At 40.8% G+C, this 60,948-nt stretch overlaps 2 protein-coding genes across 2 annotated transcripts in view; one reads left to right on the forward strand and one right to left on the reverse strand.

Moving 5' to 3' along the window:
* The window catches only part of LOC114654470 (myosin light chain 5-like), a 14,077-nt gene extending 8,079 nt beyond the window's left edge, over positions 1-5,998 (forward strand). The window contains exons 4-7 of the mRNA XM_028805041.2: positions 39-143; positions 2,421-2,499; positions 2,583-2,631; positions 5,849-5,998. Of these exons, the coding sequence (XP_028660874.1) occupies positions 39-143; positions 2,421-2,499; positions 2,583-2,631; positions 5,849-5,950 (335 nt within the window). The 3' untranslated portion in view covers positions 5,951-5,998. The remainder of the gene's footprint in view (positions 1-38; positions 144-2,420; positions 2,500-2,582; positions 2,632-5,848) is intronic.
* An 11,490-nt stretch (positions 5,999-17,488) lies between these two features.
* hpse (heparanase) lies at positions 17,489-58,942 on the reverse strand. The gene is made up of 12 exons (XM_028805038.2): positions 58,423-58,942; positions 47,418-47,569; positions 45,408-45,536; positions 42,586-42,759; positions 39,315-39,486; positions 35,655-35,702; positions 34,562-34,655; positions 30,738-30,844; positions 29,344-29,458; positions 22,570-22,697; positions 18,080-18,226; positions 17,489-17,778 (listed from the first exon to the last, which is right to left on the reverse strand). The coding sequence occupies exons 1-12, from the start codon at positions 58,620-58,622 to the stop codon at positions 17,619-17,621; spliced, it is 1,626 nt and encodes a 541-aa protein (XP_028660871.2). The 5' UTR covers positions 58,623-58,942; the 3' UTR covers positions 17,489-17,618.
* Between the last annotated feature and the right edge of the window lie 2,006 nt (positions 58,943-60,948).

The following is a 60,948-nucleotide window of genomic DNA, read 5'->3' on the forward strand; positions in this document are numbered from 1 at the left end:
CATCACGGGGTCTTCACACTCTAATTACGATTTTGCAGGTAAACTGAATGTTAAAGATGATGAGCTGGAAGGCATGCTTAAAGAAGCCACGGGGCCCATCAACTTCACAATGTTCTTAAATCTGTTTGGAGAAAAGTTACATGGTAAGACATTTCAAAGCTTATCTTCTACAACTTGTTCCTGTGATTCCGGGGTTTTGTATTTTTCCTCCCTTTTAATTTGTAGACAAAACTTTATAACAGAGCACAACTCAAACGAACAAATGAAAATAACACAGCATCACACAAGTTTGAATGCAGTGGAGCAGCGGGAGGCTTTTTTTACAGTAGCAGGATTGGCACTCCATGGCAGCCACCAACCCCCGATGTCTCCCTGCAAGTTGGAGGACCTGGCCGAACTTCTTCTTCTTTTGGTCGCCACAACGGATCGTCTTGTTCTGTATCTTTCTGTCCTCATCATCTTGTTCTCTTATACCCATCACTTGCATGTCCTCTCTCAGCACATCCATAAACCTTCTCTTAGGCCTTCCTCTTTTCCTTGTCCCTGGCAGCTCTATCCTTAGCACCCTTCTCCCAATATGCCCAGCATCTCTCCTCTGCACATGTCCAAACCAACACAATCTTACCTCTCTGACTTTGTCTCCCAACCGTCCCACCTGAGCTGACCCTATAATGTCCTCATTTCTAATCCTGTCCATCCTCGTCACATCCAATGCAAATCTTAGCATCTTTAACTCTCTCTGTCTCCTGCTTTCTGGTCAGTGCCACCATCTCCAACCCATATAACATAGCTGGTCTCACTACCGTCCTGTAGACCTTCGCTGTCATTGTTGCTGATACCCGTCTGTCACAAATCACTCCTGACACTCTTCTCCACCCTGCCTGCACTCTCTTCTTCACTTCTCTTCCACAATCCCCATTACTCTGTACTGTTGATCTCAAGTATTTAAAACATCTCCACCTCCCTGCATCCTCACTATTCCACTGACCTTCCTCTCATTCACACACATGTATTGTCTTGTTCCTACTGACCTTCACTCCTCTCCTCTCTAGAGCATATCTCCACCTCTCCAGGGTCTCCTCAACCTGCTCTCTACTCTCACTACAGATCACAATGTCATCAGCAAACATCATAGTCCACGGGGACTCCTGTCTAATCTCGTCTGTCAGCCTGTCCATCACCATTGCAAATTAGAAAGGGCTCAGAGCCGATCCCTGATGTAATCCCATGAGGACCTGGCCAAACTATGAATGAAAAAAGATTAATTTTCCAATGTATCTGGGTTAGTGTGGACTTTTGAAATTGTCCCTGTTAAACTGCAAGTTCAGTCAGTCATTGTCCAACCCGCTATATCCTAACACAGGGTCACGGGGGTCTGCTGGTGCCAATCCCAGCCAGCACAGGACGTAAGGCAGGAACAAACCCTGGGCAGGATGCCAGCCCACTGCAGGGCACACACACCCACACACCTAACCTGCATGTCTTTGGACTGTGGGAGGAAACCCACGCAGACACGGGAAGAACATGCAAATTCCACGCAGGGAGGATCCGGGATGCGAACCTGGGTCTACTTACTGCGAGGCAGCAGCGCTACCACTGCGCCACCGTGCCGCCCTTCCAAGTTCATGTCACATACATTTCTACATAAACACGTGGAGGTTTATAGAGTCATTATTGTACCCAGTCCAGTGAAACTCCTAACTTGCATGTGCTAATAAACATGCTGCAGGTCACAACACTAGAATCTGTGACCATTAACTATTTTACCTCAGGGCCGTCTTAATGGATGGGCACGCTGGGCAGTTGCCCAGGGACCCCATGCTGTATGATTTACCAATTGAGTATAATTTATACGTTGATATTTTGATGTTTTTCAAGGCTCATGTTCTATTGTTCAGACGTTTGTGTTGATTCATCTTTGCAGTGCAGCATCTTTTTTAAAGTTTAAACACTAATTTTGTTGCAAGTACCAACCCAATAAATACATATTTCGTTTTATCCACCATATTTACATTTTTATTCCTGCGAGTGGTTGTGAAGGTAGGGGCGCCAGTGCACTGCTTTGCCCGGGTGGACCTATAATGCTGCATTACCTTACCTGCAAGAACTGCCTCACCTTCAAACATCTGTCTTCCTCACCTGAAAAATTTCATATCTTAGTTGCACTATAATTAGAAAACAAGCAGAGAGAAGTTTATTCCAAGCTTAAGTACCCATTATTAGATTATCTGGTCTTTCTTTATTGTGAAAAACTAAGCAGATTTAATTGTTCTCCTCATTACTGTCTTCTAGGATTTGAACACAAGTTTATTTAAAATAAGAATAAGAAATCTATTCAGAATTGAGTGCTTTATGTCAAACCGATACCTCGAGTGTGTTCATCGACTAATTTTTATTTTATTTTTTTTTCTGTATTACAGGTACGGACCCAGAAGAAACAATACTTAACGCCTTTAAAATGTTTGATCCGGACAACAAGGGACACATTCCCAAAGATGTGTACGTTGGAGATAAAATCTTTACTAATGACCTCTCAATTCAATGCCCGTTTCAATAAATCAATGTACTTGTGTCTTTAACAGGTTACAGACAATGCTTATGACACAGGCGGACAAGTTCACAATGGAGGAGGTGTGTATGGCATAAGAGGAATTGTGTGTGTGTGTGTCTGATAGGCTTTATTATGAAGTCCCTGGATGTTGTACTTCTGTTATTTAATGAAGCCCGCACTTATATATACAGTGCATCCGGAAAGTATTCACAGCGCATCACTTTTTCCACATTTTGTTATGTTACAGCCTTATTCCAAAATGGATTAAATTCATTTTTTTTCCTCAGAATTCTACACACAACACCCCATAATGACAACGTGAAAAAAGTTTACTTGAGGTTTTTGCAAATTTATTAAAAATAAAAAAACTGAGAAATCCCATGTACATAAGTATTCACAGCCTTTGCTCAATACTTTGTCGATGCACCTTTGGCAGCAATTACAGCCTCAAGTCTTGTTGAATATGATGCCACAAGCTTGGCACACCTATCCTTGGCCAGTTTCGCCCATTCCTCTTTGCAGCACCTCTCAAGCTCCATCAGGTTGGATGGGAAGTGTCGGTGAACAGCCATTTTAAGATCTCTCCAGAGATGTTCAATCGGATTCAAGTCTGGGCTCTGGCTGGGCCACTCAAGGACATTCACAGAGTTCTCCTGAAGCTACTCCTTTGATATCTTGGCTGTGTGCTTTGGGTCGTTGTCCTGCTGAAAGATGAACCGTCACCCCAGTCTGAGGTCAAGAGCGCTCTGGAGCAGGTTTTCATCCAGGATGTCTCTGTACATTGCTGCAGTCATCTTTCCCTTTATCCTGACTAGTCTCCCAGTCCCTGCCGCTGAAAAACATCTCCACAGCATGATGCTGCCACCACCATGCTTCACTGTAGGGATGGTATTGGCCTGGTGATGAGCGGTGCCTGGTTTCCTCCAAACGTGACGCCTGGCATTCACACCAAAGAGTTCAGTCTTTGTCTCATCAGACCAGAGAATTTTCTTTCTCATGGTCTGAAAGTCCTTCAGGTGCCTTTTGGCAAACTCCAGGCAGGCTGCCATGTGCCTTTTACTAAGGAGTGGCTTCCGTCTGGCCACTCTACCATACAGGCCTGATTGGTGGATTGCTGCAGAGATGGTTGTCCTTCTGGAAGGTTCTCCTCTCTCCACAGAGGACCTCTGGAGCTCTGACAGAGTGACCATCGGGTTCTTGGTCACCTCCCTGACTAAGGCACTTCTCCCCCGATCGGTCAGTTTAGATGGCCAGCCAGCTCAAGGAAGAGTCCTGGTGGTTTCGAACTTCTTCCACTTACGGATGATGGAGGCCACTGTGCTCATTGGGACCTTCAAAGCAGCAGAAATTTTTCTGTAACCTTCCCCAGATTTGTGCCTCAAGACAATCCTGTCTCGAAGGTCTACAGACAATTCCTTTGACTTCATGCTTGGTTTGTGCTCTGACATGAACTGTCAACTGTGGGACCTTATATAGATAGGTGTGTCCCTTTCCAAATCATGTCCAATCAACTGAATTTACCACAGGTGGACTCCAATGAAGCTGCAGAAACATCTCAAGGATGATCAGGGGAAACAGGATGGACCTGAGCTCAATTTCGAGCTTCACGGCAAAGGCTGTGAATTCTTATGTACATGTGCTTTCTCAAGTATTTTATTTTTAATAAATTTGCAAAAATCTCAGGTAAACTTTTTTCACGTTGTCATTATGGGGTGTTGTGTGTAGAATTCTGAGGAAAAAAAATGAATTTAATCCATTTTGGAATAAGGCTGTAACATAACAAAATGTGGAAAAAGTGATGAAGCGCTGAGAATACTTTCCGGATGCACTGTAAGATCAAGGATCTAGCAGCAGTGGTTCACAAGTAGCTGAGTGACAGATTAACATCAGTTCCTTAGCATTTTCTATATAAAGATGTATGCAACATCCATCCATCCATCCATCCATTTTCCAACCCGCTGAATCCGAACACAGGGTCACGGGGGTCTGCTGGAGCCAATCCCAGCCAACACAGGGCACAAGGCAGGAACCAATCCTGGGCAGGGTGCCAACCCACCGCAGGACACACACAAACACACCCACACACCAAGCACACACTAGGGACAATTTAGAATCGCCAATCCACCTAACCTGCATGTCTTTGCAGGTGCCGCCCATGTATGCAACATTAACTTTCAAATAAGCAGCAACATTTCATCATAAAGTCTCTAAGAGCTTGTCCACAAGTGTCTCTTGCACACATCCCTACTTACACAACGTCAGTTACCTACCTGGGAAATCTTGAGGATGGAGAGGAAAACCAGAATACCCACAAGGAGAATGTGCAAACTCCACATAGACAGCAACCACACAACAGAGTCAAAGGATACGGAGGCAGCGCTTGCTACCACTCTACTGTGCCACCCTAGTATAAATTATAAGAATTTAAAATACATCTACCATATATACTTGTGTATAAGTTGGGTCTTCAAACCGAAAAATCGATCATAAAATCAGACCCCGACTTATACGCCCGTTCAAAAATGTGACACGTAATTTGTTTTTTTCATCTTCTTGCCTCCTCCAATCACGTATCAGTTTCTCAGATGCATCAAATTTTGTTGCAGCAGTGCAGTTACCAATCTCTTTCTCCACTTCAATGACATTTAATTTAAAACCAGCTTCATATTTTCTTCTGGTTGAACGCTCCATCGCAATTAAGGGATGTTATTATGATAAAGGTGTATGAGGGTGTGAGATACAAAAAACACAAATCAGTGCAAATGTCACCTCGGAATAGTTCGGGTATTACCATGTGGTCACGTAGGCACAATACATAGAAACAAAAAGGCCGTGTGCTCCGTGGTTACTCTCTCAGGTGGGCGTTAATATATCATAATCTTTTGGACCAGTATCGTGAGTTTTCTGTATTCAACTTATAAAATACCGGAAATTATACGATAAATAATATTGTTATCCACGGGGAACTTAAACGCGAGTATATACGGTACATATGAACTGTTTCTGCTGCAGATTTCTTGTGAGTATACATTTGTATTTCAGTTATCTCACTTAAGTTGTTCACATTTTTAATAATGCCCTTATGCTGTCTAAACTTAAGTTATCTTTCCTTTTCCTGTAACATCCTGTATAATAAGGATATTTATCAGGTGTCATTTTGAAAGGGGCACACATTTGCTTTTTGTAAACATATCATAAATTATGTATACACATACCGATTTCGTAGGTCGTCTTTAAACATCACGTCTACCAAATGTTCTAAAATTCTCTTTTTTTTCTTTCTGAAAATCACCTCAGGTCCAGCAGATGTTCCAGTCTTCTCCAATTGACCAGGCTGGTAATCTGGACTACAAGAGCCTGTGTTACATCATCACACATGGAGAGGAAAAGGAAGAGTAGGAAATTCTGTAGAAATCAGTGTGAAATGTGAATAAACTCTGACTTGAAGTAAAGTTGTCAAAAACTGAATTGTTTTCCTTTACTGTCTCACCACAAAAGATCTCATTTTGTCTTCCTCTTGTCTGACTCTGTGGGGTCGATGTGCTTGATCAACCTTCTCCATACAGCTCAGTCCTGCACCTCCTTTCCCTTCAGATCTTCTTCTACTTTATCCATCCACCTCTGCTTTGGTCTCCTTCACTGTGTCTTCCCCTCTTCTTCTATGTCCCATCACCCTTTTGCCCACATCTTCATTGTTTCTCCTCGTCACATGTCCATACCACTTCAACCTACGTTCCTGTACTTTCTTAGATATTTCTACCACTTTTGACGTACCTCCAATTGTCTAATTTCTTATTCTCTCCTTTTTTCGTAACTCCATTAATCCACTGTCATATTCTAATAATAATAATAATTCTTTGCATTTATATAGCGCTTTTCTCACTACTCAAAGCGCTCAGCAATTGCAAGTTAAGGGCCTTGCTCAAGGGCCCAACAGAACAGAGTCTCTATTGGCATTTACGGGATTCGAACCGGCAACCTTCCGATTGTCAGTGCAGATCCCTAGCCTCAGAGCCTCATTCTCATTTCTGCCACATCTAACTTCTTCCCAGCGCTCCCTTTCCTTCCCATGTCTCAGTTCCATACATCATTGCAGGTCTTACCTCTGCTTTAAACACTTTACCTTTAACCTTCACCTTAATTCTTAGATCACACAATACTCCTGATTACCTTCTTCCAGTTGTTCCATCCACAAAGCATTCTGTGGTTTATCTCTCCATCTAATTCTCCATCTTGGGCAACCACTCATCTGAGATATTTAAACGAATCCACTCTTTTCAATAACACTCCCTTCAGCACAACTCCTCAATTCTGATCATCTTTAAACCTCACATTTTCTGTCTTCAGCTACCAGTGGGGGCAAACCAGCCCAACTTGGTGCAGGTCCCAACCTTGGATAAATAGAGAGGGTTAGCATCAGGAAGGGCATCCGGCTGTAAAATATTAGCCAAAACCGTAATGACGTAATCAATCTAATTGGCTTCTGAGAAAGATGTCATTTATTAAATTATATTACAATACAATACTAGATACCAATAATAAAAATCCTCGGGTACTGTTTAGAACAGTTGCTAAATTAACAAATGGGGATTCAGATCAACAGTGCAAAATACCAACAGATATTAGCAGTACAGACTTTATGAATTTCTTTAATGATAAAATTAAAAATATAAGATCCCAGATCTCTGCATCACAGTACAAACTGCATACTAGTTTAGCAGCCTCACATTGCATTCAGCACTTTAGTAATTTCAATCCTGTAACTGAGCAGGAAGTCTATAAATGACTGTATATTAATGACTGACACTTTTAGTGCATCAGGTACTGTGCCATGTAATAATGAACTATTGATAATGTTTAGAATAGGCGCTGCAAGAACATCCATTGCACTTTTTACTAGTTTTGTTGGCACTGGATCTAGGGAACAAGTAGTGGGTTCCATTTTAGTAATTAAAGCTAAATAATGCGAACCATAATGACAATACTTAAATCGTTACGGTTAGCCATGAATCTGAATCGAGAAAAAGTTTATGATGAAATTTAGTGGAATCACTGTCCACTAGAGGTATGGCTAACATTTACTTTCAAATCAAACATTATACCATTGCTACTGAAAAGAAAAAAGACAAAAGGTTAAATCATGCAAATATGCAAAATAATAAATTGTATATGATTGATCATTTTTTGCCGTGCAAAGTTCAACTGACCAGAAAACCTCAGTTACAGCCATCTAAGAGCTGGACATGTTCACCCTGATCCTGCAGTTGGAATAAACAGATGAAATATTTAAAAGTGTGCAAAACTGAATCAGTTTATGTTAGAAATGAACAACGATTAACTTGATTTGTATGAAAACTTATGTAGTCTGTTTTATTCACAGAGCAAATTTTGGAACTGAGAAATCTGTACATTATTATGAAAAGAGAATAATGCAATTGGTTCTCTAATAACATATAAGACTATCTGGAAAGAAATTCAACAATTTGGAGCTTTTGGTAAGTAGACTTTATAGTACATATAATAAAGAAATTTAGGAGCAAAAATAATAAAAGGCACAAAAGTCGGGAAATACATCAACATTTCAGATAAAGAAAAATGCAATCAAAACCATGTATTCTTAAAACACTGAACCTGAATGAACACATGAGGTGATTTCCCACTGCAGGAACCATTTTCTGGAACCCAGGACTTTTTAGAGACCCAGGAACATTTGTAGCATTCTCACCACAGGATTCAGGCCTTTTGTAGTTCTTGGTATTCCTTTGTAGCTCCTACTCAAGGGTGTGTACTTTTTTTTCAACTAGGAACTATCATGGGTGGGGCTTGGGTGATGAACTATGCTGATTGGCTGGCCATCTTACAAATCCGTTAGCAGTTAGGACATTGGAGAGTTACTAGTGAAGATGGAGCTTAATGCAACAAAATGGATGAATGATGATGTTCAGGCTTTATTAAGTGTGTCTGGTGATAGAGATAATCAAAAGGAATTGGAGTTATCCATCTGAAATGAAAACTTTTTTATTTTTTCATTTTTGTTTGAACTGGGGATTAACCACAGCGCAAGGAAGTATCATAAAGAATTGGAAAAACTAAAACAAGCCCAGGAGTGACCTGACACAGAGCAGCCAAGCTCCAGTTTGGTATGGATGGAGGTTGGCATTATTACCTGGCAGCACTGGTAACTGCCAACAAAAGAAAAAAGACACACAATTTCTAAATTAGGCACCTCTTGCTCATTTCTATGCACTCATGTAGATCTACAAGCAACATGTTGCCAAGCTCAACTTTGTACCCTCTTTTTACAGATCTCCTAAATGTACCGTATATACTCGCAGATAAGTTCTCCCGCGGAGAAGTCGGGACTTGCTTTTACAGTATAATTTCTGGTATTTTATGTCGGTTGTATAAGTCGAATGCAGAAAACTCACACTATCGGTACAAAGAATTATGATATGGTAATGCCCACCTGAGAGAGTAACCACGGAGCACACTGCCTTTCTTTTCTATGTGGGTGTGGCAATGCGCTGTCTCAGCGTGTGCTCCTAACCTCTCTCTCGTGCCTACATGACCAAACAGTAATACCCGAACTATTCCAAAGTGATGTTTGCACTGATCTGTGTTTTTTGTATCTCACATCCTCATATACCTTTATTGGAAGAGCATCCCTTATCTACGATGAAGGATTCGATCAGAAGAAAATATGAAGCTGGTTTTAAATTTAACGTCATTGAAGTAGGTAGGTAGGTAGGTAGGTAGGTAGGTAGGTAGGTAGGTAGATAGATAGATAGATAGATAGATAGATAGATAGATAGATAGATAGATAGATAGATAGATAGATAGATGTGAAAGGCACTATATAATAGATAGATAGATAGATAGATAGATAGATAGATAGATAGATAGATAGATAGATAGATAGATAGATAGATAGATGTGAAAGGCACTATATAATAGATAGATAGATAGATAGATAGATAGATAGATAGATAGATAGATAGATAGATAGATAGATAGATAGATAGATAGATAGATAGATAGATGTGAAAGGCACTATATAATAGATAGATAGATAGATAGATAGATAGATAGATAGATAGATAGATAGATAGAGATAGATAGATAGATAGATAGATAGATAGATGTGAAAGGCACTATATAATAGATAGATAGATAGATAGATAGATAGATAGATAGATAGATAGATAGATAGATAGATAGATGTGAAAGGCACTATATAATAGATAGATAGATAGATAGATAGATAGATAGATAGATAGATAGATAGATAGATGTGAAAGGCACTATATAATAGATAGATAGATAGATAGATAGATAGATAGATAGATAGATAGATAGATAGATAGATAGATACTTTATTAATCCCAGGGGGAAATTCACATACTCCAGCAGCAAAAAATATTAAATTAAAGAGTAATAAAAAATGCAGGTAAAAAACAGACAATAACTTGAATAATGTTCAACGTTTACCCCCTCTGGTGGAATTGAAGAGTCGCATAGTTTGGGGGAGGAATGATCATCTCAGTCTGTCAGTGGAGCAGGACAGTGACAGCAGTCTGTCGCTGAAACTGCTCCTCTGTCTGGAGATGACACTGTTTAATGGATGTAGTGGATTCTCCATAATTGATAGGAGCCTGCTGAGTGCCCGTTGCTCTGCTACGGATGTCAAACCGTCCAGTTCTATGCCAACAATAGAGCCTGTAGTGAAAGAAATTGCGCTGCTGCAACAAAATTCGATGCGTATGAAAAACTGATTTGAGATTGGAGGAGGCAAGAAGATGTAAAAAAAAAAAAAATAAGTGTTGCATTTTTGAACGGGCATATAAGTCGGGGTCTGATTTTATGATTGATTTTTCAGTTTTCAAGACCTGACTTATACGTGTGTGTATACGGAATGTGCATTTATTTATGAAAATTTGAAAGGGTGTGCATGGCAGTTTGGCCAGACCGGAAATGTCCAAGGGCATACCAGAAATTCTCCTGGTGTTCCCGATGGCCACCCCACCCCTTTTCACAGACTAGCATACTCTGGAAATGTCAGAACAAAAGATTCAGCGCCAATTCTTTTGGAGTCCACCGAGGATAAAACGACAAGATGACAACTTCTGATCCAGCACTTACTAAAAATATTTGTAAGTTATCACCTTAACAGTAATATGCATCAAGTTGGTATGTTACTTTTGCTATTCTGTAATGCGTTGCCAATAACTTAATGTTTGTGTATGTATCTTAATTTATATGTTCAGACTCATATTACAACTTCATCTGTACTTGCCTGTACGTGATTTGTTATTAATTTTGGATGAGAAATACCTATGAGAGATTATAGACATCACTGGCGTAGCAATGGATTGTGCAGATTGTGCAAAGCACAAGGGCCTACGAGCTTGGGGGGCCCACTCAGGGCAGTATAGATTTTAAAAAAAATTTAATAACTAAAACAGCGGTTTCGCAGTCTTGATGCAGTGGCTTCAACAATCAATGTCTTGTTACCATCAACTCTGACCTCGATGGCCGATGACGGATTGTATGCTGCTGCTGATCTTCTCACTGAACGCTACAGCACTGACATTTCACCGGCGTTTTGCGCTCAATTGTTTTCATTTCATCCAGTCAACCAAGTTGACTGTTTTCGGAGCAGCTAAACCATTGCTGATAGATCACTGCGCACGGCTTACATGTTACTGCTGACTACGCCAGTGACTGTTGTTGTTGAGTCAACCATCGTCCTCCAAGTTAAAACCCATCAAAAATTACCTCAGAAGCACCACGTCACAAGACAGACTTAGTGGCTTGGCTGGACTCTGAATCGAAAATGAGCATGGCAGACAACTTGATGTGTCAAACATCGTTGAGACTTTTGCACCACAGAAGGCACGTAAGTGAGTATTTTAAGGTACTAATGATATTAGAAGTAATATGATTTGTGACTTGTCAGTCAGTTCCATTTATGTAAGCTTTAACAGTTTAACAAATCCGTAATTTGTTTTAGTGGGTACCTCAGCATGGCTTACTGTGCATTAGTGTCTCTACTGTGAGGATTTATGAGCATGAAACTTTATGACGTCCATTTTCTCAGAACTTGTGTAAAACAGGTCGATTGTGTAGTGGTACCCTGTTGTTGTTTTAATTCGTTACAAATTGAAATGGCTGTATTTTATAGCGCATAGCAGTTTCTACTTTGTAGGTTACGTTATATTTTAATCATCTTCCTTCACAAAGTTGTCTTGGAAAAGTAAGCGGTCCACATTTTACATAGATTTATGTACTAGTACTACTACCTACACCTCCCACATTCCATTCTCACAATTTATTTTATGTTTGCTAACTTACAGTGGCTGTAATAAAGCGATTTAAAACGTTATTACAAATTTCATTTAGAGAGCTGTTTTTTTTGTCACCAGTGTGGAATTGTGATGCAGTCATGGATGCCACTGCCCAGCTGGCCCCTAGGATATAGTTGCGTGCTAGACAGGAGGGGCCCACCTCAGGACGCTGCACAGGGGCCTTCAACAAGCTGGCAACACCACTGATAGACATACTATACACTGGGGTACACTGTCAAGCCAATAGTTATTAACGGTGGAAGCATCAAATATGTTTTTCAAAATGAAATAATATCTGCTCTTACTTACAACGCATTATGCAGTTCTGCACAAAGTGTGTCAAGTGTCCAATACTGTGGCACAGATGTCAATATGCGAAGTGCTCAGCCCACGTACAAATCATGTAGGCTTTGTATTTCTTTTTCCTCAATGTGAAAAAAACATTGTAATGCCATTTAAATGAGTTTATAGTCATAGTCTTCCCTTAAGAAGGGGACAGAACTTCTTATTAAAACTCAAAGCCTACAGCTAAACATGACAAAATCTTATTCTCTTATGCCTAACATATACACGATTCAGACAGTTACCTGTGCCAGGGGGTCAGAGGTGGCACAAAACAAATACAAAGCCTGGCAGAAGCTCCAAGAAATGAGGTGAAAGAAAAGTCATGGAATCACAGAAGTGAAGGAGTGTGCAAGACACCAATGGAAAAGCCAAGTCAGAGACAGCAAGAAAGCAGGCAACCACTGCTTCATTTAAGAATTGCAGATTATTTAGTATGAACCACAAAGAGAAATGTGCCCAGACCAAAGCTCTAGAAGCTAAATGAGAAGATACTGGCCAAGGAAAAGTGTTAGGAGCTGCAAAAGCATCAAGTGTGACTGACACGTGCAGGAAGTGAAACAGAAAGCCTCATTGAAAATCATGTGACAAGAATGTGGATGACAGAAGACTGCAGTGATTACAAGGAGAAAAGGAAAAGAAATGCTGACACATTAAAGGAAGATGTACAGTAAAGGGGGCCCTTAAAAGAATTGTAGTAATATGTAGGTAGTGAGAAGTCAAGCAAAATGACCCCTTTTATTGGCTAACTAAAAAGATTGCAATATGCAGGCTTTCGAGGCAACTCAGGCCCCTTCTTCAGGCAAGATGTAATCAAGGGGCCTGAGTTGCCTCGAAAGCCTGCATATTGTAATCTTTTTAGTTAGCCAATAAAAGGGGTTCTTTTGCTTGACTTCTCACTACATTCATAAAAGCTAACATGGTACAACACCCTAGTACTATAGTCTTTTTCACCAAACTGAAACAACTAGAGTGATGACAATTTTCAGGTTTCTTTGTTTTTTTTCCATCACATGTAGTAAAACAATGTGAGCAATTAAAAGTGTGACATTTTCTTTGATTATTTTTCATCTCCGTCTGCCGAAGACAGATGGCAATTCACATCTGGGAAACAATGTTCAGTAATATCGATAATATTGGCAGAAGGGGATTTGTCAAGGGAGATGCAAATGTATTCAAGTGGAAACCTCTGCACGTCACATAGTTTGCATAAACGTTATAGTTTCCATTCAGCGGTGGGAACACAACAAACAAAAGTGACCCAGAGCTTACAATCTACAGGAACTCATTGGTTCCAGAGAACAAATTTCCTGCAGTGGGGAACCACCCATTGACTTGAAGACTGACCTTTAAATAATGCTGATATATTAAAAAAATAAACTATATAGACATTAATGGTTTTTATTTTACAAACTTAAAAACAGTATGTTACATCACTCATTTTATACTATTTACGCTAATGTAAAAGTAGAGGATGAAATCACTTAAGAACTTGATTCTCTGGCCCCATTACCATGCTCACACGTTTCTTTTCATGTAGTCATTATTGATTTGAAACAAGCAATTTACACAAATAAGTAATCATAACTTACAAAATGGAAATTACAGATCTTGAAAGTTGTAAATTTACCATTGACACTCAAAAGCAAAATACTGTATATACAGTCGGTTATCTGTGAGTTTGGCATTGACGGTTTTGGCTCCTCACCATGGCTTGAAATGATTAAAAAAAAAAAATCCAGAATATTCTCAAAAAAGAATAAATGAACTTCTACGTGCAGCGCTACTCGCTAAAAACGCACCAGAAACAACAGCGCAGGCTGATGCTGCTGAGGCATCGCATACCGAGTCCAACCAACCTTCAGTCCCGCTGTTCCAGCCCTTGTGTTTGCTTTGTACACTCAACTGTCTTTATGGTTTTAAATTCATCCTGAGCATCCACGGATTTTACACATCTGCAGGACATCCTGGAATCATACATCTATGGATAAGGTGGGCTGGCCTGTATTTTTTATTATAATTGTATTTGTTTATACAGTATATAAAACTGAAACATACTGTTCCTCAAGCCAGGATTATTTCTTGCTATCTGCCTGATGCAACCAGGATAAGCTCTGGCTATCCACAATCTTAGAATAAAGAATATGGTTGAATGTACACATTAACTTCTTGTTGAAAAATATTTTCAGTAAACTTTTCCCCAAAATGTAATGTTTTACCTGGCAGTATGGTGTGTTATCTTTCTTGTGAATGGACCTATTCAGCGCTTATTAGTCACACAGAAGTAGACTATAATGAAATGTTTCATCGTCAGTGATTGAATGATAAGATAAGAATGCTCACGTACATCAAAACTGCTTAAGGATTTAAATAAGTAGAAACCCAACACTTACACTCTGACTAGGGGTCTTAGATCGAGCTATTTTATTCTTAACTTAAGGTGCAATATGCAAAGAAACATTAACAAATTTGCAGACTAATCCAAACCCAAGCCTAACTTTAAGACATTTTTAAAACATTCAGATTTAGGAAATGTACATTTCTTTTAAAACAAAAGCTGTGTATCGTATTTCTTTGACTTTGGCAGAGGAGCATGCAGAAGAAAAACTCTCAATGTTAAAATGCATGAGTGCTCTTATCACTCATTAAGTCTTCGTCAACAAACTCCCTGAACCTTCCAACTGAGTCAGTAAGGCCATTCAAGTGGAACTGATGAACCCTGATAACATCCATTCAAGGGATTCAAGTCATAACAAACTGAAAGGTTGAGTTTTATCCATTATGGCAGAAGTTATAAAGGTGTTACTGAAAGCAATAAAATACACTGGAAGAGCAGAAAAATGTATTTGAATGACGGAGGGCTTGAACTCCCTAACATAAAACTCGTGTCAGGAACTGACCAAAAAACACAACTAGCACAAATGTAATAAAATGAAATGAATGTTTCTCAAGTGAATCATAAAGAGGTAGGCTTTAATTAAAAGAAATTTTTTTCTATATTATAAACTTTTACATGATATATAACATCAGCTGAGTTTATGATCTGGGCGATGCCTAAAATCCGCATCTTGTGTAATACGTAACTAAATGCACGAATAAGACTTGTGTAAAATTTTACACTTGGAAGGAAGATTAGCTGAGCCAAACATATAATCTATATGTCTGGAGACAATCCTGAGCAAGTTTTGCTTAAAAGTAGGTGGGAACAATTAGACAGCACACTGTGTGTCACCTTTCTAAAACAATCCAACGCCTCACGAAGAACACACGCTCAAAGTACAGGACTATTTAAAATGAAAGAGCAGATTTCAAAAATGTATTTCAAACAAACTGTATAAGACAGAAACACATTCCGCACATCACTGGATAGAGGAAAGTTCAAAGTTTGGTCCAGCTATCCTTGAGGTTGTATGCACTCAACATGAATACCATGTGTAGCGCAACAAACATCAAAACGTTTCTTGCAACACTGGTCCCCAATTACTGAATTCACAGTTTCCTCAATTCGTTGTCGCAAATCTTGAAGATTAGCGGGCATAGGTGGAACCTTCCAATCCATCGTCCTGGAATGGTGTCGTTCAGGTAACGCCGGACCTTCATGCAAGATGGTGCCCTGCCTCATTTCCCATTGGAGGTCCGGCATTACGTGAAGTCACCATTCCAGGATGATGGATTGGAAGAGGTGGACAACAAGATCTTGCTCATCGTCTATGGCCTCCCAGGTCTCCAGACCTTACCCCCTGCGATATTTATCTATGGGGGTACATTAAAGAAAGAGTATTTGTTCCACCTATGGCCGCTAATCTTTAAGATTTGCGACAACGAATTGAGGAAACTGTGAATTCAGTAATTAGGGACCATGTGTGTCAAGAAATGGTCTACCGTTTTCATGTTTGTTGTGCTACACATGGTGCTCATGTTGAGTGCATGCAACCTCAAGGACCCCAGGACCAAACTTTGAACTCTCCTCTATCCAGGGATGTGTGGAATGTGTTTCTGTCTTATACAGTTTGTTTGAAATACATTTTTGAAATCTGCTCTTTCATTTTGAATAGTCGTTGTCACACAAACGAGTCACAGACATCATAAAGGTTTGGGGCAGCCATCCATATATTGTTTCCTGGTTATTCTCCTCAATTACAAGAATTTTAATGCACCTTCCATTACTCTATGGGAAATTTCACACTATCTAAAACTAGAAATAAATTGGGAGTGGTCTCCCCTCGACTTTCTCATATACTGATATATGGGGATGGATGTTTGAGGAGTAAACCACAAGACAAGGATTATATTTTTATATCATACACATTAAAGAACCATCAACAACAAATCAAATCAAATTAATAATATAGTGAACAGTTATTATAAAAGAAAAGTTGAATACTGTAAATCGGACTCTGGAGCTCTATGAATAAAAGTAAAGTACCACTTCTGATTAAAGGAAATAGTCCAAAAGTTGATAGAAATCTGTGTTTTGTACCTAATACTTGAATGCAAAATTTGGTGACCTAAGTGAAAGCGAACTCAAGTTATCGTGTTTACATACTCACAGACACACACACACACAGAGGCACAGACATAATTCCAAAAATGGTATTTACAGACTCAGGGAGGTCAAAAAACACAGAGATTCATGAAAATCTTGAAATCAAATATAATACTTTCCCTATGAGAAAGTAAATTAGACTCAGGGAGGTCTACAATGTCGAGATTCATCAAAATCTCGAGGTTGAATTTTTGGACGATTACAATATTTTCCCTATACTTTGTATACGAGAAAATAAAAATTACAATTTTCTTTACTGGGAACTATGCAGAGCTTCTTTAGAGTTGGGTCAGTTTTCCTTAATTGTTATTTTAAATTAACTTTGTTGAGCTCCTGCTTGTAAATTCCTATTGTTTCAATTATTAAAAGGCTTGAGAACATGGCGTACCTCCCTTTTCTAGTCTTTTTTTTTAATCCATGAACATTTTTCATATCATTTGTCATTGTACACCATTGTCCCACATTGGCTTGTATTATATCATAAACTTTTTACATTCTTAATGAAAAGGTTTTCTCAGTCATCACTACAAAACACATGGAGTAAGTAACATACAAAATACCGTTTTGATCTGGAGTAGTCCTTTAAGTTCGCTGTTAATCACACATTTGATTTTATCAAGTTTAAAATAGGGCACTATATAAAATAAGATTGTATTCTTTCAACTTTTTTTCCCCAGACACATTAGCTTACATTTTTGGCTTACAACATTCTTCTCGTATTTAGCAATTTAGTATCTTTCACACAAGCAACTAAACCCTTAACATTTAAAACATAACTTTGAGTCTTATTTGTACACTACCTTCATGTGACATATTTACAAATAAAAATGAAGCACTATTTGCAAGCTGAAACATTAGCATCTCTTATGACATAAAATGCAAATGTTAAGCCTGGGATCTGAAGCGGACTTCCCACTGGCAAGGTGGATCCTGTCAATTCCGGCAAAGTTCTCTCATCAACCATCACCAGCAGCTTTCCATTTAGTTGTATATTCCTTATAAAAACAGTAAAAAAGGTTCAAAATGCATTTTTAATCAAGATGTACATAGTAGACATTCATTGCCATTGGTATATTTAAATCATATATAACTTGCTTAATCATTGTTCTCTTTAAAATGTGCTGTATCTAAAACAATAAGGCTACAGATTTGAATTAAAACGAAAATCTTTTTTGCCTACTTCTGTTTCTTTATAAAAGAACTACAGAAACACATAAACCATAATTGTAACTTGAACCAGTAAAAAGGCAATTTTCTAAACAAATCAACAACCAAAACCGTAACATGCAGACATACCTTGAAGATAATCCTCCTTCTCCAGCAGGCTCTAACCTGTAAGCATCAATTCTTTTTGAAGAAAAGTATTTAGGTAGATGAATGGTTGTGGTCTTCTTACTCAGATTTAAGGCAATGAGTGTGACGTCTCCACTCGTGAAGTTTGCACTACATTTATTAAAACAGACAGGTAAACTTCCATTACTTTTAAAGCTAAGGAGATAATTTATACATATTAAGTACAAGCATAAATTATGGCTACAATGAAAGTCACCTTATCTTCAAGATTACAGTTTGGCCTCTTATCTTTTAAAAATCTTCAAATGTAGTTAACAGACTACGAGTACAGTTGAGATTTTGAATATGAGAGATATTTAAATTGATAAATCACCATTACATAACCTAAACATTTGCATTTTCAAACTTGTTAAACCAAGGGACCAGACGTAAGGGACCAGAGCCTACCACAACAGCACTGGGCACAAAGGTGGGCAGGGTGTCAGGCTGTTACAGGGTTGAGACACTCACCCAAACACACCCACACTTGGCCCATTCAAAATCTCCAATTAAACCTTACACACACACACACACACACACACGCACACACACACACGTCTTTTGGTATACGTCAGGAAAACTGGAGCACCCTTGATATTAGAGCATTAGACAAATTGTTATGAGAACGGGCCATTCAGCCCAGCAAGCTGATCTATGCTATTCACCTAAATTATCCAAAATGACATTAAGTTGAGATCTGAAGGTTCCTAAAGTCTTATTTTCCACCACACTACTTGGTAATTTATTCCATGTATCTGTGATTCTTTGTGTAAAGAAAAGCTTTCAAACATCCATCATGCTATATCCTAACACAGGGTCATGGGGGTCTGCTGGAGCCAATCCTAGGGCGCATGGCAGGAAAGAAACCCTGGGCGGGACGCCAGCCCACTGCAGGGCACACACACCAAGCACAATTTAGGACTGCCAATGCATCTAACCTGCATGTTTTTGGACTGTGGGAGGAGACCCACGCAGACACGCAAACTCCATGCAGGGAGGACCCGGGAAGCGAACCCACATCTCCTTACTGCGAGGCAGTAGCGTTACCACTGTGCCACCGTGCCGCCCAACTTTCAAACATTTGTGCAAAATCTGTCCTTAAGTTTCTAATTGTGTCCCTGTGTTCTTACTGCAGATTTTAAAGTAGCAACTGTGATCCACTGTCCTAATTCCTTTAATACTTTTAAACACTTCAGTCATTTCCCTACTCGATCACCATTTGGTTAAACTGAAAACTCCTTCAATCTCTCCTCAAAGCTCATACCCCTTTATAATCAGTGTAGTTGCTATCCTCTGAACTTTCTCTAGTGCTGCCATGTCACTTTTGTAATATGGAGAACAAAACTGTGCACAGTAATCCAGGTGAAGCCTCACCAGTGAGTTACAAAACTTAAGCATAGCCTTCCTTGACTTGTACGCCACACATCAGGGTGCAGTATAATTTAACATCCAATTAGCTTTCTTCATCACTTCTCTACACTGTCTTGATGTAGATTGTGACGAGTCCACTATGACTTCTAGGTACTTCTCATAAGGTGAACTTTTAAGTTGCAGACCTCCAAATGTGCATTCAAATCTCACATTACTGCTCCCTACATGTAATACTTTACATTTACTTACATGAAATTTCACCTGACACAAATCTACCCATGACTGTGCTGTCCAAATGACACTGCAACAATTTAGCTGACTCTCCATTATCTGTCTTTCCACCTAGTTTGGTATCATCTGCTTCTTGATTATATTCTTGTCCAGATCATTCATCTTATATATAAAGCAGACTGTAACAATGTTGCAGTCTTATATGTATGTATGTACAGTATATCATTCAGTTCACGCTTAGTAACCACAAGGGGGAACCAGAGAGCCCAAGATAACCCAATACAGTTCACAGTATCTATATATATAAAATCCCTGTGTGCGTCCAGGTGTCCGTGTGTGGGTGTCTTCTGGTGAAGTGCGCATGCGCGGGGCACGGTGCGACTCGCGATATTACTGTCAGAGAAAGTTAGAGGCGTTTTACGGAAATACAAACCAGTATTACTGCGAGAGGAAATTAAAGGTACACAATACAGTGACGTATATTACAGCCACATACAATACCGACGCGCACGCCTGTATTACCGCCAGAGAAAATTAAAGGTATATTACGGACGTACAAGCCGGCGGACGTACAAGCCGGTATCCTTCAATAAGGGCGCGCACAAAAAGGTGATTGAGGTCGCCCTTTTGAAGCTCGCCTTTTTGTGCGCGCCCTTATTGAACAGAGCCGTACAAGACAGTATTACTGTCACAGAAAATTAGACACACAATACACGGTGGCAGCCCACGAAGAACGGTCAGTTCAGCAAGTAAACATCAACAAAAGAAAGGCTGAAAGAAAGAAAAATACGACCAACAAAAAGAATGAGGTCAAAGTCCCTTGCCTTTTAATATAGACTGTTCCTACTAATGTTTATGCACTACTGTTCTAGCGCCCGTTATTATAACGGGCTAAATGACTAGTCTTATATATAAACGTCTACGAGTGGAAGTGTGTGTGTCTGTCTGGCCTGGAAGTGACAGGTGGAGTCGGGGTAAGGGCTCCACCTGCTAGGATACACAAGCGATGTGAGCACGTCGGCAAAACAAAACCTCCTAGGAGAGAGACGCCCAGAGTAGTTCCTTTCAATTACCTGAAATCTCTACATTTCAGTTTTTTTTCTGACGATTTCAATAGTTTCTAGGACCCTGGCCTTTTTACAGCATGGGCTTACACAGCAAGTAAGAATATAAATCCAATAAAGAGTTTTTATTCCACAAAGCACCTTCCAATGAACACCCCTCCAACAATTAGCCACAATCTAATATAAAGCAGACGGTAACAATCTTGTGGTCTTGTATGTATGTTATCATTCAGTTGACACTCGGAACGTTTTCTGGTGTGCTCCGTAAAAGCAACCAACAGTTGTATCATGAAAAATCCATAGTATTATTTAATGTTTAACATTTGTTTTTGTTAACTATACAGTGGAATCTCGGGTCACAACTGTAATTCGTTCCAAAATTCTGGTCGCAACTCGATTTGGTCATGACCCAAAGTAATTTCCCCCATAGGATTGTATGTAAATACAATTAATCCATTCTGGACCATATGAACTGTATGTAAATATATATTTTTTTAAAGATTTTTAAGCACAAAAATATTTAATTATACCATAGAATGCACAGTGTAATAGTAAACTAAATGTATAAACATTGAATAACACTGAGAAAACCTTGAACAGAGAAAACTAACATTGCAAGAGTTCACACTACAGCCTTACCAACCGCTCGCTAAAAACACTTTTTTTGTTAATGAGTTTTAAACACAGGGAAAAAAATGAACATTTAAAAAATCCTTAATTTATACAAAAACTAACCATAAACAACAAAGAAAACTAACCTTGCATGAGTCGAGTTCTGGCATGAAGGAAGTGAGCAGGAAGCTGGGTGGAGAGGAGGTTACAGTTTTGAGGTAGAGTCCCTCTGCGCGATGCATGTCTGACCGAGAACAATGTACTACAGGGAGAGACTGAACACGTGCGGAAATCATCGGCGCGTACAAACCGGAAGGGAAACTGGCTTGTTCATCAACCGAGTGTGTAGTCGTGAACATAAGCAAAAGTTTGGCAAACTTTTTAGTTGTAGCCCAATTTGTACATGTTCAGAGACATTTGTGAACCGAGGTTCCAGTGTATTTTCATCTTGCATTATACTTATTGTAACAAATGTTGTAGTGGTAATAGAATATTTTTCATCGTCAAAACTTCTGCATGTAAAAACTTATTACTACACCACAAAACAAAAATTCATCTGTTAACTTCTGTTTTTTTTAATTATATCTTTCTCAAACTTTATTTTCCTCCCGGGCAATGCCAGGTATTTCAGCTAGTGTATATTAAAAAAGCAGCTGCCCCAGCACTTAAGCACAGGTGCCGCAGTGGTAGTGCTGCTGCTTTGCAGTAAGGAGATTGTGGGTTCGCTTCCCGGGTCTTCCCTGTGTGGAGAGCGCTTTGAGTAGTGAGAAAAGCGCTATATAAATGTAAAGAATTATTATTATTATTATTGAGGGACACCACTTTTAACACCCCCTAACTCCAAAAATGATCTCCTCACCATTACCCTACACTTCCTGTGGAGAACGTGGAAAATCCAAACAGACAAAACCCAAATGTAGGATCCAAACTAAGGATTCTGAATCCATGAGGTAGCAGTAAGCACTAAGTGCTGTGCTGCTGTACTGTACATAAATGTTAGCCTTATTCAGATTACAGATACAGTACATTGGATCTTTTCATGAAATCACATTTAAAAAGCATTCTAACCATTAAAATCATTGCCAAATATTACCTTTATTTTATAGGAAACCAACAGAGAACGCAAATTTTCCAAATATTCACTCAGCAGAATTACTCAACAAAGGGATGCAGTACCTGTTGTTCCGAGCACAATGCATATACACCCGAAGATGCCTGTTCTGATCTCCATCATGTGTGAATATGGTAACATTCAGCACTTTGGGTCCTACTAGCTTCTTGTAAAGCAGTGAAAGCCAATAATCCTATTGAGCAGGAGAATGATAAATAAATTAGTCAACCTGAAAAACAATAAAGATGTGGCACTCCAATGGCTTGCTATAAAATAGTCATTCAAACTACATTGACATTTTCACCTATTCAAAGAAATAAAATACCTGAAATGCTTCTAGCAGAAAGAATTTAATTTCTGTTTCTTATTTCACCTGTTGCATGGCTGCACTCCGATCCCAATCCAGGTGGTTCATTGTGTGGGGGGTGCTGCAACGCGCTATAATCAGCGAATGGTCCCGAATCCCCCCAAACCCCTCCCCCTTATTTTGCAAAACTAATATATTTCATACATATTAGATACTACAATGCGACACCTTACTATATTGCATACTGTGAGTGCCACAGACAATGGTCAGATGTCCCAGAGGGTGACTCCTTGCAAGATGAAACACCACAACAAAAGAGAATGGAAGGATAGGCTTTCTTAATGGATGGGGAACAGGAATCCTTCCCTGGCAGGGAAGCCAGTACATATGGGGGAAAACAACAGCATGTAGGTACTGTACTCCCAGATATGCTAGGGGGCAGCATCCCTGAGATTCAGGTCCCCTTCAGATACTCACAAAGCATCATGGGAGTTGGGGTCAGAGAGTACAGCCCTGTTAGGTTCCATGGGTGCCACCAGAGGGCGCTTGCAGGGAGATATGGTCCATATTTTTTGCTACTCCTGTCTGACCTGGAAGTGCTTCCAATGGACCATGTCCTAGCCCCGGAAGTACTCCCAGGTCAAAGATAAAAGGAGCTGCTTCACCTTGGCCCAGGGAGTCACAGTGTGGAGGCAGAGGACAAAGCTCTTGGAATGAATGAATTCTGTAGAACAGTAACGTTGACTCTGAAGCTGTTGTTAACTGTCGATTGAAGTCTTTGAGTAATAAAATGGGCAATATTAAAATCTATGGTTGTGCAGAGTTTGATTAAGTCTGATGAAGACCATGGAGTGGCTGCTGCTTCACCACCTGAGGCCACATGTCCGCCACGCCCTCGACCCTCTGTAGCATGTAGATGCCATCATCTACATGCTACATCAGTCCCTCTCCCACTTGAACAGAGGCAGTGGTGCAGTAAGAATTATGTTTCTGGACTTCTCTAGGGCCTTCAACACCATCCAACCTCTGCTCCTTAGGGACAAACTGACACGAGATGGGAGTAGATTCATACCTGGTGGCATGGACCGACAGACCTCAGTATGTGCGTCTCGGGAACTGCAGGTCTGACATTGTGGTCAGCAGCACAGGAGTGCCACAGGGGACTGTACTTTCTCTGGTCCTGTTCAGTCTATATACATCAGACTTCCAATACAACTCTGAGTCCTGCCACGTGCAAAAGTCCGCTGACGACACTGCTATCACGGGCTGCATCAGGAGTGGGCAGGAGGAGGAGTATAGGGACCTAATCAAGGACTTTGTTAAATGGTGCGACTCAAACCACCTACAACTGAACACCAGCAAAACCAAGGAGCTGGTGGTGGATTTTAGGAGGCCCAGACCCCTCCTGGACCCCATGATCATCAGAGGTGACTGTGTGCAGACGGTGTAGACCTATAAATACCTGGGAGTGCAGCTGGATGATAAATTGGACTGGACTGCCAATACTGATGCTCTGTGCAAGAGAGGACAGAGCCGACTAAGGAAGTCCTTCTAAGGAAGGACTATACTTCCTTAGAAGGCTGGCATCTTTCAACATCTGCAATAAGACGCTGCAGATGTTCAATCAGACGGTTGTGGCGAGTGCCCTCTTCTATGCGGTGGTGTGCTGGGGAGGCAGCATAAAGAAGAGGGACGCCTCACGCCTGGACAAACTGGTGAGGAAGGCAGGCTCTATTGTAGGCACGGAGCTGGACAGTTTGACATCAGTGGCAAAGTGACGGGCGCTGAGCAGACTCCTGTCAATCATGGAGAATCCACTGCATCCACTGAACAGGATCATCTCCAGACAGAGGAGCAGCTTCAGCGACAGACTGCTGTCACTGTCCTGCTCCACTGACAGACTGAGGAGGTCATTCCTCCATCACACTATGCGACTTTTCAAATCCACTTGGGGTGGGGGGTAAACTTTAAAATTATATACAAAGTTATTGTTTGTTATACCTGCCTTGCACTCTCCACCATGTATTTTTTTTTTAACTTGCACTGCGTTTTTATTACTCTTTAATTTAATATTGTTTTTTATCAGTATGCTGCTGCTGGAGTATGTGAATTTCCCCTTGGGGATTAATAAAGCCCCTATTCTGGACAAAGATCCTGCTCTTACCTTTTATTATAAAGATTTAATGAGCTTCTGTTAAAAGTCACATTTCTCCCAGAGAACAAATAAGATTCTACTTGTCTACAGTATCTATCTATCTATCTATGATATAGTGCCTTTCACATTTATCTATCTATCTATCTATCTATCTATCTATCTATCTATCTATCTATCTATCTATCTATCTATCTATCTATCTATCTATCTATCTATCTATCTATCTATCTATCTATCTATCTATCTATCTGTTTGAGGCTTGGTGGCACCCCCTACTGATTATAATATAGAAAAACTACGAGTAAATTGGAAAAAAATAAACATAATATATGCTTTCAAAGAAGCTTTCTAAGAAATTATGAAACTAAGGGACATGACTCCAACTATTAGCCCCTATGATCCATAGGTATTATGAGGTACATTTATTATAAAGATATTGAAATTGTTAAGAGGTGTCAAGTGCAACTTAAGAGCGTTTATACTGTACCTTCTTATTAAAACTCAAAGCCTACAGCTAAACATGACAACATCTTATTCTCTTATGCCTAACATATACACGATTCAGACAGTTACTGTACCTGTGCTGGGTGTCCGAGGTGGCACAGAGCTAATACAAAGCCTGGCAGAAGCTCCAAGAAGTGAGGTGAAAGAAAAGTCATGGAATCACAGAAGAGAAGGAGTGTGCAAGACACCAATGGAAAAGCCAAGTCAGAGACTGCAAGAAAGCAGGCAATCGCTGCTTCATTTAAGAATTGCAGATTATTTAGTATGAACCACAAAGAGAAATGTGCCCAGACCAAAGCTCTAGAAGCTAAATGAGAAGGTATTGGCCAAGGAAAAGTGTTAGGAGCTGCAAAAGCATCAAGTGTGACTGACACGTGCAAGAAGTGAAACAGAAAGCCTCATTGAAAACCATGTGACAAGAATGTGGATGACAGAAGACTGCAGTGATTACAAGGAGAAAAGGAAAGGAAATGCTGACACATTAAAGGAAGATGTACAGCAAAGGGGGCCCTTAAAAGAACTGCGGTAATATGTAGGTAGTGACAAGTCAAGCAGAATGACCCCTATTATTGGCTAACTAAAAAGATTGCAATATGCAGGCCTTCAAGGAAACTCAGGCCCCTTCTTCACAGCAAGATGTACTCAAGGGGCCTGAGTTGCCTTGAAGGCCTGCATGTGGTATAGCAGGTCTGCGGCTTCAAAAAAAAAAGGGCCAGTTTTAAATCCATAAAGCCGTGTCACTCTCCGTGGGTGCGATTGCACGACCGCGGGGTGTTAATGAGGTAGTTTGGACGAGTCGCACCTGCATGTGCGGGTGCGATCGTTCTTAATTGCTTCATTGGCTTCCTGCGGCGTGTGATTAAGGCGCTGTGCCCACGGAGACAAGTGTATATGTATATATATATGTATGTATACTGGCCAGCACAAAAGTAGGGTGGAGTCAAAGACGGAGAAATCAAAGAAAAGCAAAAAAACAGAAAGAGGTTAAAAGACATTAAAGGCAGTCTTGGCGATTGATCTGGCAACCTGGAAGGAGGAAGTAGTATGAGCCGGGGCCCCGTGAAGGAGCATTAGCTGTGGCGCTCTAGGGTCTAGTTCGTCCCACTGAATATTCGGGTGGAGTGTGGCGAGCAAGGCAGGTGCCCTTTCTAGGCTTCCGAGGTGCGACCAAGTGAGCACGAAGGAAGAAGGGAGTAGAGTCGACCTCGGATGGTCTGGCAGCCAAGACGGAGCTCGTGGCTGCTGAGTCTCCGCCGGCTACACGAGCAATGGGTGAGCCGGGGAGAATGAGAAGGAGGTGGGCTGAGATCAGGAGGAATTAGACTGCATTTTAACCTGAGATTTTTAACAGATTTATTGATTTTTTTTAACCCCACTTTTCCCAATGATTTTTATGGATTTATATATAGGTGCTGGTCATAAAATTAGAATATCATGACAAAGTTGATCAATTTGGTCTTAATTGATATTCTAATTTTCTGAGATACTGAATTTGGGACTTTCATTAGTTGTCAGTTATAATCAAAATTAAAAGAAATAAACATTTGATTAAACATCAGTCTGTGTGTAATGAATGAATCTAATATACAAGTTTCACTTTTTGAATGGAATTACTGAATTAAATCAACTTTGTCATGATATTCTAATTTTATGACCAGCACCTGTATGTGCTTATTTTTTTGAATGCTGCACAATTGACACTTGTTGATTTTACTTTTGTTTTGACTTGTTTTTAATAAAAGCACTTGGGCACTTTTTCCACCATCCTCTGGCATCACCAGTGAATTGTCCTCATTTGTCAGCACATCTCGGTTATAACTATCGACGGTATTGGTTCAGCAGACTCCCATGTGGAAAGAGGGAGCCTGTAGGGGACCAGCATCATCACACTGCATATTGTAATCAAGTTAGCCAATAAAAGGTGTCATTTTGCTTGACTTCTCACTACAGTGATCCCCTGCCTATCGCGGAAGTTACGTTCCAGACCCATCAGTGATAGGTGAAAATCCACGATATAGAAAGACCATATAAATAAACTTTTTTTTTTTATAGTTCAAGCCTTAAAATACCCCTCCCACACACTTTAAACACATGTAAACTTATTAAAACACACTTTGTAAACACATATGATATGTGGATGTTGGGCTAAGGATATGACTAACATCTCTCTATTATAAAAAAAAATCTTGGCAGGGAGACCAGGGAGATGAGGCGTGAAGACATTTTGATGTTTCACGAGAGACATTTTAACGTCATGCAAGACAAAGCAGTGAGACAGAAGGACAGCTGTTGTACAGGCTTTTAAGTGATTGACGCACAGAGCGACAAGCAGAAGCAGCACAAAGCCAGTAGCTGATCCGTCCGCTTCTCCTTAGCGTGTGTTCAGCTACCCCCCCACCCAATCACAACGCAAGCGGGGGAGACGCAAAGTGGCAGAAGCGTAGCGTGCGTCCGGGGGGTTGAGCAAAGCAATCGAGACGAGATCATCTCGGAGCGACACTTTGACAACAACCTTAGGAAGCAAAACCCGTGAGATGGTGCCCCCCCACCCCCCTCGTTCAGAATGCTAGCGGCAGAGATGCAAAGTGGCAAAAGGACAGCTGCTCTACAGGCTTTTAAATGATTGACGTAAAGCGTGACAAGCTGAACACACAGCTGGGCAGCAGCAAGACAGCAGCTGAACTGATCGTATCTCTTTAGCATGCGTTCAGACCCCCCCCTTCACAACACGAGCAGCGTTATAAGTCCTACGAGTAAGAGATTTAACCACGCCCATGGCAGGAAATAAAGGACAGATATTGTTTTTACAAAAGTTTTTAAGTAAAAATTAAAATAATGCATATGTAACAATTCCCATAAAAATAACAATCTCTTTAAATTGTTTATCTGGTAAACTAAACCCGGGGGTGGGCCAGCAAAGCGAGCAGGGGGCGGAGCCCCCTAGTAATAATAATAATAATAAATCCACGATGTAGCAGGGGCGCGATAGCTGAACCGCGATATAGCGGGGGATCACTGTACATTTATAATGGCTAACACTGTACAAGACCCTAGTACTACAGTAATATGTAGTAAATACACTGGGAGTTTAAAGCCAAGCAAAATGACACCTTTTATTGGCTAACTAAAAAGATTACAATATGCAAGCTTTCGAGGCAACTCAGGCCCCTTCTTCAGGCAAGATGTAATACAGAAACTGAAGTTTCCTATGTTTCCAGTTTCTGTATTACATCTTGCCTGAAGAAGGGGCCTGAGTTGCCTCGAAAGCCTGCATATTGTAATCTTTTTAGTTAGCCAATAAAAGGTGTCATTTTGCTTGGCTTTTCTCTACATTCATAATGGCTAACACGGTACAACAACCTAGTACTGGGAGTTTAAGAAAGAAAGAAAAACCCAAACTGAAAAGAAGAACAAACAAATTGAAAAAAAAAAATACAGATTACAGTAGTTTGTTTTGCTGAATGTTTGGAATGTCACTGAAAGCCATGATATAGACAGACATGACTGCTGTAGAGGGAGTAACTGATAGGAAGAGGAGAAACAACTGAAAAGGGTGAAGATTTAAAACACAAAACTTTACAGAATTTCTTGGCATGCAGGTGGATTGTGATGAAGGGGCAGGATACGAGTCCAAGAGGTCGGCCAAAACGTCTGCGATTAAAGTTGGTGGAGGAAGGCATGGAAATGGAAAAAAGATGATTTACAGCTGATAATGGCTATTAAAGCATTGATGGCCATGTTCACAAACACATGGAAAAATACTTACTGCATGTGAACACTAACAACAAAGTGTATGCAGTGATACTAACAGAAAGCTAGTGTGTGAAAAATAAATGCAATGATCCAAAAAATATTTTGAAATGTATCACTCACAGGTAATGGGTCAAAATTAGAATCCACCAAATGATAAGAGCCAGCTCCAACAAAAACTTGCCTGATTACCACATCAATGCCAAGTTTTGCAGACAGTCCAAGTTTATCAAGCCACCTAAACAGCAAAGCAAATGGCATAATTTCAAAAAATTGTTAATGTGTCACAAATATACATAAACTCATACAATCAAATCTAAAACCAAAAGGTCTTTGCAAAATTAGAAACAGATTCAAACTTGGTTGAAAAGCCACATAAAGAAATTGTGAAACTAAGGGATAAGGCTCCAACTATTGGCCCCTCCAATCCTTAGGTATTATGAGGTACAACGAAAATAAAGATGATGATGAAGCTTCCATAGAAGATTAGTTTAGCAATGTCATCTAGGTGCACAAGAGCAGCAGCATCACCCATTGGATAGTGACATTAAATCTGAAGTATACTCAATGACACTGTCAACATACAAATGTGTAAGCACATAAACATAAGTTAAGTTTAATGTATATCACTTCATTCTTCATATGACTAAAATTTGATTTCATGTACTGTATATCATCAATTTAATTGCATCTCTAGCATAAAATGCATTTGTGTAAGATTTTGGAGAAGGAAATATTTATCATTTTGTGGTGTAGGTGCCCCAAAGGATGGATGGGTATCCCACCCAGGATGGAAGAGGGTTCCTTACCCAGCCAGGATGCCCTAATGGAAGGATGGATTAACTGGTGGCAATACCCAGCCAGGATGGCTTATTATTCCTGTCCTGATGGGGTTGCCCAAAGACTGCAGGAACTAGTAAGGGAGCAGTTCATCCCCCACAATTCTAGGTGGCAGTGCTCTTCAGATATGAGTCCCAGTCTGGACAACCGCAGGGAGTCCGGAAGTTGAGGACGATGGAGGGAGCTGCCATGGAGGACCTCCTTGGTTTGTGTATAACCCGGAAGTACTTACAACAGGCCACGTCACTGGAAGTAATCTCGGGTTCACTTTAAAGAGGAGCTGCCTTACCACTAGTCGGGGAGCCAGCGTTGGTTCCTTTTATAGTGCACCCAGAAGTGCTCCAGGTGTTTCTTGACTTTCTTTCAGCTGAACTGCCGGATGTGGCAGAAGTGGTGCCACAAAGGGCTCACCCGTAGCTGCAGTACCCCCTGGTGGCTCCAAACTACAACTCCCAACATGCCCTGCGGGGATCCGTGGTGCTGTAGCAACCCAGAGAGGCTGACCTCTAGTGTCTTGGGGAAGATAATGACCCCAATGTGGTCTCTCCCTCAGTCCTTCCACCAAGCTGGCGTCTTGGCCGGGTAATGGTCCTGGCCATCTGTCACAGTTGTTTAGAAAGAATTTGATGGCTTTGCAAGTTCATGCTTCTTTATAGCAAATGATCCAAAATTCTTACATAAAGCCAGCAACATATGTGTCCGATAGCCCCGGAGCTCCACCACCAAAGGCAGACCCTGTCTCTCCAAGCCACACTTTTTTGCCAGGTACAATTTTTTCAACAATCTGCAAATATATCAATGAAATAAAAACATTTAAGTTTTCACCATATGAATATGCAATCTTGAAAAATCTAAAATTTTCACATTTAGGTATTCAAAATGTAGTGTACATGTCACAGAGATATACCACAAAAAACAGAAAGAGTCTTAATCTGAACCACATGCACTGCCAAAATGGTGTCTAGATTTTGAGAGGTCCCACACCTACAGTAAAGCATGTAGTTGTCCTAAACCAAACAACCCAAAAACTGCCTAAAATGCCCACTAGAGGGGGAAATTGCCATCAAAACCCCACTTAGTAATAGGGCAAACACAGGCTCCTGATAAATTAAAAAGTTTATTCTTCACAAAAATGCTCTGTGAAGCTTCAAAGAACACAAAAGGCATGAAGGAGTTGCTGACAATGCAATCCAAGGCAGACAAAGTCCCAATGTAAATATAAAAAAAGAGCATCAGGTCAAATATTCCAGAAAACACAATAGCACAAGAACAGAAAAATTAATATTAACTCCCTAGCGCAGGGGTGGGCAATGTCGGTCCTGGAGGGCCTCAGTGGCTACAGGTTTTCATTCCAACCGAAATGCTTAATTAGAAACCAATCCTTGCCAATCTCAGACCTTATTTAATTATATGGCTTGCTAGTCTGCAATGTAAAGTTCTTACATCATAGATTTTTTCCTTTGCAAGGATGTCATCCAAATGATTTGAAGCCTAAAATGTTTGATTTTAAGTCTATCACATTTTTCTATTAAGTGTTTTATTAAATCAAACGGTGCATGATGAACCCACAGAGATGTAAATGGAAACAAGCAAGATGGAGAACGATTTTATCATTTAAATCGTTTTGCTAATAAGGAGCCATTACAACAGTGAATGCAGAGGTTCAAGATTGAAATAAGCAATTAAGGGTGGGGAACCTTAACAAGCGAGACCACTAAAATGAAGCATGAAAATGTCACTTGGGCAGTAAGGGCTTCATCAGCAATAATTGACTTCTCATTAAGAAACTGGGTTGGAACAAAAACCTGCAGCCACCGCGGCCCTCCAGGACTGACATTGCCCACCCCTGCCCTAGCGCATTCAAATGAACTGCCAGGAATTGTGGGAGGCACTCCAGTTTTATAGGGTGGAGGGTAGTTCCTGGTGGTCCTGTCTCTTGGGGAACTACCCACAAAACACATAGGACATAACACAGGCAAAGAAAATACAGCAGATAATAAACAAGAGTAATAACACAAATAAATGGCTCAACCTAGAACAACAAGGATAAAAAAACATGCATTTGAACCACCTGTCAGAAAAGGAACCCTGGCTGAAATATAACCATTACAAATGTTTTAATAAATCTAAGGACAATTTGGATCAGTTGCTGGAGCCTGACTCTTCACACTACATGACCAAGAATTTGGGGATTAAGTGTGCCTAGCAGCCTAGGTATACCCAGGAGGTCCTGTTGACTCTTTGCAGCTGTAACCCCAAAAAAGAAACTCAACAGCTACTGCACTTAAGTGCATTTAAAAGTGCATCCTCAGCGAAGGATCTTGAAACTGAAGATGAGAAGGTGCACGAAACTGGGGATGAAGGATTGATTTTTTAAAAACACAGCAATGTCTTCTTCCCTATCATTAACGACACCAAACAGGAAGAATTCTAATGTCACTTTCACATCCACACCAGACATCCCACAATCTTCTGCCTTGGAGCTTACTTAAACACCAGCGAATCAGGAATGTCAGCATTCAGTCAATAACCAGTGTCTGAGCACTTCAAGCACCCAGGAGGGCCTTAAGAAGCTTTATATAAAATATGTTTTGGTCCTCAACCTTGTTACCTTTTTTTTGTTTTGTTGGTTCCATCATTTCATTGGCCTGCCTGTTAAGTAGGGTTTTACCAGGTTGGTACATCAACTCTTCAACGTGTCTTCGCATTTATTATCATTTATTTATGTACACACGTTCATTAGAAACTTTAAATACAAACGCCTTGTTCCACCCTTACAGTACGTTCAAGCTGCGAGCCTCCTGTTCTGCCTCATCTCAAAAATGCTCCATTTGATTGAAATCTGCTGACTTTACAAGTCACTGGAGCAAACAGAAGCCACGTTTGTGAAACCAGCTCGAGAGAATGCATGCTTTATGACACAACACACTGTTCTTCTCGAAATATTCATTTGAAAAAGGGTCAGTTGTGGCCATGAAAGAATACACATGGTCAGCAACAATGCTTAGGTACACTGCAGAAGAATTTGTGCTCATCTACACAAGTCCTAACTCTGGCAAAATGAACCGTGCTGTCAGCTGACCATAGTTTAACAAAGCATTAATGGAGAGTTATTGCTGGGCTACATTTATGTTTCAAACCAGCAGTGACATAGCATCCAGTCGGACACACAGACACACATTCTCTTATCTTTTCATTAGGGTGAATTTATCTAGTATATATCTCCACCCTGGAGCTTCAAGTACATGGAGTTGAAGCTAATGTGCTGTCCAAGTTGGTGAAGCTGATTCCAACAGACTCCAACAGAGTGTCAAGAGTGTGTCCATTAAGTCAGCTCCACATAGTTGGAGCTCCAAAGATACCAGACTCGAATATATGTCTTATTGTTCCCTTTTTCTCCATTTAAAAATACTTGGCTGTCAAAGAATGTATATGTGTACCTACCCATCCATCCATCCTTTTTCCAACCTGCTGAATCCGAACACAGATCATGGGGGTCTGCGGAAGCCAATCCCAGCCAATACAGGGCGCAAGGCAGGAACCAATCCCGGGCACGGCGCCAGCCCACTGCAGGGCACACACACACACACCAAGCACACACTAGGGGTAATTTAGAATCGCCAATGCACCTAACCTGCATGTCTTTGGACTGTGGGAGGAAACCCACGCAGACACAAGGAGAACATGCAAACTCCACGCAGGGAGGACCCGGGAAGCGAACCCAGGTCTCCTTACTGTGAGGCAGCAGCGCTACCGCCCCATTTGTATCTACTACTTTAGAAAACATTTTAGTTTTAAATAGTTTACTTTTATCGCAATCAACTTTAGTTTAGTAATGTACTGTTATCATATCTTATATATAAACGTCTATGCGTGGAAGTATGTGTGTGTCTGTTTGTCCGGCCTGGAAGTGCGAGGCTACAGCATTGAAGCTCAAAGGAAACAACTCTGCCACCAAAGTGAATTTGGCGAGGAAAGACCAACGACAGAGAAACTCGCTTAGCCGCTGATAGACAAGAGGAGCGAGCACGTCCACAAAAAGAAATTGCTCTGCGTTTCTAGGAGCCCGGGCTGCTTACACAGCTAGTTATAGTTATAAATATGTGTGCGCTATATGAACGTATGTTAAGTGAAGAGTGGTATACTAAAACAGTTCATACAGTAATGCCAATCTCTTTTGTTTACTCTGTAACTTGGCCTTCTGTGCATTAACATTTTGTTAAGTCCATCCATCCGTTTAATTTCTAAATCACAACCAATCCCTGAACTGAGCACCATCCCATCGCAGGGTAAGCCCACACACACACACACACACACACACACACACACACACACACACACATGCACACACACACGAGGGCCAAAGGAAGAATTTTGCTTAACTTAGTCAAGCTATTCTACATGGTTTGCTTATTAAAATTCTTTCTACCCAAGCATTACTACTGTAGTTCAATACAACACTGATATTACTTATTACTGTACGTTAATGGGGTTCTGTTACCTGAAAAACGTCTTTAGACTTGACGGCAAAGCTATCCAATACAGCAGGACTGAGGAATTCATCTAGCGATGCATCTCTCCCATCAACATAGTAACTATTTCAATAACAAAAAATTAAAAATAATGTGTACTTTTCCATTTTTCATTAATTATTTACCATATGTATGTACAGGGAGAGTCACACGAAAGAAGCCCTGAATATTCTGTTGTAACTCCCGGTAGGATGAAGCAATCTGAACCAAAAAAATACGCTCTATACCTTGACGTGTGTGTAATCGACTGCATGACATGCGATGCTGGAAGTGGTTTCTGTTTTCTGCCAGACACATTTTGACGCGGCACTCCTTGTTCCTGCACGTATCGGGAAGCTTCTCAAGGGAAATAGCAGCAAGTTCACGTTGGATGTTTTCTTTCAAATCTTCCACAATGCGAGGCTTGTTCTGATAGACTTTTCTGTTGAGCAGACCCCAAAGGAAGAAGTCTGGCAGTGTCAGATCTGGTGGCCAAAGCCCCTTTGAAATGACCCGGTTGCCGAAGGAGGACTCAATTTCTGCCACGCTCCTTGCCGATGTGTGACATGTTGCTCCATCTTAACTCGCGATCATCCAGTTGATTCTGACATCGCTTACACAAATTGGTGACCCCATAGGCTCGCACCATGAAGATGCGCTGCTCAACACTGTACAGCACCATCCTGATGAGAAGTCGAGTGACGGAGTGAAGGGGTACGGGCGGTATGCACCCAGAAGTTGCAAACGGAGGTTAAACGTCGCAACGGCTGTCCGGCGCCTACCTCATCGCTCCGACGCTGGGGCATCCCGGCTTGTTCGAAGCCCCATATACTGAGGAGCACATTGCACGTTGTTTTGTTCAGATTGCTTCATCCTAGGGAGAGTTATTACAGAATATTCGGGGCCTCTTTCGAGTGAATCTCCCTACACATCAAATCACTACACATAATGGAGTAAAAAGATGTTTAGTTAAAAATCAATTGTTTAAGCAATAATTAATATGACACTCTGGGTACAGACTTCGCGATACAGAAACACAGAACAAACAATAAAAATGTTCATGTTTATAAAGGTTTTACTTACTGGTGCCATGTGCAAGCATTTATCACTTTTCCCGCAGACTTCAGAAACCTGAAATATCAAAAAACAAACTGAAATATTGTAAACTGTAATCTTTGTCTATTTTCTTCTCTTTTTAATTGCGATTTTTTCTCATCCAGTTGACTATGTTCCTGCACTGTGCTGACACATTCAATCTGTTACGATTAATGGATTTTTACTTATAATGGCCTAGTGTGAGTTAATGCAGTACATATTACAGCATTTAAAAATGCAGGCTTCTGGAGTAACACCAGGTGGCTTAAAAGTGTGCAATGAAAATTTATACTACACTACTTGTATAAAGTCATTTTGAGCAAAAGGAAAAATCCACCACATGTAACTCTGTGGGAAAACTATTTCAGTCAGTCAGTCATCATCCAACCCGCTATATCCTAACACAGGGTCACAGGGTTCTGCTGGAGCCAATCTCAGCCAGCACAGGGTGCAAGGCAGGAACAAATCCCCGGGCAGGGCACCAGCCCACTGCAGGGCACACACACACCAAGCACACACCAGGGACAATTTAGGATCGCCAATGCACCCAACCTGCATGCCTTTGGACTGTGGGAGGAAACCCACGCAGACACGGGGAGAACATGCAAACTCCACGCAGGAAGGACCCAGGAAGCAAACCCAGTTCTCCTAACTGCGAGGCAGAAGCGCTACCACTGCGCCACCATGCCGAAAACTAATTCATATTATCTCAAATTGGAAAAAATCTAATTCTCTTTAAGAAGGTCTGTTCAAAACTTTTTAAAAATTTGGTAAAAACGAATTATTATAATATTAAACTAAACATGCTTGTGCTTAACTTTATTTTTACTCCACTGGCTGTATCACACTATAAAAAAAGACTTGTTTTAGATGGGACTACTTATTTATTTTTTTTGGGTGGGTGTTGAATGCCAAGTCCTCTTTGGACTGTTTATGAAGCCCACCTTACTCTACTCTGTTCTATTTTGTCTGATTTAGTTATGTTTTCTTGTAATGTTTTGTGACCAGATAGATTAAATAAATTAAGCAAAAAAAAATTTAAAAGGGCAGGTATTTGAAATCTTCATTAAAATGTATAATATTGCATTTTTCAAGCACATCTAATAATTTCCAGTTGTTTGCGCTAATGCAATCTTTACTCTCATTTTTTTGAGACTTTCGAATTTTCCTACTTCCAATTTCTCTAACCTGCTCTGCATGGTATCGCACCAACGTTTTTGAATTCTTTATGACGTTCTACTTTGTCTTTTTCCGACCCCGGGTGTGGTTAAACCTCTTGGCACAAAGTCTAGGTCTCTTTTCAACGCGCTGCTCTTTCTTTTCTTTTTCTTTCAGGAAGTGTGTCTGCCATAAGCATTCCAACAACTGAGAGGTTAAATGACTGTGGTCTTGTTTGAAAATGGTTGTAAGTATGACGAGAACTGACTGTCTCGGGGGACGTGAAAGTGTCTCTTTGTCTATCTTCAAAAGATCACGTCCCGTTGCAGGAAAAAAGTCTCGTCTTGTCCCAAGATTTTTTTTTTAAATATATATATATAATTATTATTTTCCTTAATTTACCTTGTATGTTGGTTGTGTATGGTGCCATGCAAATGTGTATGAAAGCTACCATTTTACACAGTCCTTGTTAATTGTCACGGCATTTTCTAACCTGTTCTAACCTGCTTAATCCTGACCAGGGTCTTGGGCAGGCCTGAAGCCTATCCCAGCTAGCACTGGGTGCCAGTCCAGTGCAGGGTGAACACACACACATACACACTAGGGCCAATTTAGTATTGCCAGCCATGTCTTTGGGCAGTGGGAGGAAACTGAAGCACCTGGAATAAGCAAAAACATACACAAACACGGGGAGAACACGGGACATGAAGCCTGGTCTCCTTACTGCAAAGCAGCAACGCTACTCTGCTGCTCCCTGATCATTTGGACTCAAAGTTACATGTTCTTTTGTGATATTTTTCTGATTTCAACACATTGCTGTATAAGCAGCATGCTAAAGAGTATGAGTTAATTAACCTCATGAGACTACCTTTTCTTTCTGGAAGAGTAGAGAGCACTGATTTGTTATTACAATTATTTTTTTCTCTGTCTTACCTCTTTTTAATATTTGACCTTTTTAGTGTTGCTCTGGAGTCACAATGTCCTTTCCTTTAAAACAGCAATTCTTAATGCATTTCCTTCATAAAAGAAAAGGCATGGATATTATTTTACAATATCATATTGAAAACATCTGGTTGCTCGCTGTATCCCAGGCGATTTTTGATCTTGGAGGTCGTTACGTATTTAGATTCAGAAAACTGTGTACAGCTCTTCTGATTCTGCCTACTCTACTATATATTCTCAATTTAGATGAATGTGAATGTCTTTTCTCTCCCAAATGTGGATTTTTAAAGTTATACTGACAGATGATCAAGTCCACATCCCATTAGATTTGTATTTTTAAAAAGCTCTCAAATGACTGCAGGATTTGTGTAGGTCTTTACAGGCTGTGATTGTACTTATGCTGACTGGCAATGTTCAGGTCAACATGGTAGCTTATGGAATACACTCAGCTTGAATTTTACTCAGTCTTACTTTGTGTTCTGTTTTGAACTGCTTTGGGGTGTGATACATTATATGTAAGAGGAAATAAAATAAAATGCACACATGGGAAGAACATGCAAACTCCACACAGGGGTCTCCTTACTGCGAGGCACTGCGCCACTGTGCTGTCCTAGCCTATACATTTCGGTCCTAATTGTGTTCAGCTCTTTACTTTAGACACCCAGGGATATTAGAGATTGGTCACTTTATACAGTATAATCAAGCTAACAGAAAGGCAACAAATACTTAAATGACAGCACCTTGCAACAGTGCTGTGCAGAAGATCAGCCCAGGTTTAATTCCTGTCAGGGAGGCACACAATTAGCACAAAAACAGTACAGTTAAAGATTATTATTATTAATGTCCTGACCTGACAAATCTAATTTTTTGCTGTGGCCCGAATTTGACGTACAGTATACAGGCAAAATTTCTCATGGTTGGTCTGCCGATGAAAAACAGAACGGATTACTGTACTCTGCCACCCCCTGGTCTGGTATGAAATTATCCCTTTGTGAGCCCTTCAGCTGCCTCCCATGCACACGTGTGTGACAAGTGTTATTCCTAAGTGTAAAATAAACTGTACTTGTGAGAATTAGATAGATAATTAATTATTACATTATTTGTACAATTAGAAAAGTTACATCAATAAAGTTACGAAATAGTATGTTATGTCATGCATGCACGTTAGAGGATCACCTTCTAGGCTTGTTGGAGGTATGCACTTCTACTCCGGGACAGGAAGGATTGCCAACGCGAACAGTATCACCTCTTTTCTTATCCATGAGGGCAACTGACTCCACCCCTTCCAGTCAGTAGTTCTATAAAAGCCAACCATCCCCGGAAGGAGGCGACTTGTTTGATCTGGAACTGATCTTAGACCCGCTCTACTGAGCAGTGTTACATATTCCGAGGCAGCCATTTCAGTGGCTTTGCATCGTTATGCGCTTGCTTTCTTTTGTGCTCATGCCATCATATTAAATCTGGCTGGCAAACCCAAGACTTTTTTGGACTTCCCCGTGTCTTCCCCTCGACCACAGTAGATAGACGATGTGCTGAAGAAAGGATTACCCATTGAGAAGTTTCCTTCTGTGCTTTTGTGGCTGACCTACATCAGGTCCATAAAGGCTGGAGCTCTGAAACAGTGGGTATTTCTTCAGAATATTATGAAGGTGAATAAAATCTTTTCCTAGCTGGGATCCATCAACTTTTATCCCAGCCTTCTTCTCAAAGCTGTTGGGTTCTAAAAAGAAAAACATCTTGTGATAGCAATAATGAAGAAAAAAAAAATAGAAACACCATAACAAATGATAAAGCATTCGGTTAAAATCCCAAATTCATAAAAAGGGGCTAATTAAATTAGATAAAATAGATCAAAAGCATAATAAAAAACATAAGTGTTTCTATGTTATAGGACAACATTAGATAAAATAGATCAAAAGCATAATAAAAGACTTAAGTGTTTCTATGTTATAGGATGACAGTGTGGCATAAGGGCTTGTTTATACTTGCTCATGCATCATGGCTGCCACACATTTCCAGCATGCATTTGACGCGTCCTCTGAGCACATCCTCAGAAATTAACACGACGTGTGTGCGAGTTGCACTACCAGCAAAAAGTCAGGGGGCGCAGTGTGCTAAAAGTTGGAACGTGATGTCAGAGTCTCTGATTACTATCTACATGTGACAGAAAGCCGCTTTGAGGATCCTCCGCGATCAATGTGCCTGTTTCGATGTTTGATGAGTGGTTCGATGTGGTGAAGCAAAATGCCGACATACAGATGCATTCGTGGTGCTTTTACACTCAAGCGTTGCATATTCCCCATCATAATGACACAATACATTTTAAAAGTCTCACATACCATTTTCTGTCCAATCTTTTTTTTTTTTTTGCACCTTCACAACAGCATCAGGATGTACGGCGGCATATTTGAGCCACAGAGAAACAAATTAAGGACACAGTGGAAAGGTCTATTTTGTGATTAAAGTGGATATTTCGGCTTTAATCTCAAAATGTCTATTTTAACCTCGTAGTTTACTTCATCATTAAAGCAGACTGTCGTAAACGTCATCTTAAAACCGACCCAGTTGTTAATTGCTATGCGCTTCTGGGGCTTCCTCCTGATCTGACAGCGGCAATCGGAAAACAAAGCACAATAAATATATGATACTAGGAGGGCCAAGCCCCCCGGTGCCTTCGGTGCCCAACCCCCAGTCGCAGCCAGAATATTAGTAAAATGTGTAAATGTACAAAAGAAAAATTATTATTTATTGGAGTCAAAATCACGAAATTCTACAAATATGTAAAAGAAAAAATTATTATTTAACAGAGTGAAAATGTAAATAAAATATTTATTCTCTTACTGATTGGAGAATTCCCATTAAACTGAGGTCCACTTTGCTCAATGAGTATTTATAAGAGACTAAATAAACGATCCATTCGTTTTAACTGACATTTTTACTGATAAAAAAACTTTTTAAAAAAAATAACAGGAAAAATCACGTGAAAACTGAAATGGTATGCAGTGGGTCATCGTAACTCAAGCTTCAGCTAACTAAATCACCTAAATACAAACATTGGCGTTATGAATAGATCTTTTTTTTTTTTTTTTAATAGTTTGTTTCTGTGAAAGAAAGTTTACTCGATTAAAAATAATGCAATTTATTGATTTAAATTATTAAAATAAATTATTGAAATAATAATGATTTATTGAAATTAAAAATCATGACTTTCTTGATATTAAAAACCACAACTTTCTTGATATTTTAGTTTATAATTTAAAAATTGAATAAGAATCTGAAAATCTAACAATTTCACATTATAGTTCGATAAATTCTTAAAAGAATGATACCAAACATATATACAGTATGTAGGTTTTAAAATAAGCCTGATTGAAAGTGTGACAAAAAAAACGTGACATAAAAATGTCGCATAAAATCGTTGTACTTTAAGGCTTAGGATTTTATATACTGTGTATATATATATATATATATATACACATATAGTAGATTCCAGCTCTCCGCATATTTAGAAACCTTATGCATACTTGATATCACTTTCATGATGAAATGCTTTAAAGTATGTATGTTACATTTTACAGATACTGTAAGTTGTTAACTTCATTTAAATAATGCTTACTGCTAATAACTACATGTGTTGTGACGGCACGGTCTGTCTCGCAGGGAGTTACGTCCCTGGTGTTCCCTGCCTGGAGTTTGCATGTTTTCCGGGTGGGTTTCGACAGTGTGCTCCAGTTTCCTTCTAAAGACATGAAGGTTTGGGGATTTGGTGACGCTAAAATGATGCCAGTGTATGTGGGTGCTTGTGTTCACCTGATGCCCCATTCAGGGATTGTTTCTGTCTCGCATCCGATGCTTGCTGGAAAGGGCACAACCCTGGATTGATGGATTTAATCATTAAACATCCTTTTCAGAGATATTGCTGCAAGGTGTCCTCAGAATTTAATGGATGTTTCAGGAAATTCACAACACAGTGAAGCCGAACCTGTTTTCACCGTGATGGTATCTCACACTGCCACCTGGTGGAATCTTCCTGATTATGTAAAGTAATTGCGCAAGTATAAACAGTACAACGTTTATGTAGCAGTAGCACCCGCCGGAGCATGTGCCATGTCACATGAAGTATAAACCTGGCCTTATGGTGAAGACTTTGGACTTCAAATACTGAGATTGTGGTTTCAAATCCCACTATTAACACTGAGTGACCATGAGCATATCACTTCACTGGCCTCCGCTCCAAATGGGAAAAACAACAGAAAATCAAATGTATCTAATTACACCTCAAGTGTTGTCAGTTACCCTGGATAAAGGTACAGGAGAAAATAGGGTGAAATGACACCTTTTATTGGCTAACTAAATAGATTACAAATGCAAGCTTTCAAGGCAGCTAAGGCCCCTTCATCTGCCCTGCCTCGAAAGCCTGCATTTGTAATCTATTTAGTTAGCCAATAAAAGGTGTCATTTCACCCTACTTTCTCCTGTATCAATCTATGGCTAACATGGTACAACACTCTACTGCCCTGGATAAAGGTGTCAGCCAAGTAACAATAATGAAAGCCTCTTGTTCTATAACAGTATTCTTTCTAACATGCTTACATTGAGTAAAGAGTAAAGATTACATCTTACCTGAAGAAGGGGCCTGAGTTGCCTCGAAAGCTTGCATATTGTAATCTTTCTAGTTAGCCAATAAAAGGTGTCATTTTGCTTGGCTTTTCTCTACATTCATAATGGCTAACACGGTACAACACCCTAGTACTACATTGAGTAATAAAGCCTTATCTTAAAGAAGCTACTATAAACAAAGTCTAACATCATCACCCACCATTGCCCAGCTCCCATGATATTCTATACTGCTTTGACTGACAGTACTTCAGGAGCTGTTCAGCATTAGAGCTGTTCCAAACATTGTTGTCATTTCGCAGTAAAGCATTCAGGCCAAAGATCAGATGAAACCCTGAGCAATTAGCAAATGAATACAGCATATCCACTGAAGATCCTGTTAAAAAATTCAGAAACATAAATTTAAAAAGTGTAAGGAGTCTTTTATAGACACATACACACATGCGCATTTAATATTTTTCTGTGATTGTCCCAAGTTATAACAAGGTTTATTCATTCAAGCAATTAATCAATGAATTTCACATATTTTAAGATTATCCTTAGGTGAAGTGTATCTAATTTTTTTTTACTTTATATTTCATGATTTGTACTTAAACAAAAGTGAAGGATCAAATAAGGCTTTCAGTATAAAGGCAATCATATGTGCAAAAAAGTAAGCATAAAAATAAGAGAAATTGTTTACAAATTATTTACAGACAAATTCTCAAAATTACCTTAAAATTCAAAATGCATCTAAAATAGTAATAACCAGTACTATGTTGCCCTGGCCTTTAGAGAAAAAAACAAAACACAAAATAATACCAAATTATTATATGTAGTGGAAAGCAAAGACAACAATCAATATGTCACAGTGAGGTAAGCTGCAATCGGTTATACAGGCATAGACTAAATGGCCAAAGGTTTGTGAACACCTGACCATCACACATATATGAGCTTGTTGGACATTCCATTCTAAACCCATGGCCATTAACATGAAGTTGGCCCCCTCTTTGCTACTATTACAGCTGCCACTCTTGCAATGTGTGTCTTTTGGAATGTGTGCCCATTAATTAAAAAGAGCATTTGCATGGTGAAATACAGAAGCTGGATGAGAAGACGTGGCTCGTCACCAGTGTTTCAATTCATCCCAAAGGTGTTCAGTAAGGTCGAGGTCAGGGCTCTGTACAGGCCACTCGAGTGCCACCATGTCTTTAAGGACCTGGCTTTGTGCACAGGGGCACAGTAATGCCAGAATAGAAAAGGATGTTTACAAAATTGTAAGCACACAATTATCTAAAACGTCACTGTATGCTATAACATAAACAGTACCCTTGACTGGAACCTATTGGCCCAGCCCAAACCCTGAAAAACAGTCATGTCAGTCAGTCATTGTCATTATCCAAACTGCTATATCCTAACACAGGGTCAAGGGGGTCTGCTGGAGCCAATCCCAGCCAGCACAGGGCGCAAGGCAGCAACAAATCCTGGGCAGGGCGCCAGCCCACCGCAGGGCACACACACACACCAAGCACAATTTAGGATCGCCAATGCACCTAACCTGCATGTCTTTGGACTGTGGGAGGAAACCCACGCAGACACGGGGAGAACATGCAAACTCCATGCAGGAAGGACCCGGGAAGCGAACCCAGGTCTCCTAACTGCGAGGCAGCAGCGCTACCACTGCGCCACCGTGCTGCCCCTGAAAAACAGCTTCAGACTATTATCCCTCACCCACCAAATGTTATCGTAGGCAACATGGAGTCTGGACGACTGCATTCTCCTGGCATCTGCCAAACCAAGATTTGCCCATGCTGGAAATCCGTATTCCACTCCAGCCAATGCTTGGCATTGCACATAGTGATCTTAGACTTGTGTGCAGGTGCGCAGGCATCGAAAACCATTTCATGATGCTCCCGACATATAATTTTTGTGCTGATGTTGCTTCCAGCGGCAATTTGGAACTTTGCTGTGAGTGATTTTTATTTTATTATTTATTCTATTTTTACGTGTAATGTGCTTCACCACTCAGAGGCCCCACTCTGTCAGTCTTCATGGTCTATTACTTTGTAACTGAGCTGCTATTGGCTCCTAGGAACTTCCACTTCACACTAAAAGCACTTACAGTTGACTGGGGCAGATATAACAGTGCAGACATTTCACAGACTGACTTGTGGGAAAGTGACATCCTATAACAGTGCCATCTTTAAATTCACAGAACTCTTTAATACAACCTGTTTTACTGCCACTGTTTGTCAATGGAGATTCCATGGCTGTGTGCCGATTTTATACACCTTTTAACAATGAAACACCTTGTGGAAGCCGGCCCAGACACAGACAGGCGGACACCAAAGGTTCAACAACCAACACAAGTTTGTTATGCATACTATTTACAGTGACGCACACAACCCAGTACTCCCGTACTAATCACCCACAAAGATCTGGCCTCTCACAATTCCGCTCTTTTCTGGTCCGCCTCCACTCCTCTCCTGTCCTCTGAGCTCCGTCCTTCTTCCACCTGACTCCAGCCATCGAATGAAGGGAGGCGGCCCCTTTAATCTTCACCCGGACATGCTCCAGGTGCACCCCAATGAGCTCCTGCCGGCACTGACTGGTGTGGCGGAAGTGCCGGCTGTGCACCCAGAAGCACTCCGGGTGTCCCTGGTCTTCTTCTTTTACCCAGCACTTCCGGGTGTGGTGGAAGTGCTGAGGACCAGGGCTCTACAGGTATCTGGGCACCCCCTGGCGGTGACCACGGGCCCCTATAGGGTTGAGCTTTGATGCTCCTTTCCCGTGGTCCCCATAGCCACCAGGGCGGTCGCCCCCTCGTGGTTCAGAAAGGCGTAATCCCTCTTTCGGCCCTTCTGGGCGTCCCAGCTGGGTACCACCCCCAGCCGCTCACCACAACCTGAACTCAAATACTTTTGGCCATATGGTCTACACATATTCAAAATAACACAAGTTCAGTTTTTTGGCGAGAAACTGGAGGTACCATGATTAGTTTTGTGGAGAATAATATATCCAGAATGGACTGCATATTTTACTTACCTGAAATTGTTTGATAGTCGAAGATATTTTGATTTTCATTTCTCAGTATGAGTTCCTCTTGCAATGGCCACTCATATTTCAAATATTTCTCTGTCCCATAAGGTAGAATGCTCTTGTCGCAATTATCTGCTTTAAACAAACACATTTATCAAAAAAAATCATTAATAAGACCTTAGCAACATTCTATACAGAATAGAAAACTTTTGCAAAATACAAAATAAGGAGTTTCTTTATTTCTGATTAAACTTCTCTGAAACTGGTACGCCATTTCTATTTATATAGTACTAGCCATCCCCTGTGGCTTTGCCCTCAGAGTAGTCAAACAGGACAGTGAGGAGGTTCCTGGCCCAGTTCTCTACTCCTGACATCACTCTACCCCCTCCCCTTGGCCCACAGCCTCTCTCTCAGATTAGCGTGAATATATCACTCCTGCAAGCGAACTATGATACTTAGCGTGATGAGAGAAGTCGTAAAATCAACCGCAATGTACAAGCAAATTATAGAAAACAAAAAAAAGATCTAAATCCTTTAAGTAGTTCTCTCGTTCGCTAACTAAGCAGAGTTAAGGTTACGACCCGAGGCAGACGCGTGAGTGAGGAGGGCCCCGCAGCCCGATGAGTGTCTCTCGGATTCGCGCAAATAAATCATTTACCGAAAGCGAACTATGATACTTAGAGTGATGAGAAAGTCACAAAAATCAATGGAATGTTCAAGAAAATTATTGAAAAAAACCTGATCTAAATCCGTTAAGTAGTTCTCTCATGAAAAGCGGATAGACATACAAATGGGTCTAAAAAAAAACTATAAGAAATTTCGCACTTGGACTATGAAACTTTTAAAACCGTTTCTTAGCGAGCACCTATTGGCCAAGGGTAACCTACATTCCAAATTTCAAGTCCCATGTCCTCATGATTCGGGAGATTTCGTGATGAGTGACTCAGTGGTATTTGGCTTTTATATATTGTGACAATAATAAAACATAGACATCATAAAGATTTGGGGCAGCCACCCGTATATTGTTTTCCGGGCTGCAAAAGTTTAAATTTTTGAGCATGATGTGCATAGAACAGAGTCCACAACAGAACTGACTACAGTAGACAAAGATGGAGGCTTTAAAGGCCCGTAGAGGAACTGATGTCATCAAAAGGGCCGGAACCAGAAGTGACATCAGCAAAGGGGCTGGCTTCGGAAGGGACATCATCAAAGGGGCCAGCTTTGGAAGTGACGTCAGCAAAGGGGCCGGCTCCGGAAGTGATGTCTTCTGAGGCGCCGGAAACCTTGCAGGATTTCCTGGGAAAGGTCTGTAGGGAACTGAGAAAGACAGTCAGCGCACTCCGCCGCCCCCTGGTCGGATGTTTTATTACCATTACTCAGACCCTTTAGCTGCCTCCTACTCGCACGTGTGTGACAATATATAGATTTATTCCCCAATTAATCAAAAGTATTAAGTCTTTATTAATCTTACTGTGTTGTAGCTGACTACAAATTCTCAGTGCAATATAATTAACTAGCTGTGTAAGCCCATGCTGTAAAAAGCCCTTGGTCCTAGAAACTATTGAAATAGTCAGAAAAAAATTGAAATGTAGAGATGTCAGGTAATTGAAAGGAACTACTCTGGGGGTCTCTCTCCTAGGAGGTTTCATTTTGCCGACATGCTCACATTGTTTGTGCATTAGTGGCTGAGAGTCTGTCTTTCTTCAGAGGTTTCCTTATGCTGATGTGTTTGCCTCACTTCTGTATTAGCGGCTAAGTGAGTGTCCCTTTCTTCGGAGGTTTCATTTTGCCGACGTGCTGGCCTCTCTTGCGTATCTTCAGAGGTGGAGCTCTTACCCCGACTCCACCTCTCACTTCCGGGCCAGACCAGGCACACACACACACTTCCACCCATAGACATTTATATATAAGATATCTGCATCAACAAGCTAATGAATAATATATCTTAATCCTGACAATAAAGACACAGTTTGAATCAACACTGTGAATGATCTAACACTGCAATCAGAGATTTACCTGATTTGTTTTGGAAAATAAAAGTATATTCCCAGAGTTGTGCTTTGACATGATTATCATCTGGAAGAAAGACTGTGAAGTCTGCTTTTGTTCCACCAAATCTTAAGTAACCAGGAGCCAAGCCTTTTGCAAGTGTCCTCAGCTTTTGAGATCTGGAAGTAAATAAAAAAAAAAGTCAAACAAAGACCTTACAGCCTCTATAATCTATTAACATTTGCCCTTGCAGTTTTCGCATCTCATATATACAGTGATCCCTCGCTATATCACACTTCAACTTTCGCGGCTTCACTCTATCGTGATTTTTTCTCATACACGCTTACATCGCTACGCATGCGCTTTCTGAGAACTTTTATATAAGCCCCACGATGGCTCCTACACGTGCTGCTTTTTCTAAGCCTTCTGACAATGAAACTAAGCGCCAGAGGAAGATGCTTACCATCCAGGAGAAGGTGAAATTCTTGGATATGATCAAAGATGGCAATACCCTACAAAAGCCTCCTCACGTATATGAAAAGACAGCGCCAGCAACTGCCTATCAAGATGTTCTTCAGCCGCGCACCCAGACACCCACTGCCTACTCCTAGTACTCCTTCAGCGGAAGAAGACAACGACACACCTGCTGAAGATACTGCACCACCTGAAGACTCTCCTACTGAGCTCGTGCCTTTCAAGGTTAGTGTTTGTGTGTAAGAACTGTGTGAGTGTGTGTAATTAAATTTACAGTACAAGAATAATATGATATTTGTAATGTCTAATATGTCTTATTTTCTCTTATTTTGTCTAATATATTGGGTAATACGAATGTAATGGTGACGAAAGGGTGTTACTTCACGTCTAGAGGGCTCTAATAATGTTAAAAAATGTATTTAGAAGGTCGTAAACAGGTTTTCTATACTCTAACTGCGAAAATATTCGATTTATAAATAAAGAATCCTACTTCGCGAAAATTCATTTATCATGGTAGAGTCTGGAACGGATTAACCATGATAAACGAGGGATCACTGTAAACGTCTACATGTGGAAGTGTGTGTCTGTCTGTCTGTCCTGGAAGTGCGAGGCTAAAGCATGAAGCTCAAAGAGCCAGCAAGGCATCCCCACATTCACAAGTCAGAAGAAGAAAGAAGGACAAGGCTACAGCATGAAGCTGAAAGAAGGTGACTCCGGTGTCAAAGTGAAACTGCAGAGGAAAGACAAACGAGAGAGAAACTTGCTTAGCTGCTGATAGACAAGGGAGGCGAGCTCGTCCGCAAAACGAAACTGCCGACTCTGTATTTCAATTTTTTTTCTGATGATTTCAATAGTTTCTAGGAGCCCGGGCTTTTTACAGCAGGGGCTTACACAGCTAGTATATATATAAAATGCCACGTTCCTTTATGTAAATATGATTTCTCCTTTAAATTAACGTTTTGACAGATGATAATAAATATTAAGCATTCATCTCTGATAGTGACATTCTTTTCATATGTAAATACAGTATATCCTACTAGCTGTGCTCCTATCTAAGATGGGTTGAAATCTAAGTAATTAACGCAGACCTCAGTGTTAACGTTTGCAGTGCCCCACGTAATAGAGGTCTCTGTTATATGCCATAGGGTACAGGATTTGTAAAAGCAGAGTTAATGTTTGTAGTAGTGTGGTAGAAAGTAACAATTTAGTAACTTTCAAAACTAGACTCAACGCTATTTTAGAAGAATTACATGGACAGGAATGGAAGCTTGTTGGGTTGAATGGCCTGTAGATTGTTCTAATGATGTGCCATCTGCAGGAATCCATATTACTAACCGAGAATGGTAAACCGGATATGGACGCAGGGACCTGCCCGTGGACGCAGGAGACATAGTGCGCAGGCACCACACAAAGCCCCCCTGCCCCAGAGTGAAACGGGAGGGACTACGAACCGTCTGACATACCGCAAGCAGGATAAAGCGAGGTCAGAAATAAAAGACAGAGTAGGAAACAAAGTAAAACGTTATAAAGATGTTAAAGAACGGGGCCAAACACATGGAGAGCAGGTTACAGATGATGAAAACTGGAATGCAACAGCTTCAGAAAAACCTAGGCATGAAACACATGCACAGCGAGATACAGAATATAAAAGCAGAAAAAAACGACAGTTAAACGTCCACACCACACAGCGGAGGCAGACCCGGAAGGTGCAGGCGCCTACATTGCGCGTCGGAAGGTGCGGGAAAGTACGAAAGGCAAAGGCGCCTACACAGCATGGTAAAACCTGACATAATACGGAAGGCGCAGGCGTTGCCGCCATATTGTGAGTGGCACTACTGTGTAGTGAAGGCGTAGGCGTCACCGCCATATTGTGTGTGACACTACTGTGGAGTGAAGTTAGGAATAATGTGCTGCTTGGGATCGTACAAAACGGCGAACGCAACCCACCGTCTGAAACTGCGGAGGCAAAGCAGGCACGGGTTCAAACCGAACGAGCTCGACTGACGGATAGACACCTACAACGCGCGTCTCAAACCACAGAAGCAGCGCAAGCACGGATTCAAAACAACGCAAGCTCCTACAACGCGCGTCTGAAACTACGGCTGCCCAGCGGGCACAGGTTCAAAACGCCGGGGGTAGGCGAGCGAAGCCCCCTTGTGACTAAGATATAGCAACTGGACGGTCACACAAACTTAACAGACACATTCTTTTATTACGGTGGATAAATATCTATCTCTCTATGTAAAAAAACACTAAGGTCTGTGTATCCTGTCCCAATGAGCAATCTGATTGGTCAATTTGGCTTTGTTCTCTCACTCAATTTGATTGGGCAGGTTGCCACTAAGACCTCCAATTGATTAGTTGGGCTTTGGTCCGATTCTTTTTGTTCTGGTTCTAATTTCATTGGTCAGTTCCGCTTTGATTGCTCAGTGGTAGGGGTGATGACAGGATTCCTCAATCTGGCAATTCCATGGAGAATTTCAATGACAAAGAAATCAAAATTTCCAAACCGACACTGTGTCGCTAAATGCTAATGACGCACAACTCCAGTCGCTGACAAAGACAAAAATTATTCACGAAAACGCACCTGTTGTTTTCACAGCAGGTAACAGGAGCTTGTCTACCTATGGTAGTCAAAAAATGAATAGAAGGTGAGCAAGGGTGTCTTAAAAAATGTTTTTTTGTTCTTTATTTCACCTTATACTATGGAAGCCGAGAGAAGACGTTATTTTTTTAAATTGTTTCCTCAAGATAATAGACTAATTTTATCGAGATCCCGAGAAAACAAACTTTGTTTTCTTGAGATAATGGAATAATTTTATCAAGATCTTGATAAAACAAAAGATCTTGTTTTCTCAAAATTCTGAAATAATTGTATCTAACGTTTAATATTTAGCTTATTGGAGCCACATCCTGTTTGAAACGACAGAACAGCATAACTGTATTGATCAGCGTGTCACAATTTTGTTCAATCAAGGGATGATGCAGGCTGAAATATGTTTATGCCTTAGTTTAGAAAATAATAACGTTAGTGTCCGTCATTTAAGAAGACAGTTAGCAAGGCTTCAGCTGTATAGGCATCGCAATCTAAGCGAGCCTGATGCCAGGAGCAACGGTTAAGTTTCGTTTTCTGGATATGTTGATAACATTAGCCTGTCATCTCGAGGAGACAATTTAAAAAAATAAAGATATTGCACATCCTCTCTCGGTTTCCATATTATACAATTTCTTGTATTAGGAATTTGTTAGTTTTCGCATACCCCTTGGGGTGACAGCGCAGGGTCAGCCATTGTACAGTGTCCCTGGAGAAACTACAGGTTAAGGCCTTGCTCAGGGGCCCAGCAGAGTAGGATCCCCTTTGGCAGTAAGGGGCATTCGAACCGGCAACCTTCCAGATACCAGAGCAGATCCTTTCTCCAACTAAAAAGTGATGGAATTAATTGCAAAAACCTTGTTATCCATTTTTGTTATGATGAGTCATAATTCTGACACGATAAATATCACATCATATTATTAAAGACTGCTAAACTGCATTTATACAATTCAAATGAAAAAAATACACATTTAAAAAATCCAAAATGTTTAAACTAAACCTTTCAACATGAAATTAAAGAAGAGTCAAAGTCAAAAAAGTCAAAGCGAACTTTATTGTTATCTCAACCATATACAGGTACAAGTATACAGACAGACAAAATTGCTAAGCTCAAGGTCCACAGTGTAATAATAGTAATAAATAACATGAAGTGCAAATAAAAAAAATTAAAATTAGAATTAAAATTAAAAATTTTAAATTAAAATTAAGATTTAAAATTAAAACACAAACAAGACAAGACATTGTGCAAAGACAAGACAAAGAAGTAGCAGCAATATTGATGTGCAGTAAGCAATAAGAACATTCATGAAATGTATGGTATTTGCAATCTAGATACATAAAGACAGTCAACAGATATGTAATATAATAAATTAAATAAATAATAGATATAGATAATACAGAAATGATCAGTGTATGATAATAGTTGTTTAAGACGTGTAAACAATGACAGGTCAGAATGTTTCACAGCAGAAGGATATCAAGAATGTCAAAATACTTAAAGGTCATAATGAGATTTTCAGTTCTTTATATTTTTTATTGATAATCAGTTCAATGATGCATCAAAACACAAACAAGTAATTTATCAACTTAATAATAATACAACATTTTATTTAAATAGCACCTTTCCCATACTCAAAGTGCTTAGACATAATCAGTGGCCTTCATTCTATCACTGGGCAAAAGAGATTTAGATCTCTTTCTAACCCATATTTGTGGTTTAATCCTTAAGAATTTTTATGGACGGAGAGACACTGTGTTGAAGTAATGCAAAACTCACACTAGAGAAATGAAATTATTCACAAAAAAAGTACTAATTTATAAGATGCGACTGGCCAAAGTAATGGAATCGTACAATACAGAGCAAGGTGTAAGACTGAATATGTGAAGACTGTCACATATTTAGCACCAGTAACGGCACACTGTACGATAACGTGGAGTAAATACACTTGACTTGAGCATTCCTAGTTTTCCTCCTCTTTCTCTGTACACTTACCATTCGTTTGCTCAGAGGTTGATGCGCTTGCTGCTTCCTGAGCAGCTCTTCTTTTTTCCACCCTAGCGGCCCACTTCTCTTCTTTCGTCTGCATCTTTTTGCATTAAAACTGATTAAGTCAGGTTTGTGTTGCAATTACTTAGTACGTTTTAATTTTTCACTCTTCAATCTGCCTGAAGAATGATTTAAGATATGAAGAGGTAAGGGAAGTGACAGCGAAGGTGGTAGGGAATGGGAACGGCGCCCGTACACATGCACCACACCGCCGCCCTGCTGGCCGCTGCTGAGAGTTGATTCTACAATAAAATAAAATAAAAAGAGGAATAACCTTGGAGGTCAATCATCACCCTGAACGCGGATAGTAGACGTCACGTAGTATATGTGTACCAAATTTCAGGTCGATAGGTGAAACAGTTTGCAAGCTACAGGTGATTTAAAATCCTGGACAGACAAATGAACAGCCACGGTAGCGTATTATATAAGAAGATACTGTACATTGTTAGAGTCGGCTGGCAGCTCAACCCGGCTGGGACACCCATGAGATGGAAGGAAGGGGGGAAAGGCAGCTTTTCCAGGACACTGCCTCCCCCAAGACGCTAGATGGCAGCTTCCCTGGACTGCAGCGGTGCCCCGGATTCCCACAGGGCACTATAGGACAAGGAGTTTGGCAACACAGCCCTGCTGTGTATCATGGGTGCCACCAGGAGACGCTGTGGGAAGAAGCTGGGAGACAAAGTTTTCACCTAGCCCCAAAGTACTAGTGGATCATGAGGATGGAAACCCCTGTCACAAAAAGACTCAGGAATCATCAAAGGTTTGGGGCAGCCACCCGTGTAATATCCCTGGCTGCAAAATGGGTCATTTTTGTTGAGTTGTGTATGGTACAATGTCCAAAACAGAACTGACTTAGGTTGGGTAAAATGGCGGTTTTAAAGGTCGTGACAGGAAGTGACATCATCTGGACCGAAAGTGATGTCTCCGGGACTGGAAGTGACGTCATCCAGAGTACCGGTACCGGAAGTGACGTCATCAAAAGTGGTGGCACCGAGTGGGATAGTCTGCAGAGGACAGAGAGGGAGAGAGAGTGTTAGTGCAGCTCACCACCCCCTGGTCTGGCGTGGTATTACTACTATTTAAGCCCTCTAGCTGCCCCGCACATGTGCACGTGTGTGACCCCAAAGTACTTCCGGGCTGATCAGAAACTTGAATTCTCCATCTGACCCGGACGTGCTGACAAGTTGCATGGGAGAAAGAGCAGAAGCACTTCTGGGTCATGAACTATAAAGGACTGCGAAACACCCAGCAGGCGAGCCAGAGTCGGGTGGAGGTGGACGAAGCTTGATGGGAGGTGTTTTGGAGAGAATTCTAATTATTATTGAGGTGAATTGTGGTCTTATTTGCCTGTTAATTGTGGCTGTGGTGCTTAGGGCAGTGTTTTTGAGAAGAATTAAAAATACTTCTCAGTGCTTTTACCTTGTGTCCTGCGTGTCTGTCTGTTGGGTTTAAAGGGGCAGCAGTGCCACCTAGCGTCCACAACATATATGTATGAAACTTTATGACTAAAAAAAGAATGATGTGTGTGTGACAGTGGCAGTGACAACTAGTAAGCTGTTTAAGATTTTGTAATTATATTCAAAAGCACATTATCCCAAAATGCAGGGTAACAGCTACAGTCATCCACCACACACTGCCAGAGATGAACTGATAAAATGTTTTTCCAGTGTGGAGGATAAGGCACAATGCATTCTGATGAGAATATCCGAAGAGATACATCAGCATATGTAACAGCAAAACTATGTGTTGTTGTACATGGCTGGGGGTCAGACCCGGCTGGGATGCCAGGAAGGACCGAGAGGTGGCATATTTGTTCTCCGGGCCACGAGAGGGCAAACATCCTGCAGCAGAAGAGGGCCACGGAAGGGGAGCAGGGAGGCTCAAGTCCGTGGAGGCCCGTATCCACTGCCAGGGGGCGCCCTGAGCCTCATGGAGCCCGGGACTTATTTACTTCCGCCATACCCATGGAGGACGATCCTTCCAGGGTCACCCGGAGTGCTTCCGGGTGCTCTCCTGACGATTCCGCCACACCAGGACGTGACGTCAGGTAGAGCACCGGGAGCTCATCTGGGTGAGGATAAATGGGGCCGCCTCCCTCCTATCAATGAGCTGGAGTCCGGAGCAGGAGTAACACGAAGCTCCTGAAGAGAGAGCCCAGGTGGCCCAGGGACGAGGAGAGAGAAGGCCCAGGAGAAGGGTGACTGGAGCTAGAGGCACTGTGAGTTGTGAGGGACTGTGTTGTGTGAACTGGAAGTTAAATAAAGAAGCATATTTTGTATAAAGATGTGGTCTTCGACTGGTGGTGTCCGGGCAAATATCACAGTGTTTAAATATACACTTCTGACATAATTAATAAAAAAGTATTTTGCTGAATGTCAGAGTTTCATATTATGTATTTTGCTCAATCATGGGTGGTGCAGTGGGTAGCACTGCTGACTCCCAGCTGCCGAGCTCCGAGACTGAATCCTACCCTAACTGGCATGTTATCCCCGTTTTCTGGTGGATTTTCTTCTGGACATTCGGGTTTTTCACCCACAACCCACAGATTTGGTTAGATTAATTGGCAACTCCAAATTAGCCTCATGTGAGTGAATATGAAAGTTAACCTGCAACAGACTGGCACTTCCAGTTGACATTGTAGATTCCAGGCACACAAGTTGGGTGTTTGTTAATAGATGCTCAGTAAGAACAGAAATATGGCAAGTCACAACTGACCTAAAAGACATGGCAGTGAGTGGTCGAAAAGTGTAGTGGGTGTCCAAAAAATGTAACGTATGGAAACTTCTTTGCATTTTGTAAAATTAGTCAGTCAGTCAGTCAGTCATTATCAAACCCGCTATATCCTATATATATATCCAACGGGAGTCTGCTGGAGCCAATTCCAGCCAGCACAGTGTGCAAGGCAGGAACAAATCCTCGGGCAGGGCGCCAGCCCACCGCAGGGCACACACACACCCAGCACATACAAGGGACAATTTAGGATGCACCTAACCTGTATGTCTTTTGGACTGTGGGAGGAAACCCACACAGACACGGGGAGAACATGCAAACTCCACGCAGGGAGGACCCGGGAAGCAAACCCAGGTCTCCTAGAGCACTTAAAGTAAATGCCTTAACATCTCTGAGCTGAAAAGACAGAATTTAGGTTTTATTTTTATGGGCTATGAACAAATCATCCAAAATGCAGCGACACCGCCATTAAAGTCAATGATGACCCAAAGGACACTGCTGTGTTCAAAATGTACAACAATGTGACATCTGCCAAGGAAACTTAGTGCAGCAGATGAAAGACACATCAAGCTTATTACCCTTCGAAATCGGAAGATGTCCAGCAGTGCCATCAGCTCAGAACTGGCAGAAACCAGTGGGACCCAGGTACACCCATCTACTGTCCGGAGAAGTCTGGCCAGAAGTGGTCTTCATGGAAGAGTTGCATCCAAAAAGCCATACCTCCGACGTGGAAACAAGGCCAAGCGTCTCAAGTATACACGAAAACATAGGAACTGGGGTGCAGAAAAATGGCAGCAGGTGCTCTGGACTGATGAGTCAAAATTTGAAATATTTGGCTGTAGCAGAAGGCAGTTTGTTCGTCGAAGGGCTGGAGAGCGGTACAATAATGACTGTCTGCAGGCAACAGTGAAGCATGGTGGAGGTTCCTTGAACGTTTGGGGCTGCATTTCTGCAAATGGAGTTGGAGATTTGGTCAGGATTAATGGTGTTCTCAATGCTGAGAAATACAGGCAGATACTTATCCATCATGCAATACCATCAGGGAGGCGTATGATTGGCCCCAAATTTATTCTGCAGCAGGACAACGACCCCAAACATACAGCCAAAGTCATTAAGAACTATCTTCAGCGTAAAGAAGAACAAGAAGTCCTGGAAGTGATGGTATGGCCCCCACAGAGCCCTGATCTCAACATTATCGAGTGTGTCTGGGATTACATGAAGAGAGAGAAGGATGTGAGGAAGCCTACATCCACAGAAGATCTGTGGTTAGTTCTCCAAGATGTTTGGAACAACCTACCAGCCGAGTTCCTTCAAAAACTGTGTGCAAGTGTACCTAGAAGAACTGATGCTGGTTTGAAGGCAAAGGGTGGGCACACCAAATATTGATTTGATTTAGATTTCTCTTTTGTTCATTCACTGCATTCTGTTGATTGATGAAAATAAATAATTAACACTTCCATTTTTGAAAGCATTTTGTTTACAGTATTTTTTCACACCTGCCTAAAACTTTTGCACAGTACTGTATATATACACACACTATGGTCTGAACACATACCAGAACGACTACAAAGGAAGAAAATTAACAAAAAGAAAGTAAATGTCTTGACTTGGCAGTCCCAATCACAGTTTGGCCTTACAGTATGCAGGCGTATTGCCTGTTGGTATAAAGGAGCCCCCATTGTGTTTCCTGACTCCCTTCTGCTGAACGATTCTTTGGCTGAAAGTCCTCAGTGTTGTTGTGTCATGGAGAGGATGTGCAGCATTTTTCATCATGTCACTCAGTTTTGTTTTAATTCTCTCCTCCTTTACTACCTCCAGTGGGTCCAGAGTGTGTTCCATAACCGAGTCTGCCCTTTTAATTAGTCTGTTTATTCGGCAGGCCGTCTGGATTGTAGGATCAGTGAAGGATGGCACTGCCCACGTTAAGGAACGCAGTATCCTAAGGAAAAAAAACAGCCTGCTCTGGCCTTACTTACGTAGTTCTTGTGTATATAAGAAAAACAGACCATCCATGTGTGAATCTCTCTATTTTGCTTAATCAAAGTAAAAAAAAAAAAATAGAAGCTGTACAAATTATAGGATACTTCTCTTTTTGTACTGTTCATCAAAGTCACAAACTTTAATTCTGAACTGATGAAATTTAAACTGACCAGAAAGACATGACAAGGTAAAAACAAAATTGATGTACAAATCAAATGATGTTTAAATTTTTTTGTTCTGTTCATCAAAGTCACAAAGTTTCGAACTGAACAGATGAGATTTAAACTGACCTGAAAGCTGTGTTAAGGTAACAAATGTTAGAAGCTATTGAAATGATGGGATGTTTTAACTTAGTTTGTACTGTTCATTAAAGCCACCACGTTTCATTCTGAACAAATGAAATTTAATCTGACCCAAACGACAAGCCAAGGTTAAAAAAAAAAAAGATATACAAATGATGGGATGTTTTAATTTATTTTGTACTGTTCATTAAAGTCACAAAGTTTCATTTTGAAGAAATGAAATTTAATCTGACCCGAAAGACAAGGCAAGGTAAAAAAAAATAGCAGAACAAATTATGGGATGTTTACATTTTCTGTGCTGTTCATTGAAACCATAAAGTTTCATTCTTAACAGGTGACATTTAGGGTGCTGTTACTGATTTTAAACACAAAAACGGGTCAACTTTGTCCCGAAGACGTTGTAATGGTTAATATAATAATATAGATAATAAATACATTCATTGTAAGGGTTAATAATTAATACGTTTCAAAGTATCTGAACCAGTGTCACCTCATCGGAATTTAATTTGGGGACCATCGGGGAGTAATTAAAATGTTAACAAGTGATAAACGTAAAGAACTGCAGCGGCTCGAGTAAAGGCTGCCGAGTCTCGCCGCCCGACACCGCAGGTTTGAAACACTTAGGAAGGGGGATATTGGAAGTACAACGCGTAAAGATTCCTGTAAAGTGTCCTCATCTTCCAAGCTACCTTTTTCTTTCGTTTACTGAGAGAATGATTCGATACAGGGCAGGTAAGCTCCTCCCGAAACCGCAGACCGAAAGCCAAGACTCCCGTTAGGACCCGCCGGTCTTAACCATCCGCCCTTCCGTGTTACACGAGCAGGTAAGCGACTTGAGTTTAAAAATAAAAAGCAAAACCAACGAAGACCAAACCGAATAACACGGCGGCAGATGAAGCCACTTACCCCAGAATGCTGATGAACTTCTCGTCGCCTGCTAAACTGGCATCAATGGCCACTGAAAGAAATCGTTCGTTGACGGTGGCCAGGGGCTCCGCGTCGAGATCTACGTCCAGCCTCGCCACTGTCACCTCCACTACCTCCTCCCCTGGGAAGCTGGCGGCGCTCATCAGCTGGGTGAGAATCAAGACCGCAAGAGCCAGCATGACGAGAGCACGAACAGAATTTAGATTTGTTTTTTTGTTCTTCTTACTGTTTAGTTTTGTTTTTCAATGTGACTCAAACTGGCGCGTTCCTTTCTGGAAGGCGCGTGTCGGGCGGGCGGTCGTTGTGCATCCTCCTCCACTTCCTCAAACTTCGAGTTGCTCACGCCGGGGGTCCAAGAAAAAAAAAAAGTAAGGACGAAACACTGCCGAGAAACACAAGACGTCGACTTGGTCCCCTTGTTGTCTTCCTGTGTAACTACCAACCAACCGGAGAGTCCTCAACCCATTGTTAGTCCCAGGTGGGGCCAAGTGACAAGGTTTGCTGTGATATGCAGACTGGTAACTCCTGCTGCCGCCAGTAGGGGTCAGTGCAGAGTTCGCAAAACGGAGCGGAGTCTGGGTGCTGCGGCTAATTCAGGGGGCTCATTGGAGCCGTCTATGCCAATGACACTGCAGATGAGTTTAGATTAGATTAACCTTTATTAACGAAAGTGAGAGGAGTTTTTCTTTATTTCATATGTTTTTAACAACGTTTCATACATTTTATCTTCTAAGTTTGTGTGACATAAGTTCAGTATCACGGGTATAAAAGCTAATGGCGTAGAGCCCCACCAGCTGTTGCGCAAAATACTGCGGACTCATAAAAGAATTCAGACACCTCTTCCCTTTCTGTGCTTCCTTTAAAACGGATAAATTTGCCATTTTTGCCCATCAAACTACACTCAATAACCCACAATGACAAAGAGAACACACCTTTTTTAAGGAAAGTTTGGAAATTTATTAAGAATTACAAACTGAAATCTTTCACTCATATAATTATCCATCCGTTATCCAACCCGCTATATCCTAACTACAGGGTCACGGGGGTCTGCTGGAGCCAATCCCAGTGTGCAAAGCAGGAACAAATCCCAGGCATGGCGCCAGCCCACCACAGGGCACACACACACACAACAACAACAACATTTATTTCTATAGCACATTTTCATACAAAAAGTAGCTCAAAGTGCTTTACATAGTGAAGAAAAGAAAAAATAAAAGACAAAATAAGAAATTAAACTAAGACAACATTAGTTAACATTGAAAAAGAGTAAGGTCCGATGGCCAGGGGGGACAGAAAAAACAAAAAAAAAAAACTCCAGACGGCCGGAGAAAAAAAATAAAATCTGCAGGGTTTCCAGGCCACGAGACCACCCAGTCCCCTCTGGGCATTCTACCTAACATAAATGAAATAGTCCTCTTTATAATTAGGGTTCTCACGGAAGGACTTGATGATGATGGTCATGCAGACTTCTGGCTTTTAATCCATCATTGTTGGAACATCACGGTGCTTTGAGTAGATATGGTGGTGGTGCAAACCGCCACCACAAAAAAAAAACAGAAAAAGAAACTGAAGAGAGAGTAGGGGCAAGTACAGATTTTAGAGCCACCATGAATAGTTATTATAATGAATTGGATATACAGAGTATCAGGATTAAATTACAGTGAAGTTATGAGAAGGCCATGTTAAAGTAATGTGTTTTCAGCAGTTTTTTAAAGTGCTCCACTGTATTAGCCTGGCGAATTCCTACTGGCAGGCTATTCCAGATTTTAGGTGCATAACAGCAGAAGGCCACCCTCCTCACCACTTCTTTTAAGTTTTGCTCTTGGAATTCTAAGGAGACACTCATTTGAGGATCTGAGGTTACGATTTGGAATATAAGATGTCAGACATTCCGATATATAAGATGGGGCGAGATTATTTAAGGCTTTATAAACCATAAGCAGAATTTTAAAGTCAATCCTGAATGACACAGGTAACCAGTGTAGTGACATCAAAACTGGAGAAATGTGCTGGGATTTTCTTTTCCTGGTAAGGATTCTAGCAGCTGCATTCTGCACTCGTTGCAAACGATTGATGTCTTTTTTTTGGTAGTCCTGAGAGGAGTGCGTTACAGTAATCTAGTCGACTGAAAACAAACGCATGAACTAATTTCTCAGCATCTTTCAATGATATAAGAGGTCTAACTTTTGCTATGTTTCTTAAGTGAAAAAATGCTGTCCTAGTGATCTGATTAATATGCGATTTAAAATTTAGATTACAGTCAACAGTTACCCCTAAGCTTTTTACCTCCGTCTTGACTGTTAATCCTAATGCATCAAGTTTATTTCTAATAGCCTCATTGTATCCATTATTGCCAATCACTAAGATTTCAGTTTTCTCTTTATTTAACTTGAGAAAGTTACTATTCATTCATTCTGAAATACAAGTCAGACATTGTGTTAGTGAATCAAGAGAATCGGGGTCATCAGGTGCTATTGATAAATACAGCTGTGTGTCATCAGCATA

Source organism: Erpetoichthys calabaricus, chromosome 7 (assembly GCF_900747795.2).
Source record: "Erpetoichthys calabaricus chromosome 7, fErpCal1.3, whole genome shotgun sequence".
NCBI classification, from domain to species: Eukaryota; Metazoa; Chordata; class Cladistia; order Polypteriformes; family Polypteridae; genus Erpetoichthys; species Erpetoichthys calabaricus.

Coding starts and splice junctions, on each gene's coding strand:
- hpse (XM_028805038.2), bottom strand. CDS start 58,622: ATGCTGGCTCTTGCGGTCTTGATTCTCACCCAGCTGATGAGCGCCGCC. Junction 47,570..58,422: donor AAGTTCATCAGCATTCTGGG/GTAAGTGGCTTC, acceptor ATTTACTTCCAG/ATCTCAAAAGCTGAGGACAC. Junction 29,459..30,737: donor ACATATGTTGCTGGCTTTAT/GTAAGAATTTTG, acceptor TTTGCTGTTTAG/GTGGCTTGATAAACTTGGAC.